Here is a 72,089-nt window from a genome sequence, read left to right as displayed (position 1 = left end):
CAAGACGGGTTTGGGTACACAAATCCGGTCTGCACTGTTTCAGCAGTGTATCTGTACTGTTTAGCAGTATATCTAGTATGTCTTGCATATAATTCAGTATTATCTAGTGTTAGTATTATGTCAGTAACTAGTTTCCTATTAGTTATCATCGTTCCTTAAACTGTTAAATGTTAAATGTTTTAATGCGTTCTACATATTGTGGTGTGAATGATTGTTCATTATTGTGTTTATTGTATTAAGTGTGTTCAAGTAATAAGGTCTAAAAATGCCGCTCTTTTCAAAATTAAGACAGATCAAAACCAGAAAAGGGGCACTCGAAGAAGCTGTTCCCATTCCACCTAGGGACACTCCAGGGTAATTTATGTATCATAAGCATGGCCTAGATGCCGTATTATTTCTTGATTTATGGGTGGACTACACCAAAGATTTACCAGAAAGTCAGAGGTGGCCCGCAGCTGGGACCTGGGATGCAGATTGCATCATGAGAGTAGAAGAAGAATTATGGAAAAATAAAGCCAGACAGTCACAGAAAGATGCCATTGAATTATGGCGTAAAGAATCATATAGACGTACAGAAAAAGCGCTCAGACAGGAAGAGAAAGGTAGGGAGAATTCGAATAAAACCCGAGAAAATTTATTAATTGAGGAAGGTACCCGAGTAAAAGCAGAACAAGTAGACAGACAACGAAACACTCTTATGAATGGTATGTATCCTCTTTTGGCCGAAGGGTTACCCCAGGCCACCCCGGAAATACCGAAAAACTTGACACCTCCATTACTCCCGATAAAAGCACATCCCAAAACAGCAAAAGATATTTTCCTTTCTTCCTATTTAGATGATGTAGCTCCTGAATATGCTAATGCTCCGCCACACACACCGCCCACCGATGGTGCTCAACGCCAAGATCATCCGTCTGTATCCCCGCAACAACAAACTCCTATGCACATTCCCACAGGTCCATCTGTTTCTACCGCTTTTCCTACATCTACAGTTCCTATCTTACATCCAACAAATCCTTTCGTGCCTAGCACCTCAGACGGTGCGACAGGAGGTACGACAGACATTTTTGCCACGCCACCTCGAGGAAATAAATTATCCCTTAGAGATTTAGCATACGAACGTACACCCCAACTAGCAACTTCCGACATGTTTAAAGAGCATCTAGTGGATTGTAGATATGATCCTGTGCCGGGTAGACGGGACGGTATGCTGCTGTCCTCACTACGTATACGACGAGCTTCAAGGTATTTAGCAACGCTACCAGGAATGGTGGCACATTTAGACAATATATATCACTTTGTCCAATCAGGGCGAGGCCCTGAAAGTATTGACGAAGCCATGGAATACCAGAAAGTGGATGTACAGAGACAACTGTTACGCTTCTTCATAAACTGTGTGATCAGAAATAGAGATAGGCCTGGGGTAGATCAGGAGGAAATGCAAGTACTTACCAGATGGGGCCAGAATATATCAGAAGGGAAACATGATAAACAGACATGTATAGTAGTTATGTGCCGTAAGATTCGCAAAGAAGTAGAACGAATACATACAGAAAGATTAGAGTCAGATCAACATGAATCAGAGGGAGAGGAGGACGAAATGCCTACAGGACACTTAGAAACGATGGCTTATGTAGGTAAAGGAAGATCTTTTAATAATACCAGATGCTTTAATGATCCGATACGTCCGATACGTCCAGAATGTAATAGACATTTTCAAGCCCCTATGTTAAATGCAAGGTCTCCTGAACACCTATTCCAAACTGCTGATAAATTACTCCGAGACCGAAGGGGGTACCATATGCTCGATTCCATGGACGAACAAGAATTAGCCAGGTCAGCAGTACAATGGGCTGACAGTCCCAGCAAATACAGTGATGATGCACTAGCACACACGTTTCTGAACCTTGCCCCAGACGAACAACGTTTAGCTGGTATATACATGATTCAACACCTCCTTATATTATATAAAAGCCAACACTCCGATCCTGGACCCCTACCTGACATATTGACAGAATTACTCACGAATAAATGGAGAGGGTCAGGTACTGATTTAATTAAAGAAATTCTAGAATTTCGAAACCAGTATATAGTTTTCGTATGCCCAGAACATGTTCCAGTTCCCACTATGGGAAGAAAGATGTATCACATAGATAGACAGAATCCCTTACGCGAAGTACACCCAATCAGAGGTGAAGACAATAATTTTAAACGCGTGTTTGTGTACACGCCTATAACTAAAATTGAATTATTAGAAATGAAGAAAGTAGTACCCAGCCATGACAAGGATCCAGCAGGCTTCCACCATGAGATAAAAGACATGTTACTCATGGGAGAGTATACCTACCCCGACATTATGAAAATATTAAAAGTATTAATGCCTGCCGGTGTTTACGAGAAACTCAAAGAAAAGGAATGGGAGGTGGGAGACCAAAAGATAGATTGGACAGCATTAGAAAACGAAGAAAAGGCCCGAGCTGCAGGATCAGGGCTTGGGGAAAAGACTACAGCACTACCAGGATTACTAGTGCAGGTACTGCCACGTTTATTAACTACGAAAAAGGAGGACTGGGGTGCAATCTCAGCCTGTAAACAAAAGCAAGATGAAGACACTAGTGATTTCTATTCCCGATTTGAAAAATGTTTTGGTATAAATAGTGGCATAAAAGCAAGTAGCGAGTCATATCCACATCTGTTTGTGACAAAATTAGTTGAAAATTCCCTACCGCAAGTTAAGAATAGAGTATTGAAATTTGAGAGTACCTGGCAAGGTAACACCCCGTCACAGATGTTACAGATGTTACAATATCACCACAATAGAATTAGAGAAGAACAAGAACATGAACAAAGACGTATGGAAGACACGAAAATGAAAATGCTTGTGGCTCAGTCAGTTCCAGCTGATGGTCATAAAAAGGGTGATTCCGCAGGTCCGACGAAAGGGACATGCAACTACTGTAAACAACAAGGTCATTATATACACGATTGTCCAGTTCTGAAACATAATATCGCCACGGGTAGAACCCAGGAAAGACCACGTCCACCTAGACAGGATCAGAACCAATCACAAATCCCTCAGCACGCACAATCTAGGCCAGCTCCGCAACAGACAGCTCCACAACAGACCGTAGCAACACCACAAGCGCAGCCTATTGCTGCAACACAAGCAACGACACAACAAATGTACCAGTATGCACAAAATGACTATCCAGATTATCAGCGATACACATGAAATAGCCTAGAGAGGGAAGTTGGCTTACCCCTTATCGAGGTTCCTGTAGATCAAGAGGGACCTTATGTACATAGTGAACTATTAGGGGAAGACAGAAAGTTTTTACTTGATACAGGGGCAAGCAGAACAACAATACGACGCAGTGAAGTTCCAGGGGCACCCCTCTCAGGCTCACAGAATATTTCCCTTGGATTCTCAGGAAAGCCTATCATTAATGAAGTATCGCAACCCCTACCACTTACGGTTGGTCCATTGACACGAACTACAGATTTATTGCTTACTAAATCATGTCCAGAAAACTTGTTAGGTATAAAAACATTGAAAGCTCTAGGAGCTATAATATGTTGTTCTCCGGAAGGAGTACGATTATTTTTACGTGACTTCAAAGGTCACTACGTGTCCAGAGACATGGATCACCAGCTGCAGAATTTACCTACACATTTATGGGCACAAGGTCCCACTGATGTTGGTTGCATGAACATTACACCATATCAAGTCACACTAAAAACAGGAGTAGTACTACCACGAATGCGACAATACAAGTTACCACCAGATGCTGTTGTGGCTTTGCTGCAAATCATTGACGAGCTCATTGCACAAGGAGTGGTTGTAGAAACCGACTCCAATGTATGTAATTCCCCGATAATTCCGATTCTTAAAAGAACGGATCCAAAAGCACCACCAGTATATCGATTAGTTATTGATCTGCGCGAATTAAATAAATGTATTGTACCACAATACCCTGTGGTCCCAGATATCTCTTCATTGTTAACAGCTATTGATTCAGAAGCAACGTTCTTCACTGTAATTGATCTCAAGAATGCTTTCTTTAGCGTCCCAATAGATCCGGAAAGTCAATATTTGTTCGGATTCAGTTTAAATGGACGAAGTTTTAAATTCACACGCGCTCCTCAAGGATTTACAGAAAGCCCCAGCATCTATAGCCAAGCACTGAAACGAGAACTTGACAGTATCCACATGCCAGTTAACACTGCCTTGCTTCAATATGTCGATGATCTGCTGATCACCGCCCGAAGCGAACCTGAATGTGAAAAGGCGTCACTGACGGTTTTACAATTTCTGGCCGACAAGGGGCACAAGGTGTCCCCTTCTAAGCTGCAATTCTGTGTCCAGCAAGTTGTTTACCTTGGGCACTTGCTGTCCAAGGAGGGGAGACAGCTTACACCCGCCCGCATCCAGTTAATTGCTAACATGCCACCACCCAAGACACAAAAGGAGGTACGGGCTTTTATAGGCCTCACTTCATACTGTAGGCAGTGGATCCCTCAATATGCATTTCTAGCAAAACCACTCATTCAGTTGACAACACAGGAGGCAGCCACATCGACTGTCCTCCCTTGGACTCAAGAACATACACATGCCTTTGAAAGCTTAAAGAAAGCTTTATGCCAAGCACCTGTTTTAGCAACACCATGTTACAGTAAGCCTTTTACACTCTTTGTTACAGAACGCGAAGGTACTGCCTTGTCAGTACTCACTCAGGAACAAGCAGGATCACATAAACCATGTGCTTATTTTTCTAGTACATTAGATCCAGTAGCTCAGGCTCTTCCTGCGTGCCTGAAATCAGTGGCAGCAACAGCTTTAGCAATCAGACAAAGCGATGCCATAGTGTTAGGACATCAATTGACAGTACAAGTACCACACGCAGTAGAGGTTCTCTTGAACCGCACACAAACAGAACACTTGACTATAGCAAGACTCACAGGTTATGAATTAACATTGTTTCAGCCACACATAGAAATCAGACGTTGTAATACATTAAATCCTGCCACACTTTTGCCAGTAAACGGAACAGATCCATTAGCACATGATTGTATTGAAGTCATTACTATCACGACGAAACCCAGACAAGACTTGACAGACATCCCTTTATCAGACCCGGACCTAACATTGTATGTAGATGGTTCATGTATGAGAACAAGTACAGGAGAGTTAGTGGCCGCTTACGCAGTCACAACAGACACTGAAGTCATTGAAACAAATTGTATTAACACTTTGTCAGCTCAAGCAGCAGAGCTCATCGCTCTGACACAAGCCTGTATTCAAGCCAAAAATAAGAAAGTCAACATATACACAGATTCACGTTATGCATTCGGAGTCGTCCATGACTTCGGCGTACTGTGGCGAGAGAGAGGTTATTTAACTTCTCACGGTGCCCACATCCAACACGGACCCCTCATTCAAGCTCTATTAGACTCGATTCATCTACCTACTGCAATATCGATTATGAAATGCAAAGCCCATACAAAAGTTACCGACATCATTTCTCAGGGTAACGACCTAGCTGACAGAACAGCTAAACAGACTGCTCAGAACCAGACTCATACAACTGACACGACAAAGACAATAGTTCCGACACCAACACATTGCATGACAGTTAAGGATCCCGCCCTTGATGTAATTGACATACAGACACATGCTACACCAGAAGAAATAAAGAAATGGACTGAATTAGGAGGGATCCAAACGGATCAAGGATGGATGACGAAGGGAAAATCTATATGGTTTCTTCCCGACTCCATGGTCCAAATCATCATTAACACAATACATAGTCCAGCGCACCTAGGAGAAAAAGCTATGCTAGACAGCATTCAACACATTTGGTTCAACAAACACTTGCGAGCAGCAGCCAAACAGAAAGTACGTACCTGTATGATATGTTGTCAGTTCAACCCAGGTAAAAGCATTCCCGTAGAACAGGGTGGATTTCAACCTCCCGATCACCCTTTTGAAGTCCTCCAGATGGATTATATCCAGATGGAACGATGTCGAGGATTCAAATATGTTCTCGTAGTTGTCTGTGCTCTTTCCCGTTGGACAGAAGCCTACCCGGTTTCAGATTACACTGCCCCGACTACTGCCAAACAGTTAGTTCGAGAATTCTTCCCACGATACGGTTTGCCACGTGTTGTATACTCAGATAACGGCCAGCCATTCTCATCCGAACTAATGAAACACGTTTCACTTCTGTTAGGTTACCAATGGAAATTCCACTGTGTCCGACATCCCGAGGCAGCAGGTCTCGTGGAACGCCATAATCAAACTCTGAAAATTAGATTGTCCAAAATATGTAGAGAAAAAGGTGTCGATTGGATAGTAGCCTTACCAGTTGCGCTCTTTTACATGAGAATGGTAGCACATTCTCGAACAGGGCTATCCCCGTATGAGGTGATCTTCGGTAGACCACCAAATATGTGGGGGGACGCCTATACCTCGTAAAATCATTGATGTTGACTGTAATATGCTGACAGATTACCTGGCTTCCTTGATGTCTGCACTACAATCTTGTCGTTCACAGGTAGCTGCAGCTTTTCCCGATAACACTGAGGTGAAGCCCCATGACGTGGTTCCAGGTGATCTGGTTCTTGTGGGGAATTTCGACCGGAAGACCCAGCTGGAGCCCAGGTGGAAGTCGCCCAAACTCGTCTTGCTGACAACAAGGACAGCCGTGAAGGTTGAGGGACGTAAAGGGTGGTTGCACTCGAGTCATATCAAGAAATTTTATGGACTACCGTCCGATGTGAACACTCAGCCCTGCATTCCCTCACAGACAGACTCAAAGCTCCCCTTGGTTGAACAAACGAAGAACGAACTCTATAAACTAAAACTAAGGTCTAGCAAGTCAGACAATTTGATTGTTTAAGTCCTCTCCAAGGTGAATCGGTTGAATTTGTCTCTGACATGTATCCTCTAGACCGAAATAGAGAGAGAAATAGACAGATACAGTTTAAAAAACATGCGTACTATAAATCGCTTCGTAGTCATTGCATAGTGACATTATTAATTTTGTTTTTTCTAAGTCTTCTGATCATCATTTCTAGTGTATTGCTACATATGTATTACCCTATTTCTAAGCATGCTTACAATACTACTGCTGAACATTCTTTTAGCGAACTACCTCCGCATGAGTTGTCTTATAGATTTGCGCTGCGCAACAACACTTTTATTAGTATGTTACATCATTCCCATCAGACCAGCAATGCTACTAATTGTTGGATATGTGGCCGACTCCCTCCCTATCAGAATTATAAGGGAGTTTTGCCCCTCTTTCCGTATCCGTTCACACACAATGGCTCCTGTGGAGCATGGTTTAGTTTAATTAATTCCCTAGATTCAAATTCCGCAGTTTATCAAGACAACTGGGTATGGGGAAACCTGAACCTAGTTTTGCTTAAAGTCTGCTACCCTAACAAGGAGGGACTTCCCAAAAGAACAGGAACTGATCTAGAAAATGAAGTATATGGATTAGGTAATTTTACACTTAACCTCATGATTCTGAATGTTGAATCCGAAGCTACACCAATCTTGCCCGCTATGTCAGTATTTCCAGTTAAAGGAGAATTATGTGTAAGCAAGAATGGTTCCATACACATGGGCCATAGTAAATGCACCACTGTAGTAAAATTCAGTGATCAAGGCAAGTCTACATTTAGAGCTTCCCGTCATTCCTACTTCATATGTGGCCAGACTGCATATATACGTTTACCTCTAGATTGGGATGGTACCTGTTACATAGCATTCCTTCTGCCACCTGTTTTCCTAGCCCCTCCTGACTATCACAGAAATACCCATTTAGTACACAATAGACAGCAGAGAGATCTCCCGATTGTCGATTATACTGAAACGGCATGGGAGCAATACACAGATTTCAATAAAGGTTTCTTTCCCTATATTGGTACGGTCACTAATAGTAAGCTGATACGTAGATTAACTAGAACCCTTGAAGCAGTAGTGAATGAGACTACTTCCGCCCTAGGCAACTTAACAGAGGAGCAGTCTGCGATGCGGATTGTTGTGCTTCAAAATCGTCTTGTCCTTGACGTCATCCTGGCCGATAGGGGCGGAGCTTGTAGGGTCATCGGATCAAGTTGCTGTGTTTTCATACCAGAAAACTCGCCGTCAGTATATAAGGCCATAACTCGCCTTCATAAGATTATAAGCCAGATACACCAGAGTCCAGGCACCTGGACTTGGTCCGGTTGGTTCTGGAGCGTGTTGTCAGCCTGGGGATGGAGGATCCTATCCGTCCTAGGTATTGGCTTTCTCATACTATTCAGTTGCTGCTTATGTCTACAATGTGGGCCAGCGATTTGTGGTCTGTGTGCCACATCGTGTATCCCGCCTTCAAGTTTTCGTTCAAGATCCCGGAAGAAGAAAGAAGAACAAATGATGCTATATGAACAGATTGATGGATTGATGAAGATCGATATCTCCTGAGGGTCCGTAGGGGACAAGGAGGGAATGAGGAAATATGAATTTTATGATCTGTTATGTCCCCTATCGTAGACCCCAACGGCTCCATGTGCATGCTACAAGTACATGTATGTTCCCTCCAGTTCCAGTTATGAAGACGCAAATGCATGTGCGTCCACCGTCAACATGTCCTCTTTCAGATCCGCCATGAATGGGTCAGATATTCCATTCCTAAGTATGAAAGGCCACCGACTTTATGTGGTTCACTTTCCACATTTTACAGATTCAGGCGAGTAGGCCCTGAATTCTGTCATCAAGCCTTTTTCTGCCTTCTGCCTCTGAAAGCTCAAGTCCGAGCCCGCATCTGTATCCATGAACTTTGTCCTACTCCCAGCGCGGCTAACGGTGCCTGATCCGGCCTATTGCCTGCCAAAAACTGTATTTCACCTTCAAGATTATCTGCTCCGCTCCTCATCCGATGCATTCCTGTCTAGTAGTTTAGGTAAACATTCTTCCAGCTACCGAGCAAAGGGCCAGGCCTCACTGTCCTCATGCAAGTAATTCATAGCCCTGTTACCATGGAAGATTCCTGCCCCCTCGCATCTCATGTAGACACTTAGACGCTTGTACACGCACTAACAGTCAGTATAGAATAGATTCCGTCCTAGAGACCTTTCCTTTTGGATAATACAGTTCTTTAAACATAAGATATTAGATATGATTTGGGATTAGGTTGACATGACCCCCCAGACTTCTGTCTCCACATGTAGAGCTAAATGTCAAGTCCCCTTCACCCTCTAGTTGCACGTCAATCACACGTCATGCGGCTGCGCGCGCATCTCTGCCAAGTATTTTCTGCTGACATTGCAGGATTCGCTTATGGATCCACCCACTTGTGACATCATGTTTAATGACGTTTCTAGTTATGCCTATATGCACGCCTTTTTTCATTACGTATGTGTATTATTATCTGTATTATCAGCTGTTACGCCTCCTGCATCTGTCTTAATGTAATACTTTTCATATAAATATCTTTACTTGTCAATAATGTATTGCCTTCCCTTCCTGAACCCTCGTGGTGATGGAATTTGAAGCCTATGGTTCGAACCATAATTCCTTTGTAGAGGAATAAAGCCTTTCAGAACCTCTAATACCACGGATTCTGCCTCTTATTTTTACTGAGTTATTCTTACTAGACTTTACCGCATAAAAAATAGTACCGGTAATAAAATATTTACCACAGATCTTAAATAATTGAATTTGAAGAGATATATATTTATACTGATGAATAGTAAACGAAAATAAAAATTAAATAAAGAATTTATATATTACTTCAAGTATTAGATCCTCATTCTTTGACTTGATTGTTTAACTAAAATATAGATTATTCCTATGTACACACCTGGAACTCATTGGCACATTTTTATTAGAGTTTGCTATTTATTCTTTCCTCATTATTGTTATAGTCCCTGCGCATAGCAAACCATTTTGTTCTGTAGGGGTCCCCTTCTTTCAAACATGCATACTGTAGGGTGACCATCAGCTTTAATGAGCTCCAACCATTCCCTGTGATCAGAGGATAGAAGCTGATGGAAGTCCTCAAGGGTTCTCTGCTAAATGGTTTTGATCATCAAAAGTAGGGCGCAGTATTCCGGTTATAGGAATAAATCAGTTGACGTACGTTCCTTTAATGTAGTGCAAGCGGAACATCTAAAATCTAAGCAAGTTTACTTATTGTCTGGTATCCTTAGGACCAGTGTAATTCCAGTCGCTGGCTCTCTTCTCATACTTCTGTGTGAGGGACATACAATAAAAATCTGAAAATAATTTGCCAATTTAGAGTCATATTTACTATGAGGTCTTCCGGTTAGCCATTCTGTAGGTGAAAGGCCTAATAATATTACCTACGTGCACATTCATCATGGTGTATAAAGTCGTGTGTCTATTTTTGCCTGAGTTCCCAATGAGAAGACGAATGGCGTAGCACTTCAGGCTGAAATGCCTATTTTGTGGGGGGGGTGATCAAGACCTATTTGCAAATACTCATCCCTTTTTATGATAGCAAAGTGAATTTATATATATATATATAGGGTGACCAAGAGTCCCGGATGAGCTGGACAGTCCCAGTTTTTCACCAGCTGTCCCGGCAGATTCCAGAAAATTAAGCTCATGTCCCGGTTTTTATAGGGTCGGCTGAAAAAGGTAGGAGGTATCTTTTTATGTTTTGCAAAGTATGGATAGTTTGCAGCTGTTATAAGAAACCAATTTAATTAACAAGCATGGTATTGGCTTTAAAAATGGAATTTTATGTATGTGCTTACTGCCTCTTCTGTAATTCTTTGCTAAGGAGCGCTGTCATTCTGTGTGCTGGGTTGAAGTAAAATTGTAGTCCTTCTATTTTAGGGAAATGTCCCGGTTTTTTACTTTAAAATTCTGGTCACCCTATATATACTTGAACTCGCAATTAATGCTAGATATTAGTTTGTAGTGCATTCTGGGCAATCGCGGACCCTGGGACTACGATCAGCGTGAGCCCATGAGCAACAGCTGCAGGGCTTCTATATGATTAAGACTATTTGTCGAAACGCGTCAGAGAATGAACAGATTGTTGCCGCCCTGTGACAAATAAAGCATGTTGAATTTCTAGCTGTGCATCAGCAGCTTACACACACACACACACACACACACACACACACACACACACACACCTTCATCTTCTCTGTACTTGGGGAGGTATTCGTGACAGAAGAGAATGCTGATCCTAAGCAGTGGCTTTTGCCCTGGGTGCATTGTAGATGTACATACCCAGGGCAAAAGCACCGGCTTAGGATCAGCATTCTCTCCTGTCACGAATACCTTCCCAAGTCCAGAGTTAAACAAGATGAATTCCATATGTTTTTTAGAGCATGCTGGTCGTTTCTTGAATGCAGTGACTGTGTGTATGTTAATGCATTTAAAGTCCACTCAATTCATTTGATCCGCTTCAAGGCAGCAGCAGGTCCCTGGGTTGCCTTATATGCTGGAATGTGTTTTAGAAACAGATCAAAACATTGTTAAATGTTGTAAAAATTGTGAAAGCGTCAACTTTGCCTTCGTATCAGAGTTCTGCAAGAAGATGGGAGGGTGAAGGTTTGGGCTACTGAGAAAAGATACATTATTTATCTTAAAGGATAGTGGAATGATATACTGGTAAAAACTGGAAGCAACGATGCTAAAATTTCAGAGCAGCGATTGTAGGTTTACAACATTACTGTTTTTGTCCCCAATTAAGCTCACATTCTTCTATTTCATGGTGTTATTCCTCGATAATGTAGGATTCAATTAGGTTTAGTAACATTGAAACTTTTGCAATAAACTCTCTGTCATAGGATCCTTGGGTTGTATGATGCGTTTGTTTAGCTGTTAAATAATAATTTGGATAAATAGACTGAACAAATGACTTGAAATGGTTGATGTTACTATGCAAGATTTTCAAGGAGGAGGAGGAAGGAGAGGAGGAAGAAGGAGAGGAAGAGAAAAGGAAGAAGGGGAGGAGTAGGAGGAAGAGGCTTTTCCAAATCAAACATTGTTCCACCCCGCCGGACCCTACAGTAAATTGTAAACACGGATGGTACATAATGAATAAGATCTAGCAGCGGTTACAGGTATTGTTACACAACCCAGGGTTACTCATTTTATTAACATAGCTGGATCAGAGGCTGAGTAGACACCCTAAACCTGAGGCATTCATCATACATTTTCAAGAAAATGTAAAATGATTATGCAGTTCATAGATGTGAGCACAAGGAAACTAATCCCATTAGTATACTTGCTAAATGTCTTGAAATACAGTTATAAGAATATAATATTCAAGGAAAAGCGTATGGTGAGGAGGACGAAGATAAATGTTAATTAAAAAACTTATGCTTGCTTTGCCGGATTAACCTTTGCATAATGCATAGAATTGATCTTTATTGCTATGGCAATGGGAAAAATGCAGTTAGTAAAAAAATGGATTGCTGCATAGTACCCTAAATTTCAGCACTTGAGGGTACATTTATGACTGTTCTTTTCCTTTTGAACTTAACAAGTATGTAGTAAATGGGGCTTAAAGGGCATTCTTGATTATCTGGGGCTTCCTTTATAAAAGCACTGATCATGGAGGAAAATATTGATTAATTCTGAACCTCCTGGCTCTGGTTTTATGAATATCCTTTTATTAGGGTTTTATCTTTATGAATATATGGCTTGATTAGGTCAGAAAGAGAAAAGAGACCACAGCATTTCTGGTGTATACCTTTGTGCAAGTTGGAAAAACACCATGAATATGGAATCCACCAACTTCCTGGTATGAAATGAGTTCACACCGTTAATTGTACACAGCAACAACATATGGGAACATTGATCCAAATATCCATTTTGACCTATTGCCAACTGATCCGCTAAGGATATTGAAACTACCATATCAGATTCAAACCGGAGTAGAAGGGTTGGTTTACTCACCCAGAGAAGAGTTGCAGATACATTTTCGCTGCCATTCCAGACCATCTCCCCGAGACTGGAGAGGAGTGAAATCAAGCAGAAGTAGAAAGCCACACTGTCAACAGTCTAATAGCAGTTGAGTTCCGACAACAGTAACTCAGTGTGTGATAGTGCGGAGGGCCAGTTTTCTCTTTTACCCCTTCCATCCCTCTCAGGGGTCTTTAAACTGCAGGCCAATCTGTACCCCCATTAATCAATCAATCAGGTTTTGTAGAGCGTGCTAATCACCTGTGAGGGGATCCAGGCACTGGGTTCAGGCAGCTCGGGGGCTTCAGTGGAGAGCCAGGTCTCGAGTCACCTTCTGAATTCCTGGAGGGATGGAGAGGTCCTCAGGTGGATGGGGAGGCGGTTCCTGGATTTCGCAGCGAGGTAGAAGGAATGACCTCCACTGTTGCTGCAGCGGATACAGAGGGTGTGAGCGAGGGAGAGGGAAGCTGAGTGCAGGACGGGAGGGTCTGTTGAAGCTCAGGTGGAGGTTGAGGTACTCTGGTCCTTGGTTGTGAAGGGCTTCGTAGGCATGCGTTAAAATCTTGACTTGCCATTTCTTATGTACGGGGAGCCACTGAAGTTTAAGGTGTGGAGGTGAAGTGGGTCTGTCTGGGAAGGTCGGGGAGGACTCTGGCCGCTGAGTGCTGGATGGTCTGAAGTGACTTCAGGAGGTGTGATGAGATTCTGGAGTAAAGAGTATTGCCATAGTCCAGGGTGGTGGTGGCGAGGGCTTGCATAATGGTACGTCCGGTGGATTGAAGGGAGCCATTTGGAGCATGGAGCATGCAGAGGGTGTAGAAGCAGGCAGAGTAGACTGTGTTGATCTGGCTCTTCATAGTGAGCTTGATGTCCAAGATGATGCAAAGGTTCCAGGCTTGGTCCGTGGGGGTGGAGTCCCAGGTCAGCGGACCACCAGCAGTTGTCCAATGGAAAGGCAGTGCCCCCCAAAGATCTGAACTTCCGTCTTGTCTGTGTTGAGCCTGAAGCAGTTGTCTTGCATCCAGTTGGTACACTGGTCATGCAGAGGTTGAAGAAGGTCTTCGTGGTGGGGAGGTCTTCAGAAAGCAAGAGGATGAGCTAGGTGTCGTCCACATAGGAGATGATGTTCAGTCTGTGGTTTCCAACAATGCTGGACTGTGGGGGAAGGGGGGTCATGTAGGTGTTGAAAAGGATGGGGCTGAGGGAAGAGATTTGGGGGTCGTCGCAGATTATGTTCTTGGGTTCTGAGGTGAAGGGAGGGAGGTGGACTGAGTTCTTCCGGAGAGGAAGGGTGTGATCCATTTGAGGGCATAGCCTTGAATGGCAATCTGATAAAGCCTTTCGATCAGGGTGTGGTGGGAGATAATGTCAAAAGCTGCCGAGAGATCGAGGAGGATCAGGGCGGCCGAATCTCCTTTCCAGGAGTGTTCTGATGTCGTCTGTGCTAGCGACCAGGGTGGTTTTGGTGCTGTGATTGGAGCGGAATCCAGATGGTGTTACTTCCAGAAGGTGGTTGTTCTCTAGTTGTTCTGTGTGTAGCTGGTTGATGGCCTTTGAGGACTTTGGCAGGAAAGGGAACCAGGGAGATCGGTCGGTGGTTTTTGAGCCTGTTTGGGTCGGCGGAAGGTTTCTTGAGGAGGGGTTTGATCCCTGCACGTTTCCAGTTGTCTGGGAATGATTAACCAAACATGTTGAAGGTTCTATCGCTTGGTTGGCCCAGAGGCTTCCTTTTAGTCTCTGGTCCCTCTAGAGTGGGCATGCAGAAAAGGAAGAACAGTGGTTTTCACTAGCGAGGGTAGCATTGTGTCAGGAAGACTATGAGGGTAACATCTAGTGAGCAGTGTATCTGGTGGATCTACCTTTGGTTTTACAAGGGTTAATTTCTAGTGGTCCTGGATTTTGAAGGCCCCAGAATCATGCTTAGAGTCACTATATTAATAGCCATTTGACAGGCAGAGGAAACAATGCAATGAATGGAGTATGAAAAACTACAGACCTGCTCTCCTTAAACCTTAGAATACAACAACAAGAGCGGAAGCAGAACTCTTAAAAAATGGTATTACATCAGATTAGGGTGAAGATGAAATATTTTATTACTGGTAAAGCTGAGCATAACTGGCAAAGATTGTTTTTTTTACATCTTCTGAGATCAAAAGCCAGTCACGTTACTATTGCAGGAGTGGTACCAAGGCCATTAAGAGTCCAGACGTGAAAGGGAACAGGAAGAAGACAAATGAGCCACTGTGTGGAGGAAGGATGGACAAAATACCAAATATGAATGGTGTCAATAGGTCCGGAAGACTAGACAGAGGAATCGGGCAGCTGGGATTGGAATGAATCTTAAAGACCCAGGCCAAGCCTTATGAAGCCCTTGGCCTGGTTCACAGTGCTGTCTTAAGAAGCTCTCCTGCCTTTCTCAAAAGTCGTCTTAGGTCTTATCCACCTCTTACTCTCTGATCTTCCAGCCCCCATCCTCAAAGGGCCTAACCGTGTGAGGGTCCTAATGTTCATCTTTGCTCCTATATGGCAAATTCTCTTCCACTCCAACCTTGTAATGCAAGAGACCTTTTCGAATTTGGGAACCTTCTGAAAAAATATTTTCTCATTTAGCACTGTCTGAACTGAGGTGAGCATCTGTGCCCTTCCCTTGTTTAGTGCCATGAAACACTTTTGGTGCATAAAAACCAAACAATATAACAGGCTGTCAAAGGGGCGTCTAGTTACGTCCTTTGATGGGATGGTTTGGTACAGAGCTCTTGCCCTAATATTAAAGGCTTTGCACTAAGGAATGACATCTACAAGGCAGAACAACTTACACTTATCCATACAAGGCTATCAAGCTCTTCAGACCACTACCAGCCAGCATTAAAACCACTAAGGAGTATATACATCTCTGAAGACAGTTGAAAACTTGGCTTTTTCCTAGATAACTGCATCAGCCCCATCACAGCAACAGATCCCAAAAAACCGTTGCATCCTCTAGCACATTCCTCAGTTTACAACCCACGAATCTACAACAACTCAACCTGAAACCTGCTTTCGTTATGCAGGTAAGCAAAGAAAAAAAAGGCTCACCTGTGGTTCAACATGGCATTATATATTTATGTACTTTCATATAAAACTGGTATGGCCACAATAATACTAAAACGATAATACGCAACTGTAAGCAACAAGTTGTAACATATACCTCTTAAATTCACATAAGACATATCTGCTATGAGGGTTGCCCATCACCAGCACTGTACAGCTAGAGAAACAAACCTCACCAAATGAACATCCATGGAATAACTGCCAGCGATCTGTCACACATTACTGGACAATTTTGAGGATTTTTATATGATCCATTCATTTATTGCAGGTCCTAATTAACTATACAATCCCACCGCTCTTTTAAATCCCTCAAAGACACTCAGATATGGGATTATAATAAAAATGCCCATCTCTACAGATCTCTCCACTTCTCTTTCCCTCCAACCAAGGCAGTTCAGGACCACAACTATAGACAAAATCTTAGATTGGACAACCCAGGGCAGTAACCACCTAAGCAGACTGCAGTTCACTTCATGGTATTTCATACAATATAGAGATGTACAAAAGCTACCACAAGCTGAAAACCATAAAACTGCGCATCTGTCCCTTACACTTTAACATCCAACACACTGCTGCGCTCTGCGGACCATAACACGATAACCACACCTTGGTGGTCATCATGACTAACATCAAAACACTTGCCACATAGGATCAAAACAAAAGCAACACACATCCAATCACACACCATAGATGTGTAGTGTGCTACTCTTGAAGGCACGGGCTTCAGCAACCCATTTAAAGGTAGTAAGCATTATATAAATGCTGCTATACATTTGAATAATTGTGAATAGATATTTCGCGAGGGGCGGTGTGATATCAGTGGAGCCAGAGAAGGGTGTTTGGGCATTAGATAGGCAGAGGCGAACCTGGCTGTATGAGAAAGAAGACATTTTCACCTAAAAAAAGGGCTTCTATAAACAGACCCTGATTTAATTATGCTATTGTACGACAAATCGTTCTGTGTCACCGAATGAATATTGTACTTATTAATAAAACAAATAAAAATGCATTAACCATTGCACCGCATTTCCCCTAGAGAATTTCTGGGGGGTTTTGGAGGTAAAAGTTTGGTCTCTGCACATAATAACCATGCATGTGCACTGAGGGTTCTCAGCCGAGCTGCGTGGCTAGAGGGGCACATTATGTAATTTCACTGTTCCGGAGTCTGAGGAGGGGCAGTTAGGACTTAGAGAAAACGTTCAGGCAGAAGAAGGTAAAGAGGTAAAAAGACCTGAACAGGACCAGATAGGCATAGAAACGCAGGTTCAGGATACAGAAGAAAAACCAGACATTACTAATCCTGAACAGGGTCAGATTGAGGTAGATGAACCCATCCAGGCAGAACAGGCTGAAATAATAAGCCCTGGACAAGGTCAGATAGTGTGGAAATCTGAAGATGAAGCTGATCAAGTTGTGCCAAAATCTAAAGAAAATAAAAGGAGTCTTGAAGAACCTGGCAGTGCAGTGAAGTTTAAGACAAGTCGAAAAGGTGATAATTGGCCAAGAAATATCAAGAGACTGAGATATCGACTTAAGACAATCAATGAAGAACCTGATCAAGTGAATGAAGTAATCAGTCAGTCTGGACTTTCCAAAGTAATACCAAAGCAAAGGAGTCAAAGATTGAAGACATTGAATAACAAGTTCAAGGGTCCTGAATGGACATATGTTATTCTTGAAGACGTTGAAAATCTCTACTTAAATGAAGAAAGTGATGAAGAACTGAATATTGAACCAATCAAAGAAGAAGTGATACCGACCTGAAAGAGAAAAAACGCCTAAGGTGTTCTCATACAAGGTTCTGAAGTTAAGAAGAGATAATCCTCTTGCCCAAGATGTCTGATAATAATGTTGCTGGAAAACCAAAACAAGGCTGTATAAAGAAGTGTTGTAGGATTTGTATATGTGGTTTAATATCAGTCCTCATAATATGGGTGGTATTAGCAATAGCTATTCCCTATCTGATGGTTACTGACAAACAGAATAGTACTAACACACACACAGAAGTTGCAAACCTTAAAGGAGATAGAGTAGACTTAGAAACACCAGATGAGCTAGATTTTAGGGGTGGGCGACAATTTCCGTTCCACTCCCGGAAATTGCGACAATTCGACATTTCCGCGTTCCGACCGGAACGCGGAAATGCCGAATTGTCGCAATTTCCGGGAGGGAACGGAAATTGTTGCCTGGCCAAGCACTTACAGATATAAATAAAGCAGGTGCCCGAGTTGAAGCTCAAATTCAGTAACGCATTCATCGGCACAATACATTCGGGAGCTAGGTCGAGGCTGGGCAGGTGTGCTGTTCTCCCCATATCTACCGTCAAAAACTAGCTGTGGTCCTTACCTGTCGCGCAATCCCCGTGCAGTTCCTGACACCAGCTGCTCTGATCGGTCTCTGGCCCGCGGCGTCTCTGGCCCACGGCATGTGAACTGCATGGAAGCCCCGCCCCACACACCAGCGGTGGGCAACATCTTCCGCCCTTTCCCCCACTACGATGGACAGCTGACTCGAGGGACCCCAGGGACGTCGGCGCCGTGGCTGGCAACGTACACAACCTGTAGCGGGCGGCAGCGGCAGGCCGGAAGCACCAATTTCCGCGATCACGGAAATATCGCGTGATCGCGGAAATTGCTTGCATTCTCGCGAGAATTGGCGGAAGTGCCTTCCGCCAATTCCGCCCACCCCTACTAGATTTACACCACACTGTAGATAAGAATGAAACTGATTTAAATGTATTTGCAAATCTCTTAGTACATTATGTGGAAACAATGGAAGTTAGTGATTGTTATGTTTGCATCAAATTGCCAAGATCAGTAGCTGAAGGGGTAACTTATCATTTACCATTGACATATGGTATTTCATGTAGTGTACTAGCTAATTTATTCCATAGGACTGGAAAGCTGCAGTATTATTATTCAAATGTAGATCTAATATTTTCAGAAGTTCCCATGCGAAAGAGCATGAACCCTGTCCTTAGTACTAGAGACTCACAATTTATGGGTGAATATTTCCTAACAATGAAGACAATAGATATAGCTGATGCACATAAATGCAACTTAACCTGTAAATTGCACGAAGAAGCAAAAATATTTTTGAATTTAGTAGAAAATAGACAGGATTTCCAAAGAAGAGCCTCTGAACCGAAACCTCAGATACCTAAATGGGCTGAAAGGGAGGACCTTTTAGTAACTGGTAAGACTCATGCTGCTATGTCTCTGGACTTTGAAAAGAAAGGGAAAATCTGTCTCCATAGACTTAAAACAGAATATAACAATGTATTTATTGGTTCCAGTGAATGTGAACATACTTTTTTTTTAGTAATTGGGGGTTGGGACTAAAAGGAGGAACTGATCCAGTATTTCCTGGAATTTATTATATTTGGGAAACCAAGGCTATTTTTGGTTACCTGATCACTGGTATGGGAGTTGCTATTTCGGAATAGTATTCCCTAAAGTCTATCATGTTAAAAGAATCACTGGAAGCAATAACGACAGTAGTGGACTAACTAGATATAAAAGAGCTAGTTTTTCGGAAATAGTATGTGATATATTTGGTGCATTGAAACCTTCAGTGGGGGTTCTGCTAATCAATTGTCAACAGTAGTTGATCGGTTATCTACTGACACTGCTGGAGGATTTCTACTGATCAATACAGAATTGGTTGCGGTCAGATCTATGGTTTTGCAAAGTCGACTTGCCCTTGATATCTTATTGGCAAAAGAGGGTGGAATCTGTAAAATGCTGAAAGCGCAACATTGTTGCATGTATATACCTGACAAAAGTGTACAGATTGGAAGATATATTAAAAATATCACACTTTTGGAAGAAGAACTAAAACCACTGGAGGTTGACAGTGTATGGAAAAAAAATAAGTTTTTCCACCATAAGTAGTTGGTTTTCTAATATAGTTAAAGGTATCTTAGGTCAAATATTAATGCCAATCATGGGCATAACTTTGTTAGTTCTAAAGATAATGTGTTGTCGCAAATGCAGTGGGAAAAGAAAGCAGTACGAAGTGAATGAGAAAGGTAGAAAAAGAAAATTAGAAGAAATACGGCTTGAAGAATTGAAGGGAAATATCTACAAAAGAATGAAAGGATCACAATTTAAGAAAGATAAGGGAAAGAATAAAAGATTTGAAGACATCGAAATGGTAGAAAGCTAAAGTTGGCATCTGGTTTAATAGAATTTAGTGATGGCATAAAATGCCATCAGAGAGGGGATTGATGGACCAAGGTTTCACATAAAAGGAAACCTGCTTGTATGCAATCCTCTCAAATAACCTGTAATACTATAATCAAATTGTCTGAGAGTACTAAAAATGCACCACATTCAACATTATTGTATCTAGGGGACGCTTTTCTATGTGCCATACTAATGAATAACCCAAGTGACCTAAAATGGCCGCTGCAAACGCGGGAACTCTTCTGCGCATGCGTCTACTACATCTACGTAGTATGACGTTTTCTGTCGCTTGGGGGAAAACTTTGCAGCTGCGCAGTAGCTTCTAAAATGGCCGCTATAAAGTAATGCACTAACGCACATGCTGAGCTGAAACTAACCCATGCAAGCTCTACTAAGCTATTAATGTAAAAGATTTTTAAGTAAATGGGGTTAGAGAAGAAGTAAGTGGTATACAGTGAATTCATTTACTTTTGTATTTTAACAGGTTTCTCTCTGAATTTATTAATAGTTCGCATTTGGGCCTTGGAGCGTGACTGATGTCCTTATCCTTTGTGGCAACCACGCATGCGTCTTACCTCTCTAATCTCAAGTCCATGAAGTCATGGGACGACTGCCAAACCCTAAGCCTAGCAAGGACATGGGAAAACAAACTTCTGAACCCTACGAGAGGAAGTCAAAGAAACATTGTACTACAAATTTATCGATCATAATATGAAATGCTTGTGGGTATTAAAATTAAGGGGCGGGGAGTTAGACAATAGACTAAAGAAAAATATTGCACTTGGTATAGTGTGATGTCCTCACCCCACTGCTTGGCCCAATCAAATTGCGGGTGAACACGGAATTGAAACATTTGGGGGTGGATCATACACTTGAATTTGGTATAACAGAGGTAAGTTCTAGATAGTTAGACACACTTGATGCGGAGATGCTGATGCTATGCTGAGATGCTGCCCGATTTTGCTGCAATCTGACTGAAGAATCCAACACTAGGGAAAATTCGCGGAACAACCAAGGAGGCACATCTTGGAAGGGGTCCGGACGTGCCCGAGCCGGAGAGAGTAGCACCAGAGAGGTGTAACGCTGGCGTTGCACTAGAAGAGGTCACCTTTCCCTGTCCCGAACCTGTCCGGAGTCCTTGACTCTTTGATGTCGGGGGTCCTCACACCATTCTAGGTAAATATATCTGTAGGGTGAATGCTCCGTACTTGCTCTCTGTCCGTTCTCTCCTCAGGTGCTGTCATTGCAAGAATTTATTAATGCAAACTGATTATAAGCTAACTGTACTATTTTCCTGATGGAGATTCTGGTATATTCATATGTATGTTGATTTGACTCACAAAATTATTAATTCAGATAAACTTTTAAAACTCCTTCTGAGTCTGTGGTTCTTTAAATTAAAGTTAAATGCATTATTGTCTTTCCTCCCTATTCTAATCTACTACTAGATCTTATCGAACGTCCATTTACTCAGGAGACAGGAATGGTAAGAATAATGGTGTAAAGGTTTCCTAGGGTAAAATAAAATTGATGACCAGTGGATATTTGCCAGCTCATTGTGTGTATGAATGTATATGGGCCCAAATGAGTGTTGTGTCTATGAATGTGTAGAGCTGGTAAACTCCGCTGCATCACCTCTAGCCGGCTTAAAGGTAGCCAAGTTACCAAGCCCCTCTCTCTCGTTTGTTTTGAGTCTCATCTGACACATAGAAACCAGCATCCCCACATCTTCCTGCTGACATGCAAGACTGACTTTACCAGTGTAGAGGAGTACATAAAGTCAGGAACTGTCTGAAACCATTCCCAGAGCTGGACATGTGGAATACACACATTAAATTTGGTATGAGCATTGTATTGTAGCAATCTATATCATTTTCCTACTCCTTGGAGGGAGGATCCGAAAGTGCTTTAGCGCTTACATTATAGTATCTTACTGCTCTATTTATTGTGTTGGGCTGGAAGAAAATGTTGGATGAGGTGATAGTTGTGAGCGAGTGTTTTAATACCATGAGTGAGGTCTGGAGATGTGTTCCAGACTTGGTGCAGCAGCACATGGTAGTGTTTTACAAATGAAGCAGCATGTGACAGATTGTGAGAAACAGGTTCATGCGCTGCATATATAAACTTAATAATGCTTTTGGTTGACGAATTTAGGAACAGACATGTTTTATTGCTTTTTTGGTGCCTTTCAATGATCCATATTCTGTTTTGGGGCTTGTTCCAAAGTTTGCAAGGCTAAACAGGGAAAGAGCCACCTCAGATGCGGGTTTTTTTTAACGAAGGAATGATTAGGAGCGGTGCCATTTTACATCTTGGTGGTACTTTCTCATGGATCTCCACATGAGCAATACAGAGCACTTTGTGTGAGATTTTTCTTGCTATCGATAACTAGTGTAAAGCTTTTAGAGCAGGAGTGATGTGATCCGACATTGTCACGTTTAGGACTCGTGTTGTAATTGTAAAGTCGTTTACATAGTAAAGATGGGACAGCACTAGGGATATTGAACCCTGAATCCTTTGGAATCGTGTTTTTATGCTGCGATGTGGTTCGTGGTTGCTCTAACTCCAAAGGCAGCACAGATAGAAGGTGATCATGTCCCGCCCTTTGAGAATTTGGCTTTTTACGGATTTAAATGTCCTGCGATTACTTAACACCTGTTAGTACACTGCTAGCAGGCCATTGCCTGGCCAGGAGGTGTGAATGTATGAAGGTGTTTCTAGTTTTAATATGATCTGAGTATCATCAGCTTAGTTATAGCAGATAAGCTTGAAGGTCAGAGAGAAGGTGAGTGAACATTAAAAAGAAGAGAGTCCTTTAGGAACACCTGTCTTAGAGGGCAATGGGGCCTAGCCTAGATGTAAAATTGAAGATTTGGGCTCTGTGGGCGGGGCAGGATTTCATCCAGTGGAGCATAGTGCTTTCAATTCCTCCGTCATTTCGCCTTCCAGCTGTGTCAAATGTTGAGGAAGGGTCCAGGAGGAGGAGGGCTATCACTCCCTTTGGAGTTCTTGAGAGCATCCCTTATGGAGATTGGTGCGGATTCCATGCCGCCCTATATCCGGTCTTTCTGTTAAAGAGTAGTTTGTTCTGTTCAGTGAAGGTAGATACCTGAGCTATTGCTGCTCTTTCAGTGAGCTACCCATGAACTGGCCCAATGGATATTGGACTGTAATTTGTCACGTCGATTTGATTACGCTTGTGCTTCTTTAGGATTTGTTTAATGTGGCACCTTTTAGATCATTGTGGAGTTCTCCATTTGTCAGCAACATGATTGCTGTGGCTGCACGCGCTTTTCAAAGAATGCTTTTACTTGCAGGGGTCTGTAGGAGATCCAGCTATATTGACAGCTTTGATCAGATCTTTGGTTTCTTTTATTGCAAGCATTATGAAGGGTATCATTGTAAATTGTAAGAAGGATCATTTGGTTTTACTTGTAGCGCGGCAGGATTTTGCTGTCTGCTTGTAAGAGAAAATAAGTTTCAATGTCCGCTGCCTTCTTGAAGTAGTCTGCCAGAGAGTTGCAGAAGTCCTGAGTGTGTTGCATTCCCTTCAATATATATGCTGGGCTATGGATGACTGAAATGATTGTGAAGAGCTACTTACTAGGGGAGGCACCTCAGAGATGCACTTCATTTGTTTTTCTTAAAAGATATACTCAAAATTCTGAACTGACGTTGCAGTTTTAGGATATCCTCCATTGACTTTCAAATCCGCCAGTTTCCTTTTCTGAATCATCCCACATACTACTGGTGAGCCTTTCGGTGTAAAAGTAAACCACTTGTCTTTGTGCCAGGATCCGCAAACAGTACCAGTGATCCCACAACCATGGAGATAAATAGACCTTGGAGCGCCGTAGTTTGGGATCACTGCTTGCCAGGTTTGGAAACAGGAACTTGGAGACAATTCTGCATCCCACAAGAGCTGTTTTGCAATCACCTTAATGGGATGGACCCACTGACTGTTAGGTAGGGGTACTGGATATATGTCTGCATGTAACCGAGGCTACCCATAAAAGGCGGGATTCACAGATCTACGCAGGACAAGCTGAGCATCAGCCTGCTATAGAGGCCATGAGCCTTGGTCCCCCTGCACTGCGTCTGGAGTAAAGTGTCTTGCTCCTTAAAGAAGCGGAATCATCTGGTTTGCACAAAGAACATTTGCAACTGCATTCATCAGTTTCATCTAGAGAAGCAGAAGTACATGTTCTGGCTTGACACAAAGGAAATTCACAAGCTCATTTGGTGGTTGCGTCCAGAGAAGCAGAAGTGCCTGTGACCGCTTGATGCTAGTCTGTGATGGCTTGGTGCTAAGGAAATTCACAACCACGTTCAGTGGTTTGAGCCAAAGAACCTGAACTGCATGTGACAAATAGCAGACCCTTCGCCATGATCTCTACGGCGATCGGGTGGCGGCTCTTGCCTTGTTTGGGAGGTGGGTTTGACCATGAGCAGATGTTCTGAATCGTTTTGTTGTCGTGCTCTCGTCTTTAACCTAGTGGTAACGTTTATCTTGAACCTATTTGTAAAGTTTTGCTCTTGTCACACCTTGGTACTCTACCTACCTCAACTGTGTTCGCGCTATACAAAACTTTATAAATAAATAAATGGTATTCAATCCCCGTAGATGATTGCAGTACAGACCTAAATACACTGCAAAGTATCATTTCTGATTGATATTCAGCCCGATATTGAAATAATGTAACAAAAGGGGAACTGCGCTTTGTTGTACACTCAGGAACAGATCCTGGCAGACGCAGGTGGAAGAGTGGGGGAGAGATGCAGCTCAAACCCATGTAACTGCCAGGCTTTGCTCTTTGATCAGCCTTAACAAGTCATATCAAACAGGTCACTTATTGTGTGTTTGTCTGTGAAGTGGGCAGAAGCAGGCTTCTCGCTTACAGGGCTCCAGCAGAACAGCACTAGCAGCAAGAGCCAGGCGCGCAGCGTGCATTGGGCTGAGAGGGCTTCAGCCCCACCGCCGTCGCGTGTGGCAGCCCGGGCTGAGACCCACCACGAAATGTGGCTCTAGTTGCGCCTCTGGGAAGAGCATCAATTAAAACGATAAGAGTCAAAAATAAAACAAAACAGGAATGAGACGTTCAGATAAAATAGAACCAGCATACAGGCAAGGGCAGCGGGAGTATGGGATTTATTTATTTTTGAAGTGCTGCGTGCAGCTCTCCAGTCACTCCAGATCACTTTTCAAAGGGGTGTGGGTGCGGTAGACAGGAGTGGCCAGTGAGTGAGTACAAGTCAAAGGGTGTGCACCATTGATCGGCTGGTGAGTTGTGGACCAGAATACAACCATTGAGTGAGAGAGAGGGTCGGACAAGTTAAGCCACAATTTATATAAGAAGCATAGGACTGCACTTTGGCTGCACAATCTGTCTAACGCGGTCTTAGCTTTGAGGAAAAGCTTTCCTTGTTCACAGCGCTCTCCTACTGCCCAGCACAAGCGGTTTAGTGATGAATAGGCATGTTGTAGGCTTAACAAAAACTTAAAAGCCGGCCCATTGCTTACCATTGGTTTCGATGGCTTGCCTTCAACTTATTGGGTATACAACCTTTACAACGCAACTTTTACAATGCACTACACTTACAACACATTTTTTACAACGCAACATCCACTACAACGCATTCCATTACAACGCAGGACACTACAACGCATTTTTAAAAACTACCTTTACAACGCATTCCATTACAACGCATACTACCTTTACAACGCATACCATTACAACGCATAATATTACATTAAAACCCCTACACTATCCAACACTTACCCTACTGTTGCACCCCCTGGAGTTAGAATAGTAATTTTTACCCCTATACTATCCAACACTTGCCCTACTGTTGCACCCCCTGGAGTTAGAATAGTAATTTTTACCCCTATACTATCCAACACTTGCCCTACTGTTGCACCCCCTGGAGTTAGAATAGTAATTTTTACCCCTATACTATCCAACACTTGCCCTACTGTTGCACCCCCTGGAGTTAGAATAGTAATTTTTACCCCTATACTATCCAACACTTGCCCTACTGTTGCACCCCCTGGAGTTAGAATAGTAATTTTTACCCCTATACTATCCAACACTTGCCCTACTGTTGCACCCCCTGGAGTTAGAATAGTAATTTTTACCCCTATACTATCCAACACTTGCCCTACTGTTGCACCCCCTGGAGTTAGAATAGTAATTTTTACCCCTATACTATCCAACACTTACCCTACTGTTGCACCCCCTGGAGTTAGAATAGTAATTTTTACCCCTATACTATCCAATACTTACCTTAAATCCAATGTAATATTATGCGTTGTAATGGTATGCGTTGTAAAGGTAGTATGCGTTGTAATGGAATGCGTTGTAAAGGTAGTTTTTATAAATGCGTTGTAGTGTCCTGCGTTGTAATGGAATGCGTTGTAGTGGATTTTGCATTGTAAGAAATGCGTTGTAAGTGCATGCGTTGTAAAAGTGTGCGTTGTAACGACATACATCCACTTATTGTATTTGTCCCTCCCCTGGAGCATGGCCTGTTTACCATCCTTTTGATTGGCTGCCTTAACCTCTTCAGTGCCCCGCCCTGTGCCGGGAATTTCATTAGCGGGCGGGGCTCATGACGAGATAGTCCCGTCATGGGCACAGCGCAACCGCACTCCATGACGAGACTATCTCGTCATGGGCACTGAAGGGGTTAAGTCTTTCCACAGCGAGCTTTTATGGAACTATTTTTCTTTTTTAAAGCGCTCCATGAATGCATGTGTTTAAGCGCTCTCCCTCATGGGCTTCTACCCCTGCCAGATACCCACCCCTCCACTCTCCAGGTTGCGGTCTCCATCCCACCTGCCAAACTCCCCACCCTGTGTTGCTCTCTACCTTGAGGGCTTCTCCTAACCGATCCCCTCCATATTGCTCTCACCCTCATGTGCGGCACTCCGCCTCATGTCCACACCCCATGCTTTGTGTTGTTCTCTCCATCGTGTGCTTCTCCCCCTGCGTTGCTTTCTCGCTCCTGTGCTGCTTTTCCCTTCCACCCCCATTCACTGCTCCACTGGCCCACGATCGGCACCATCCTTTGTTATTTGGCAATTTGGCGCAAATTATTATTTAAAAAAAAAAAAAATGTATTATTAAATTCAGGGCATAGTATAATCACAAAGCACATAAACGTATCATCAGTCATTGATATGTGTTCCATTGACAGTGTGAACATCAGCATTATCCGCAAGATACCAGATGCATCATCCGGGGATTCACAAATCTCGCTCCCCCCTCCTCCCTCTCAATCAGAGATCTCCTCAGCCTGGTGCCTGGGTGATTCACAGATGTATCCCCTGAACTTGTTCCATGCCCCCCATATTCTCTCCCATTTCCGGGGACATCCTCGACTGACGTACGCCGCTTTTTCTGCCACCATGGCGGCATCCATGTCTCTGCACCATGCTGCGAGTGTCGGCAATTCTTCTGAACCCCATTTTTGGGCAATATTACGCTTCATGATCATTATCCCCAGCGTAGCCCAATCCTGTGCTGGATGAAATTTGGCGGAATTTTAAAAAATATTTTTGTATTTACAACTCCAAGTGGTGTCAGCCATCTTTGATTGGTAAACAAAATAAAGCAAAGCAGATGGCGCCTGAGTCACTCGGAAAACGTATGCGCGTACGTGTGCTATTATGCATGCACACATCAGCAAACATGTGCCCCAGCAGAATGAAGTGACCTTCAGCAGTGGCCACGTCATCGCGCCTTTATTCTTTTCAGCATACACATTTTTGTTTTCCACCCAATGCTGTACAGCATCAAGAACAAGCATCAGCATAGCCAATAGGTCTCGCTTTTGGGACTTTATACGTTTTTAGCTATGAAGCACATTATCCTGGGAGCTGTGCCACCAAGAGCTATACAATACTGTGTCATGCAGTTTGATTCGAGAATAAATGCTTGCCTCAGGAAACATTTATGGACACATTCCAAGGCCGCACAGACAGAAAGACAAGTGCAGTGATGCAGGTCAACCGCTCAAAAAATTCTGTGTGCAACTGAATTACTAGAGTATTGAACAGCCTATGAAAAACATTCCAATGGCGGGGACATCATATCCCTCCTCCCCCAGGCCTCTATTCACCAGGCGCCCTTCTCCAGAGTTTTCCATTTAAAACTATGCATACACCATCCGTTTACCAGCAGGCCACGGTCCCGCATGGGGGCCCAAACCCCTGGGTACAGGAGCACTAAACATGGCAACAACATCCAAATATCTCATTTGTCAGGCACAGGGCAAATAATAAATAAACAGGGGTGGCAATGGCTGGGAGTCCAAATTATCAAAAGGAAAAGTGGAGAATTTGGAGCAAAGACAAAGATGGATTAAAATGCCGGACAATCTACAAACATTGCAAGTACCAAGAATGTAGTGAAGCACTTAATCATATCAGAACACCACATAACTGTAGGGGGGGTCTATGTGATCTGTCCCACAGTGGCAGGACCAGTATCTGCAGTTTTACTGCAGCAGGTACACACCAGACTGTTCCTGGTGAGTGTTGCCTATAAAATCCAGTTTCCTGACCTACTTTTCCCCATTTCATCACAAGCAGCAAAGCCAACTACCTCTTTGGCAGTATCCACATTCCCACCGAGTGCAAGTGATGTGAGATTAAACTAAAAAGTGTGCGAGCCACTGGAGGCTCGAGCCAGATGTCTGGCTCTGGTGCAGCACGAGGTCCCCTTGAGACCAAATAATCCAAGCTTCCGTGTGGGTTCTGGTTGTCGCCCACGCTGTAAACTAAAGCACCACAATTTAAACACATTATTAACATTAACCTTTGATGTAAACTATGAGATGGCACAAGATGCTCCTCCAGTGGCTGAATGAGCAATGTAAAATCAGAAAACCTAGTATATCTTCCTAGTTTCTCCGCTTGACTAATTAGTTAAAAGTGCTTGTGTCTGAAGCATGAAGCTTGAAAACTTAGTTTGGTGTGTGTGCAAATCCTGCATTGCCAATCCCTGGTGAGTTGCCCTGCTACTCAGGAAACAATGCCAATGGCGGTACCAATGGGTGAGGCAAACCGGCCTCATTGGTCCTGTGACTTCAGTGACAGTCACTGTCGCTCTAGGAAGTGCTGCTTCGTGGGATTACCCGGAAGACTGGAGAAGAACTTCAGTATGGATTGTAGTGGACAGGCCTTCAAGGTTAACCCACACTTGCCACTGCTAGGGTACACCTATGTCCAGTGGAGCCGTCTAAATTCTAGCATGGAAATGTGCTCCCTCTGGAAAATGGTCTGGTCATGAAGGCTTAACCATGATTCCTCAGTTCCAAATTCAACAGCTCTGCCCATAGTGCCACATCCCTCTCCTATTGCACACTATACTGCCCCACTGAGAGAAACTTGCAGTGCTTTCAGCTACAACCCTATTGTGCCCCGCTATAAACACCTGGATGCGACTCAATTCAAATTATGCACTAGACAAGAGTAAGTAATATGCTGCCTGGAAAAAAAAAATAAAACAACATCCTCGAAAAAGCAAACACTCGTAGAGAATGCAAGATAAAGTAAAGCGTGTGAAATGTAAGCAGTAACAACATGGTAAACTTAACGCTTTTACATTATTCAGAAATCAATGAGTATTTTTGCCTGCAAAGTTAAGAACATGACAGCAGTATGGTTTATAAAGACCACCTCCCTGAACACAGAGCAGCAGTACACATTTTATAAACTAAAGTAAGCAAAACAGCTGACACAGATGACATTAAAAGTTTACCACTCCACACAACACCAAAGTATTGGGGTGCCTCCAGGAATGGTGCACTTCCCCACCCGGAGAAAACAATACTGTTCAAACAAAAAGACCAGAAAAGAACAGTAGCGCTTAACTTGCAAACTCTGTAAAGTGGCGCGAATGTGATTGGGTGTGAATAAAACCAATCTGGCCACTTTGCGATCAATCTGGCTTGTTTTATTTCATTAATTATTTATATTTTGAACCTTTTTTTTTCCTCTGCATCTCGAGGCTGAACTTCGGAATTCAAAAATGACAGAAAGGGGGGCGTGGCTTGGACGCCGAGAGAAGATGGCGGACCTCCGATAGCTCCGCTTGGACGTGGTGCTATGTAGCTACGTGGAAGGCTTCCCAGCGAGCTGCGGACGCTGTCTTCATAAGAATTCGTCAGCGGAGCATGCCGTGACTCGGAACTGCCCATCAACGGCGATTTGTATCGCTCCTATCACCCGGAGACGTGGCGGTACGATTTCCTGAGGTAATATCGGGCGGCCGCCATTTTGCGACGCGGCGCCCGTATCTCATCCCTGCATTACCGCGCACGCACCTCCAGGGTCCAAACATGCTATAATGCTTCATTATTCCCCGAGAGGGAGTCTGTTTTAAGTCCTGCAGTTGACATTAACCCCTGGCCATGCTTGTTTTGTTCCGTTTTTCTGACAGGGGAAGGTCTCATAATTTTTTTTTCAGAAGCCGTGGTTAACCCCTCTGTCCCTGTACATACAGAGCTGCAGGCTGGATATGGAACGGTTTTATATGTTCTAAGGTGGTGCTGTAAGGCTATATGAGACTCTTTGTCAAAATATACAAGAAAGTGTGAATATAATAGCATTGCCTTTTTCATTGGTCACGCTCGCTCAGAATATGAACTAGTGGCTACATTATCTCCCTGGTAATCAAAGTTATGTGCTACTAGTCTTCTCATATGATGTTAGTATCAATTGAGGGGTGAAGCTAAAACATGAAAGTCCCTTCCCTTGACTGACATTGTAGAAGTGGTTTTTCTTTTTTCGTTTTTCTCTGTTGTTTTATCAGCACACCAGCTTATTGCAAAGTCACTGTTGTTTATCTATTGTCTTTGATGTGTGCATCTTGACAACGTATGAGAGAACTTCGCATACTCTTTCCTGCTAAGAAGGTGTCAAGTCAAAGTGCCAAGATGTCTAGTGACTCCCATCCCCCAAGTAAGCCGTCTTTTTCTGGTGCAAAGCCTAAAAGGCAGAAAAATGACCCGCCTTCACCTATTCTTTCTTCACAAAGCCCAGTACTAGATAATATATTAGAAGAAGTACGTGGTCTTCAACCCTTTATGGTCGCCACAAATGAAAAGTTGCAACAAATAGAGGACCGATGGATTGTCATGGAAGGTAGGGTGACTGAGTTAGAACAACGCGTCAGTGACACTCAAGATGTTGCCACAAAAATACCGTTCTTGGAACAAGAGATTCATAAGCTAAAGCTCCATACTGAGGATTTGGAAAATCGTAATCGAAGGAATAACCTCCGTCTTTTTGGTTTGCCAGAGAATATTGAGGGTCCCGATATTTTGCTTTTCCTCCAAAAATTCCTTCATGATCTCTTGGGCCTTCAGTCATCCTCACCCTTGAATATACAGAGAGCTCACCGCTTAGGTCGTCTTCAACCGAATTCTGCCAAACCACGTGGTATCATCATGCTTTTTCTGGAGTTCACAGAACTTATGACTGTACTCAAAGCGGCTAAACTTAAACGTCACCTTACGTGGTCAGGTCATAATATCTTTATCTCGCAAGATGTCTCAAATGCGACCAACGCCCGACGCAAAGAATTTCTTGCATTACGTCCACAAATGAGACACTTGAACGTCCAATATGGCATACTTCATCCCTCCATCTGCAAGATCACGCACGATGGCCAGACAAGGTCCTTCGATGATCCGGGAAAATTGAAATTGTTCCTTAATAGCATTTCTTCTCGGAATATGGACACAAATCATTGAGTGCTTCTTCTCATTACTGCTTTAATGTGATGTGCTCAAAAAGCTTCTATGTGGTTATAATAGATATTTCTTATATATAGTTCTTCGTACTCTCTCTTGCTCACCGCATGTTTGTTAATCACGTCTCTTCTTCTTCGTTAATGGCTCTTACTTGCTCAGTTCTTTCTACTTTCTTTCATATCGCCCATCCTTTGCTCCTTCCTTAAAATACCAGGTTTATTCCTGCTTTCACTCTTATCCATGTGGTATGTACCGCTGTCTTCTCTCCGGTCTCATCACGCTCCAACCTCACTTTTTTATTGGTGTCTTTCAGGTCTGGATTTTCCTCCTTGACCTGTTTTTCTTCTCTACTTTTCTATACTTTCTACGTTAACTTATCTCCTTTCCCTCCCCTGCTCTCTCGCATTTTCTTAATTCAGTCTCTCTTTGGTTGGTGCATCACTCTTTTCTTCTTTCGAGATTTCCCATGTTTCCTCTTAGTTTTTTCCCCTTCTTTTTTTCTCATTTGTGGCGCTTTTAGACTTCTTTCTACATATTTTAATGCCAAGGGCTTGTTGATTTTTCTTAGAAGTGTGGTTTTGTGTTTTGCTGTTTCTTCTTGTAATTTCCATGTGCATTTTGTTTTCCAGTGTCGTCTTGTCTTTGAAGTATTCCTACACCATGTGTATCTCATACCCCTGACCCTCGCGTATGTGTAATTTTGTTACGTGGAACGTCCGTGGTCTTGGAAATCCCGTTAAAAGACAAAAGGTAATATCTCATTTATCTAAACTCAACTCTCAAATTTCCTTTCTTCAAGAAACCCATTGTAATGATGCGGAGTCGCTGAAATTAAAAAGGCAGTGGGTAGGCCAAGTTGTTTTTTCTCCTGCAGTTAACAAAAAAGGGGGGGTTGCCATACTGTTTCATAAAACTTTGTCTGTGCAAATACTATCTTCTCAAAATGATGATGCAGGTCGATGGGTAATGGCCAAGATTGTTTTACACAACAAAACGTTAGTCTTGTTAAATATTTATGGTCCTGTGAAACCGGATCCAAAATTCTGGAATGATATCAAAATTCTCCTCTCCACTGTTGAGTGTCCTAACATTATTGTTGCAGGAGACTTTAATCAATGGTTAGATCCCTTTTCGGACCGCTTATCCAAGTACAAATTTCAACCGGATAAGACCCATAAATCCTTTCAATCGGCCATTGCCTCTCGCCCAATGTATGATGTCTGGAGAACTTGTAACCCTGATTTATTGGAATATACGTTTTTTTCTAATATGCATCACACCCGATCTAGAATTGATTATATCTTAGTTAGCAAACCCCTACTCCCGTCTATCCAAAAATCTGAGATTGGCTCTATTTTTATTTCGGATTATGCCCCCGTTTATGCTGTTTTTGACCTTTCACTTACCTCCACTAAATTTAATCGCTGGAAATTTAACACTCACCTGTTATCGGATACAGTTTATCTTAAAGAAGTCACCTCCTTTATTAATGAATTTTTTACCTTTAACAACCCATCAGACACTTCCATTCCTAATAACTGGGATACTTTTAAGGCGGCTCTCCGTGCTTTTACTATTTCTTTTGTGTCTCGGAAAAAGAAGGCCAATGTGAAAAAGTATGAGGACCAATTACAACAGCTTAAAAAATTAGAGCATGATTATTTCTCCTCCAAAACTTCAGACGCACTAAAGAATTTAATTGCAGCTAAAACCGACCTTAACAAGATTGCGACAGTCGATGCCTGCAATATTTTACTTAGAATAAAATCTAAATTTCACGGAGGTCAAAATAAAGCAGGCAGAATGCTAGCGAATTACTTAAAAATCCGCTCTGAACGTAAGACCATAGGTCCGATCATGGATGAGTCCATCAATAATCTGGTGTCCTCTGATGAAAAAATTGCAGCAGTCTTTCATGATTACTATCAGTCTCTTTATTCTGATGATACATTCCCCTCTTCTCAAAATCTTGATACTTTCTTTTCTGGGCTCCCTGCACCTCCTTCTCTGAATGCTGAGTTCTCTGCTTTAGAGGCGGATATTACTTTACAAGAGATACTTACTGCCTTACAAGCTTTGAAAAAGTCAAAAGCCCCTGGTCCGGATGGATTACCGGTGGAGTTTTATTGTACTTTCCAATCTTTGTTTGCCCCAAAACTATTGCAGCTTTTTAATTCCTTCATTACTGACGCGAAAGCATCTGGCTCCTTTATGGATGCCTTGATCGTCATTATTCCTAAACCTGATAAGGATCATTCTTTTTGTAAAAATTATCGCCCAATCTCACTAATCAATTATGACTGCAAGATCTTTGCTAAGATTATTGCGTCACGGCTTGACAATATCATACCTCTACTGATCAAGACTGATCAGGTTGGTTTTGTCAAAGGTAGATTGGCCTCCGATAATGCTAGAATGTTCATGAACATCCTTTCCTATGGTAAAAATTATAAAGATCCTCTGGCTGCTTTGTCCCTGGATGCTGAAAAAGCATTCGATCGTATAAATTGGCAATTTATGTTTCACACATTACAATGGTTTGGATTTGGCCCTAACTTTATTTCTTTTATTAAACTTTTATACTCATGTCCGAGGGCTAGTATTTTTGTTAATAACCAATTTTCTCAATTTTTCCCCTTATCTAGAGGTACCAGACAAGGTTGTCCACTTTCCCCGTTACTCTTTATCTTATGCTTGGAACCCTTCCTGGAGCGTATTAGAACCAACCCCAAAATTAAAGGTTTTGCCTCTGCGTCTGTCGAAACTAAAATATCTGCCTATGCGGATGATATATTGGTATACATGTCCAATCCGAGTGAATCCCTTCTCCCTTTTTTAGAGGAAGTCCACCTTTATTCCTCCATTTCTGGGTACAAACTTAACCTATCTAAAACGGAGGTTCTCCCTTTAAATTCAATATGTTATCAATTTATGTTTTCTGATACTGCCTTTGCATGGTGTCCTTCTAAAATTAAATACCTTGGCATTTGGTTTGCCTCCAATATAACGGATACTATTAAATTCACTTTTAACGCACTAATGAATAAATTGAAATCTCTTCTCCTCGTGTGGTCCCCCTTATTTTTATCATGGTGGGGTAGACTGGATACTATTAAAATGATGGTTACTCCTCATATTTTATATACGGTATCTATGCTCCCTATCAAAATCCCTAATACATTTTTTTCCCAATTAAACTCTTTATGTATCAAATGTTTATGGAATAATAAACACTCCCGCATTGCTTTGAATAAACGTATTCGTCCCAAGGAAGAGGGGGGAGTGCGCTTTCCTAATTTTAAATTGTACCACTCTGCTTTCTTGATTAAACAGTCTTTCTCATTGGCCTTCGATTTTGGGGTTACGCCTATACCTTCGATGGATTATTTTTGAGCGTTCGCTTTTAAAAGAGTTTCAGTTTCAACATGTTACATTTATGTCCAATTGCACCTTTTTGTCTAAAAGCCCTGTATTAAAATACTCCCGTGAATTGCTGTGTAATACATTTCTTAAAGACCTATCTCCTATCCAATGTTTTTTATCTTCTACCCTATGGTATAATAGATTTCTTAAATATAAAGGTAGATCATTTTACTACAAATACTGGAAGGAAAAGGAGATTATTTTTGTACATCAGTTTTTGAATGAGTTTTCTATTATCTCCTTTCAAGAACTACAAACACGCTATCAGCTACCTGACTGCTTTTATAAGGAATATATCATCATTACTAATGCTATACAAACCCAGTTAGCTACTTACTCTCTCCCATCAGAACCACCTCCTTTAATACCCTCTTCACCATTATATTCTCTATTCCCGGCTCATAAACTTAAAGCTGCCACTGTTTATAAGTTATTGTTATCTAATGGTAATGTTCGTTCTAAATCCAATATTGAAAATGCATGGGAAATGGACCTATCCATCTCTCTTTCTGTTGATAGTTGGGACACACTATGGTCGAAATTATTTAAAGTTTCGGCTGCAGCCAGGATAACCCAATCTTTGTTTTTTTTGTATCATAGAGCTATTGTTACTCCTGTTGCTATTTGTAAGTTTCCCCTACATCCTCTCCTCTTTGCTGGTCCTGCTCTAGCGAAACTGGTACATTAGTTCATCAACTATATGAATGTGCATCTGTTCTATCTTTTTTGAATTCAATTTGGAATGTATGCATGTTAATTTTCAACTTTAATGCTACCTTAACTTTTGTTAATATCTTTTTAGGTTCTTTAGCTCCTGATATGGAAACTACTTTACCTAGTTCTAGGTTATTTGATCTTTTTATTGCATTAGCATTTAAAGTGATCATGTCTTCCTGGAAAGATAATTCTAAATTGTCGTCAATTACTTGGTGGAATTTTATTTGTGACGAACATAGGATTGCATCCGTTTCCTCCTCTTCTGTTTCCTAAAAAATCAAAGTTGATCTTCTCTGGCTCCCTTTTACTACTTATCTTTCCTCGCACCCTCCCATGTGATAATTCATTTTCTTTTCTCTCTGGTTTTCTCTTTTCTCTTTCTCTCTTTTCTTCTGTCTTCCCTCTTTTCCTCTCCCTTTTCCCTCCTATCCTGTTTACCAGTGCCCTTTCCTTAATTACCTTATTATTGATCTTTCATTGTCTGCCCAGTTATTATAAACCATTTTCGTTTATATATTATTTCTGTATGGCATTATATTGGAATATTCTTTTATAGTATCATATGTTTTTTCTTTCTCTGAAAATTCAATAAAAATTTCTTAAACAAAAAAAAACAAACAAACAAAAAAAAAATGACAGAAAGACATTTCCAGCAAAAAAAATTGTTTTGTTTATCCATTTCACAGGGGGACGAATGTAGGAATGGAGAGAAAATAGAGGGTAAGGTTTTCACTAACTGAGGAGCGGGACAAAGAGAGGGAATAAGGGGGAGAGAGCAGCTGCCAGCGTCAGCGCATAAGTGGAGGCTGTCTGATCTGGGCAAGAAGGAAAAGACAGTGCTTTTCCTTCTCTGCCCACCCTTCCTCGAACAGCCAGGGACGGCTGAGTCTTATCTATGGGCCTTAGCTATTACTGTCTTTCTGGGACGCATTTTTAAAATAAAAAGGAGGGGTTGAAAGAGTGATATGTGCATTTGAATGGGGAGTTTCGGATTAGCCCTGTAGTGTCGAGGGGGGTGGCTCACTGTACTAGAGAGCACTAGGAAATACAGCAGTTTCACCTGTTGGCACGAGGCAGTGTAAGGGCCAGAGCTACATAAGGTTTGTGAATAGAAAGACCCTGCAGCTGAGCGTAGCAGGAATTAAACAGCACACCTAGGGTACTGCGATAATTTGGGTCACCCACATCCTTGCAAACACTAAAATGGCGACATGCAGGGCCCAACGAGCCCCTCTCCTGCGCATTTAGACCTCACCTGCCTTCCCCTCAGCTTACCGCCTCCTGTATCCCCACAGCAGCAACCACGCAGCGCACTGGGGCGGCCACCAAGGCACTAGGAGACTCCTTCCACGAGGTGGCCATGATCTGCCACCGCTCTGGGGTGGCCTCCCGAACATGGTGCGCCCACTCCATCAGCGCACCTGTTAGCTCATGGGGCCGAGGGGAGTGCTATCACACACGCGCTTGCGAGCTACTGGACTCCCTGTCCAGCCCCAGAGGCCTACAGCCACGACAGCCTACTGACAAGCAAGTTAGATGCATTAAGTGACAGCAAAGCGCATTCGATTTAATAAAAATAAAAAAAGTAATGGCACGCCATGTCTAGGGTGACCAACTGGCATGGGTGCAAATTCAGGACAGCGAGTGTAAAAATTCAGGACAAAGGGACAAAATTCCGGACACAAGGTCAAAATTCAGGACAAAACTTCAAGGAATATAATTTACACTTTACATACACAGAGGAAGTTGCGCAGTAACAAATACATAACGGGGCCTTTGGTGAACCAGCATCATTCATTGGCCTGTTAAATTTACACTTTGCTTCAGCCCACCACAGCATACAGCAAGGGGCTATAGGTCAACCCATTTTATCGTTGTGCTCTTCAGTGTGATTGCGCCCTTCAGTGTGAGCGATGGCACAAAGCCACTGACAATATTTACCTAAAAAGTTCATTTCTCTTAAACTACAAAGTGGGTTAAAAGTGTACTTTTTAAATTCTATTTTTTTATTAATTTGAAATACGGGCTAGTTATATTGGATTTACTTATTTTTAAAGTTCATGGGCTGTGTGTCTTCTAAAGCTTAGGCATTCCTGCCTGGTGCACTAGGCCTAGATTGAGCCAGTCTGCCGAAAAGGAGGGTATTGGTGCCACTAACAACAAAGAACAAGCATTGGCATAGCCAATAGGTCTCGCCTTTGGGACCTTACAGTTGCATAACTAAATACTTATAAGGTCCCAAAAGCGAGACCTATTGGCTATGCAAAGCGGCCCTGCGGCCGCGAAAGTGAAAGTGATCACGATCAAACATCAAAGTGGCCGTGCGGCCGCGAAACCGAAAGTAATGGCGGTAAAGGGCGGCGCGCGCGCCCGTGCACATGCACTGTGGCTCTAGGCTGGCCTGGTAGCACTTTTTGGAGCCCTCTCAATAAGTCTCGCCAGACCAGCGCATGCGCTGGGTCAGGCGAGACCTAAAAATACCGACTGGCAAAGCAAGGTCAGCAAGGCTGTACCTATTGGCATTTCCAATACTTTTTGATGTAAGTGTTGCAGATTGTGGGATGTGAAAATAGTTTGAGTAAATGTTGACAGTGATAAATGCGTTTTGCTGCTGCCAACACGTTTCTTTACTGTGTGCTATAGTTTGAACTTGTTTCTTCAAAGATGTCCACTATTGTTAGAAGAAATGTTTCTGGCCGGAGCGTTGCAGTTTCCTGAAATGGGAATGAAATGCTTTGTGATTAGCTAGCCAGACACGTCAGTATGCATGTGACAATGTTGTAGCCTTTGTATTCGCATTCCTCGGGACACCCTAATACCCGAGAGTCCTGAGGATAAGGGGATCTGAGGTGCAGGTGACTCCGTGAGGCAGCTTTCATGTTTAGACCTGTTAAGGGCCAGAATGGGCTGTGGGGCAGAACCCAAGCTCTTGCATCTCAAGAACCAAAACAAGCCACCATCTTGAACACCTACAAGAAACAAACATCCACTCCCCAGAAAGGGTCTTTTAAAGAACAACAACTTTGCCAACAATAGGCCTAACTGTGCCTAATCTGTTTAGAGACCAATACTGTCAATCTTTGGTGGACCCAATGTGCATTTATCTGGCTGCATGGAACCAGAGCACACCATTCGGAGTTTCTCTGTTGCTCCATGGCAAACCTAGTGGACATTTATTTTGTTGTCTGAAATAAATACATGGAGCAGAGGACTTCCCGGTCACTCCTTTATGGACTCTTGCAGGGAAATTCAGAAATCTGTCTGCCACTGTCAGCTCTGTTGACAAACTAGTAGGTCATTTATAAGCTGGCAATGTGTCTCTGTGGCACTTTTGTCTCGAGTCTTTCCTTTTAAGCTCTTTCTCCCTCATCGTCTCTTCACTTAACCTACCACATTCTTTTTGCAGTCGCTACTAGATGCCACCTGAGACGATTACTGCATCTACCCAACAAGTCAATATGTCTCGTGTTAAAGCACAGACCATCTACTATGCTGTCTCCGTCTCACTCCACCAGAACTCAAGGTATCACCTGGAGGCTTAGCACTGCCCTGGGGGCTTAGCACTGCCCTGGGGGCTAGGTTTCTGTCACTTCTGTGTGGGTTCCATATTTTACTTCTGGTGGCATATAACCGCTGCCAGGGCTAGGACTGTAACCCTCCTGAGTTGACTTCATATTGGAAGTGCCTTACCACTACCACCAGGGGCGCGTATCGTATCGCTTCTGGGATAACTGCATATAGCATTTAACGAAAACCACTATTACCAGATGTTGGTATAGGCTTTCATAACTACTTGCATGACATCTTGTATGATCTCTACATGACTGCATGCTCAATCAAAAATACTTACCTCATTCAGCAAGCTCCTAAAATACACAGATCAGAAAACTTGTTACATTTTCTTTCCCTGTACAGATACAATTTCCAATGGTATATTACATATTACATTCGTCCACAAGTTTCATTGCTGTTTGTGTTATACGCAGGACCACTGGAATTATGCAGTTGTGCAGCATAGTTTGAACTACAAAAATTATTTCTCGCTCAAACGGTTTAAAAGTTCCTAAAAACGCATGGACACATGTTGCCACGTAGTGGAAGGCCTGTAAAGGTTGACTGGTTACCTTATTGTGGTTTATTGCTATATGCAGGTGTTAAACGGGTACCAGTAAGGTACCAGATTGTGTTAAGAGATATTAAAAAATACTGAAAAATATTCTCACAAAATGTGCAGCATAATTTGCATTTTTTGTCGTATAATTTAGTCAACTCTGCCGCATAATATAGCCCCTCACTTCCACATAATACCAGTGGCCCTGGTTATACAGTTATATTTTTAAAGGAAGGGATGTGAAAGCAAACAATGTATGGTTTCAGAAATAGTCCAAATCTAGCAATAATGAGTTTACGTAATTCTTATTTTTTTTTAAAGCGCATTAGTGCCCTAGTGACTGACATTTTATTCCCCGATTGCCACCCTAAATCAACCTGAAAAGGGCATTTCATTGAGAGGGATTAGTGAAGAGCCTTACATAGTTTATGATGTCTGATGAGCCCTGATAATCATGAGTCCCATCATCAGTAACATCTCTTTCAAGAAAACACAATCTAGACTCAAACTTTTCATAGTGCACATTTATAAATCGTTGTTTTCCTTACAGTGAGAAGAACTCTGACAGTGTTTAATATGTAAATGAGTGCTGGTGTCAAAACTCTACTCAAAGCCGCCAGCAGTGTGATTAAACATTTGCGTGCCAAATACCAAGGCCGTGTTGTGTTGAATTCACCTCAGGACTCTTTAATCCACTGCCAGAAATGCTGCCCAGTTATCTCACTCTTGCTGGTCCCTGCTTCGCCCTTTGTGCCGCATTTCGGTCTTTCAAATCAAATCAGTAGAGTTTATATCGCGCACAAATCACTCAGCATGAGTCTCATGGCGCTTGCAGACTGCTCAAGTGGACAAAACCAGGCTAATTGACATAGAGCCAGGTTTTCAGCTCTTTACGGAGTTTACCATGTTCTTTAATGCTACGAAGATGGAGAGGCACTTTGTTCCAAAGCGATGGTGCCAGAAAAGAAAACGAACGTCCTCCTTGTTTGACGGTGTTGATTCTTAGCGGAGTTAGCAATGCCGCATCACTAGAACGTAGCATTCTGGACGGGTGATACCACTGCAACTTTTTACGCCAGTATTTTGGACCGATTCCATATATGGATTTATGAGTAAGACATAACACTTTAAAGCGGACTCGTTTTTTGATCGGGAGCCAATGGAGGGTATTCAGACAAGCTGCAGAAGGAGATCTATATGGACGGTCCAGAACCAGTCTTGCAGCTGTGTTCTGTAAAACCTGGAGTTTGTCTATAAGATCTTCATTCATAGACAACAGTAGCGCGTTACCACAATCCATTCTGTTTATTATCAGTCCTTGTGTCAGGGGTTTACGCGCCTCCATAGGGAGCCATCTAAAAACCTTTCTTAGACTACGCATGACACCAAAACAGGTGCCTATAATGTGCTTAACATTACTACGCATAGATAGGCAGTCATCCATATGAAAGCCCAAATTTCGGACTGTGTTCTTCGGAACAGGACAAAGCCCAAGCCCAGAAGGCCACCAGTCCTGTGACCAATGGTTGCTGGCTTTTCCGAAAAGCATAATCTACGATTTGGCCCAGTTTAGCTGGAGATGATTTGATCTCATCCATTCGTCAACACTAATAAGACAGTCTTTGAAACGCTTTTTAGTATCACTTGGGTCGGGACCTAGGGTGATCAGAATCTGCGTGTCATCTGCGTAGGATATGACATCAAAATCGTGCGATCTGATCACCTCAGCCAAAGGGGTCATATAAAGGTTAAAAAGAGTGGGGCTCAAAATAGAGCCTTGTGGAACTCCCATTTTTACTGATCTTGCACAGGAAACAAAGTTTCCCAACTGGACAGTAGTGGTGCGTTCGGATAGGTAGCTAATAAACCATTTCAGAGCGTTTCCCCAGACACCAACCTCCCATAGTCTTTGCTCAAGGATCTTATGGGAGATGGTGTCAAAAGCAGCAGACAGGTCGAGCAGGACAAGAATAGCAGATTGGTGTTTATCCAGGGTTAGTCTGATATTGTCAGTAACCTCAACCAATGCCGTTTCTGTACTGTGTGCTGCTCTAAAGCCGGGATGAGAGGGGTCCAGAAGTTCATACCTTTCCAGATGGCCTATCAGTTGCTGATTTATAATTGATTCCAATATTTTTCTGAAGTAGGGGAGCAGTGAAATTGGGCGATAATTCAGAAGCATCTTAGGGTCAGCTGTTGGTTTCTTTAGAATCGGTCTAACACTAGCTACTTTCCAGACAGAGGGAAAGACCGCATCAGACAGAGATTGAAAAGTGCAGTCAGACTGTCAAGGACAGTGGAGGCCATTATGGAGAAATATTTAGAGGGGAAAGGGTCGGCCGGGGAACCGGATTTTATTTTTTGCATAGCTGAGGTGACGGATTTATGGTCACATTCGATAAATGTATCTAAGAGACCCGACGGGTTTGATAAAAAACAGGGTCGTTCTACTAGAGGACTATAATTGGGTGTAGGGGGAAAAGTCTTATGAATGGTCATAATTTTTTCCTCGAAAAAATTTGACAGCGAGTCAGTCCAGCCTTGGGATATGGGTATAGTAGGTGAATTTGTAGAAGTAGTGAAATCTTTTGAAATATGAAAGTTCTCTTGAAGAGTTCTCTGCCATAGTTATCCGGTTAAGCAGATAGGATTTTTTTGCCCGTTTTATTTTATTCATATAGGAATGATGCTGTTTTTTATAGCCCTCATCATTGGCAGGGCTTCTGTTTTTCCGCCATAATCTTTCGGCCCTTCTGCACAAACATTTGGCAGTTTTTAATTGATCGGTAAACCAGGGGGCGGTTCTGGTCTTAGGGTTAACCTTCTTCAGGGGGGCAATTTTATCAAGAGTAGTCAGAATATCTTTACTAAGTTGTAACGCCCTTTGGTTAATGCTAGTTTCTAAGACTTTTTGATCAGAACAAAAGAGTTCTTGAAAAAGATGGGGGGTGACCTTACGCCAGGATCTGCGGAGAACAGTTTCATTTTCAGGATTATTTTTCCCAAATAGGGCCGTGGAGATAACAAATTTCAGTAAATAATGATCAGTCCATATCAATGCTTCTGGGGGTTCCATGACAATTTCAGAAATATTCGTAAACAGGAGGTCTAGTGTATGCCCGGCCTGATGAGTGGGGCCATCGATCGGTCTTTCTCTTTCCCCTTCTTTCCTATTTGGGTATTTTTCCCTTTTTCCTCGCAGTTAATACTTAATACGGAAAAAATAAGTGCCAGTCCCAAAAAAACAAGCATTGGCAAAGCCAATAGGACTCGCTTATGCAAGAGTTATTGACCGGACCAATATGTTTTAGCCATGTTGAACACCAGTGTGGATACTGTTCAGCATGGCAAAGTTAGAGGGGTAAAGGAGAGTGGAGTGTAGTAAAGTGGAGTCGAGTGAAGTGTTACAGAGTGGCGTAGAGTTGTATAGAGTATAGTTGAGTGTTGAAGAATGTCAAGGAGAGAGTGAGTATCAGAGTGGAAGGGAGTGGAGTGGCATAGAGTCTTGTGGAGTGGAGAAGAGTGTGTTGCATAGAGTGGAGTAGAGTGTTGTAAAGTGGACAGGAGAGGCATAGAGTGGTGTAGATTGAAGTAGTGTTGTAGGATAGAGTGGAGTAAAGTGGCATGGAGGGGCATAGAGGGAGATGCATAGAGCGTTGTAGTGTTGAGTGGAGTAGTGTTGTTGAGTGGAGTACAGTGTTGAGTGGGGTGGCATACATTGGAGTAGAATGGCGTAGAGTAGACTTTAATGGTGTAGATCATCATAAAGTGGAGTATCGTAGGGTATAGTGTCGTAGAGTGGCTTAGAGGTTAGTGTCATAAAGCACAGTGGTGCAGAGTAGACTGGCGTAGAGTGCCTTGGTTTGGGGTAGATTGCAGTGTCAGAGTGGAGTGGTTCAGGGTAGAGTGGAGTGGTTCAGTGCGTAATGTGCAGAGGCTTAGAGTAGATTGGTGTAGAGTGCAGTGGCGAAAAATAGATTAGAGTAATGTGATGCAGTGTGTAGTGGGGTAGAGTGCATAAGTGTAGAGTGCAGTAGTGTGGTGCAGAGTAGAGTGCAACTGCGTAGAGTAGAGTGGTTCAGAGTAGAGTGGTACAGAGCAGTGGAGTAAAGTATGATGGTGTAGAGTGCAATGGTGTAGAAAGTCATAGCATGTAGTGGTACAGAGTAGAGTGGCGTTGAGTTCAGTGACAGATTGCAGCCTTGCAGAATAGAGGGGTGTAGTGTGCAGTGGCACAGAGTACAGGGGTGTAGAGTGCAGTAACAGAGCACAATAGTGTAGAGTGGCAGTGTGCAGTGGCTTAGAATGCAGTGGTGCAGAGTAGAGTGGCTTTAAGTTGAGAGGCAGCGAGTCGGGTCTTGCAGAATAGAGTGGCCCAGAGTAGAGTGGAGCATAGAGCAGTAGTATAGAGTGCAGTGGTGCAGAGTAGAATAGTGGCGTAGCATGCATTAGTGTTGCGTGCAGTGACAGAGTGTTGCAGAGTAGATTATAGTGGCATAAAGTGCAGTGGTACAGAGTACTTACACAGAGTACTTGCATAGAGTGCAGTTACATAGATTGTATTGGTTTTGAGTAAAGTGGCGTTTAGTGCATTACTATACTTTATATAGCACGTAGCTACCCACAAAGGGTTTCCCGGCGCTTTGGAAACAGGTAGGGCAACGAAGATGAGGACAGATTAATATACCCAGGTTTTCAGGTTCTTACATAAAGTGGTTTAAGATGTGCAGCTTCTCAGGGGCTCAGGAGAGTATTCCATAACTTTGGGCCAAGATAAGCGAAAGAGTGCATTGGCACAGATAGAAGAAAAAGAACATTGGCATCGAGTGCAGTGGTTTAGAGTACAGTGGTGTAAAGTAGAAGAGAGTAGTGTAGAGTGCAGTGCCAGAGTGCATAGGTGAAAAGTGTTGCAGAGTATAGTGGTGCAGCGAAGATTGGTATAGAATATAGTGGCGTAGAGTGTTGATTGCAATAATGCAGACTAGCGTGCAGCGGTGTGGAGCGGTGCAGAATGTAATGTGTAGTGGCACAGAGTGGGACTGAGTGCAATGGCATCGAGTGCAGTGGCGTAGAGTGCAGTAGTGTTGTGTAGAGTTGAATGGTGCACAGTAGAGTGCAGTAGCATAGAGTGGTGTAGAGTGCAGAGTAGATTAGAGTGGCAGAGAGTGAATTGGCATAGAGTTCACTGGCGTAGAGTGGAGTGGTACAGAGTAGAGTGTTATTAGTAGTAGAGTAGAGCTGAGTGCCGCTGTTCTGGTCCACTCACCTTGCTGATTCCTATCACTGCTTTGTTTCCTTGTAGGCGGGGTCATTCTGCAGTTTTGGGAGTAGCCTGGCTCCCGGTCTCACTGTGTGGGGGCCATCTTGAATTGAGTACAAGCCCATTTTTACGTTGTCTATGTTTTTTCAATTTCTCACTTTTGATGTAGTTTGGTTTTATTTTGCCAGTAGGATCCAGTTTCCAGGGTAGCCTGGGACCGGATCCCAGGGTTGCTGGAGCCTAGTTTGACTATTTTAAGTCTCCCCGCGTTTTTTAATCCAGTGCAGAAGCGCAAGCAAGCCACACCTCTGGCCCTATTTACATTCCTCCACAAGTTTCATTGCGGTTTGTGTTATATGCATGGCCACTGGAATTATGCAGTTGTGCAGCATAGTTGTAGATTTGCAGCATTCGCCACATAATCCATCATCTATTGCCTAATCTGCAGATTTTAACTATACAAATTGTTTCTAGCTCAAACGTTACTAAAAATGCATAGGTTGACTGTTCCCCTTTCTGTTTATTGTAGACCCCATAAAATGTTTCCCACTGTATCGGATACCTGTCCTATGTGTAGAGTAGAGTAGGCTGACCTACCGCAGGTTTTGGGACTTCACGGTGTTGCTTCCCTACTGTTTTTGGGATTTATGACTGCATGGAATAAATTGCAGACCAGCGACTGGAGCTGGGCCCATGCGGAACACCCTACTGGGCTGTCTACCGAGGTCATGCCCCAGGCCATTTAGAGGATCTTTCTTTGTGGTCCGCTAACTGACAAATAGCAGGGTGTTGGAAAAGTGGGGGAGCCCAACGCTGAAATAATTGGAAAACAATCCAGCGCAATGGTGCAGAGATTGCAGCACGGACGTGCTCGGCGCAGGAACCAGTGCACAGCAGGATATGAGAGTGGGATGGTGTCATGGCCCAATTGTCCAATAGGATTGACGGTAGAGCACTGTGAAAGCTAGTGACTCGTCTCCGGAAGGGTACTGATGGCTGATGTATCACTGAGCTTGGTAAACTGGAGAAATGGTTTGTGTAGGTTGAGATATCAAGGATACTCTGGTTTGAGTTGCAGGTTTCGGATGTGAGGCGCTTCTGGGGTGGCATCATGTGTCCCACCTGGAACAGGTGCAGACTGGTCCAGGTGGATACGGAAAGGCTCCAGACAGGGAGGCCATTTCGCAAGTGGACGACTCTCGCGAAAGAGAAAAGGTAGGGTTCACTCTGGCTGGGGAGCATCAGCATGCATGCCAACAGACCCGATTTAGGGTGGGAGAGTCCTCATTTTTGAAGCACACAATGGCTTTATTTGAGCTGTATCCCACCTAAACTCGCCTCAGGGTAAGCCAATAGGGAACTTGCATTCCTCTGGTTGTTTTTAACATCTTTTCCGTTTTACAATGCTGGCATGTACGGCAGCAGCAACATCCTAGTCATCTGACTGACTCCTTCCCCTTACCCAGGCGCGAGGACAGGTTCGGGGAGCAAAGAGATGTGCACGTGCAGTTTCCAGCGTTCGAGGCGGACTCTGGAAACCCCGTCCCAGCACTAAGACGACACACACGTGAAGGCTCCTGGCACACATGCGAAATCACACACACACACACGTGCAGAGGCCTCCAAAGCATGACCGCAGTCATACTGAAAGCAAATGACCGCGGGTTACACAGGACACAATGAATTGAATGAATGCGGGGGCAGGACAAACTGGTAGTGACAGAAGTAAGGAGCACTTTACACCTGCACCTCTCGTTGCCACCACAGTCAGTCTGTAGACAGTCTGCGTAGAAGGGACAATAGTCACTCTTAAAGAGGGGAGCACAGTGGTGACCCCTCGACTTTGGGTCCCAACTAGGATGTCTCAGGTGGGAAAAATGGGAGTACCCCAGAGGGCTCTTGATTGTCGAGTCCACTGGGAATGGGGTGCTTATGACTGACCGAAGAGTGTACCGGGCAGGCCAGCTAGCTGTACAAATACATGGACAGGACTTTCACCCCAAACACCACACGTGCTAGTGGTATTTTCTTTTATTTATTTCAAAATACTTTATTTAAAATTTTAAACGGAAACACATACAAAATAACACTGTAGCAGGGTTAGCATACGATATAAGATAAGTGTAAGGCAAGGTTATCACATGTACATTCACAGAGTGGTGTTAATACGCCTATATGAATAACAAGAATCTAACCCAATTGATCACTAATCAAAAAAGAAAAGAAAGGTAAAGGCAGGCAAAAACGAAGAAAAAGGAGAGAGAGAAAGAGAAAGAAAAGGGGGCGACGGCTTATCAAGCGATACCATATATTTCCACAATTTGAATGAGACTGGTGTATTGCTACATTATTAAGAGAACTGTAATATGAAAAATAAATATGTAATGTTGTTACGGTCTCTTTGCGAAAAGAAGGCAGGTACTGGCTCAGAGTGGGTGTTGCTGCCTTTAGTGCCCTATATTGTATATATGTTTGTATAATAGGCACATCTTAATGGCCTCCTTTAACAGGCTAAGTCAGGGTATCATTGTAAATGTTTTAGAAGCTGGGTAAATTCTCCCTTTGAAAGAAGCTTCTACAATTTTTATTAAAAATGTAAGGTGGAGAGGTGACCTGACTTTTACGGGTTGGGTGGTTGAGCAATATATATGGAATTCAACATACGGCTAAGGTGCATTCCCAACTTGCTTGGAGCTGGCCAGTCAGAGGTCACTCCAGAGTGCATTATACAGGAATCCTGTAGTGGAGGAGGCATTGGTCCTGCAAGTGTGAGGTGCAGCAGTTGTGCATCAGGTTTGGAGGGCAGCATCCGTGCAGGTAGGCAGGGCTGGACTGAGAACCAAAATCAGCCCAGGCAAACTGCTCAGCCGCCTCTCCTGGGGCGATAGGGGGTGCGGCCGAGCGGTTTGCTAGGTCCAGTTTTGGCGGATTTTTGTTACAGGGAGCCGATATTGCCGATGCCGAGTAACAAAACCGCCCCCCAGGGGCCCAAAACCGCCCACCACCCTGGCGGCCCACCGGGGAAATGTCTTGTGTCCGCTACGGCCAGTCTGACCCTGCAGGTAGGCTCAGGACCAGTGTAGTTGAGGATGGCAGAAGTTCTGCAGATTGAGGGGTAGCAGCCATGCAGGTGAGGGGGCAGCAGCTACGCAGGGGAATAGGCAATGGATCCCGGCACGTGGAAAGTGATGAAGGCCTGTAGATGAATGGTGCAACCATAGGAGACCTGCAAGCAAAGAGCCCTGGAGCTGCTCTGCAGGTGAATAAGACATGCGTTCGTTCGGTGCAGGGGCACGGCTGGTGTAAAGGGCAGGCGCCCCTCTACGTAAGATAAGTGCGACAGGAGCCTTGTGGGTGAAGTAATGTAACCGTAGGGAGAAGACCCAATATACCCTTGAGGGCTTGGGCAGATTAAATGAGAAAGTAATGTGCCAACAAGGGATTTCGTTTGAAAAAGTTTTTTCGTTATTGATTTTTAGAAATTAATTAAGTGGGTAAGTTCTTGACAAATACTAACCCATATGTCAATTGACTGAACCAATCCTCAAAAATATGAAATACACACACGGGAAATCTTTTCGTGAAAAAATCACAAATCTTTTTATATATCAATTCAATTTAACCCCTTCAGTGCCCGCCCCTTTCCCCGCCCAGTGCCGGCCGTTGCATTAGCGGGCGGGGTCTATGACGAGCTGGACTCGTCATGGGCACAGCGCCACCGCGGCCCATGACGAGTCCAGCTCGTCATGGGCACTGAAGGGGTTAAAAGGAGTACAAATAAACAATTGAATGCGCAATGAATCATGAAAAAGGAGAAAATGAATATTATCCACATTTCATGACTAAACATCTATTCCAAAAAGGGAAAACAGAGATCTATCTCACTTTCAGAGAATAGTAATCAACTGTACAAAATTAATAATATGGAAATAGATGATGGAGTCGACGTTTCGGTCTTTGATGGCATCAATCCGTCAGACCATCTTCAGGACAGTAGGCATTGCATTAAAAAGGAAGACCCCTATACAAACATAATATAAATTAGTTACATCAATGTAGACATAATTGTTACCTTATTTTTTAAGTGCAACAAGAGAAAAGGAGATAGCCCGTGTGTGAAAGGCATTCATTTTTACTTTTGTCGTGAGTAGCTGCCCCGAAGCACCAACAATTTATACAATATTCCATTATCTGCATATTTGAGGTGAAAGAATGAAGGCATGCTAAAGTGTAAATAAACGAATAAAGTTGTGTTACTTCGCTTACTTGGATGATTATATTTAATGCGAAAGAAATGATTTTTTCGTAACCTGATGGTTTACGCTGGTTCTGTAAATTTCATGAAAAATGGTAGTTTGAAATTAACTGGATAGTGACAGTGTCAAATTTCATTGTGACTTGTATATGGATACGTTATCAAGACATACCAGGTCCTAATCCAGTTGCTGACTACAAATTAATGTAGAAGAATACAGATGAATGTAGAGGAGAAGATCCTTCCTTTTATTTTTGGAAGGACATGACAACACCTTGGGGCAACACCATGAATGTGGCACTCTTTGTGTGTCAAGAAGGAGAAGACTATCCTTTTTGGTTTGTTCTTCTTTTCTTTTTTTCGTAACTCTGCAGAAACACTGAAAGGCAACATCATAGATGTATCACTGGTGTACGTTTTTAAGGACAAAAATGTCAGAGTTATTCTTAAGATATTAGAGTGTGACTAGTATTACATAATCTATCTCTATGACAAAGGTTATGTTCAAAACGATATTGCACTCTTTAGAAGTTATCTCAACTTTTATAATCAACAAGGAGCAAAACATTGTTCGACTTCATTGGTGATTGCAAAACCTTGTTGTTTTATAGGTCGCGAGTTCTGAAGTATTCCACAGATCGTCAATGTGGTTTCAACGCACAATTTTACTTGAAACAAAGTTTTATGTTAACGAGACACTACGTTACCCCATGGTGATTTAGAATTGCCAGTTCCTAGAGACAACGTTATGCTAATCATTCAAAAAACGCACCCAGGCGTAAACTCGAGGTAAGCAAAGTCTGTGACAATAACGAGTGGACGAAAAGTTCATCAATTAGACGTCAAGCTGAGCATGTAGCTTGATGTCAAGGGGTTTTACTTTGCCAAGAGTCTAGTGTATCAGCAACTCTATTTCTATCAGACATGTTGGAGCATAACAACGATTAAAAGGTTCAAAGTCTACTTACATTTCTGGCCGAGAGTAAGGAGAGCTCACACCACTCCACACGAAAGACCACGAACGTGAGTTCAGCGTTTTCGGTGTTTTTTAAAGGCAGGCAGAGGGCCAGGTGTTTGCAATCGGGGAGTGTAATTGATACAAGGTTTTACTCAAACGTGGCGGCCATCTTAGACTGCCTAGTTCACTAGGTAAAACTTATGTTAATGATCGAAATCGCGGCATCCTCCGCAACTTAGAGTGCAAATTAAATCTTGTAACTAAGGAGTATTCGTAATACTGTGTAACTACAATGCAACTTTATTTTTCGTAGTCTATTTACGATCTTACTAAAAAGTAGCGGCCATATTAGGCTGATTCACCATAAATGTTTGTTGTTACATGTGTTAAACGAATAAAGGACAAATATAATTTTTTGACCCAGTGAGTGTTGAATAGTTTGACAACAGCTTCATTCTTTCACCACAGGTCTATTTGCAACCTAATTGTGTCAGCATACATTGTGTGTCTAACAAGCAAATTAATGATGACAATAGTTGACGCTGTCAGAGAATACATCAAAATAATCTTGCCATACAGAACAAAGTTAACATTTATATAGTCTCGCTGAAACATAGTAGCCATATTGGGTTCATTCCCTGCAGATGTTTGTTGTTGCATGATATTACACGAATGAAGGGCAAATTTGGTTTTATGACCCAATGGGTAGTAAATGGTTTGACAACAGCTCCATTTTTGTGCCACAGGTCTGTTTGCAACCTAACTATGTCAACATACATTGTATATCTGGTCAACAAATTAATGATAACAGTAGTTGATACCGTCAGAGCATATAACAAAATAATTTTGTAACTCAATTACATAATTTAAAAAGCATATAAACGATCAGCACAGACTTATCGTTTACAGTATAATTGAAAGGCAACAGACCTTAAATATTTTGTAATATCAAAACAGATGACTAATTAGAGTCTCACAGTATAAATAGATGACACAAGGTTCAGCTAAAAAACAGATCTCGTTAAGCTGTTACAAAAAATCATACTTCTGTTCAGCAATAGGAGGACATAGTGTTATCGGATAAGGTCAAATGGCTCAAGTCTCTTTTTAGATGGACCTGTTGTGTTCAATCTCAGGCTAGGCATGCCAAAGTGTGCCATTCAGTAGCTGAATTCAAGCCCTGTTTTATATTATCAGCCCGACAAATCCATTGATTCTCTTTTATCGTAAGTGTTCGATCAACATTGGACTGTCTGATTGTAGGTCTCACCACTTCTATTACCCACCAAAGCATCTCTTTTTCGGTGTGTTCCAATCGGATGTAGTGGTCAACCAGTGGGGCATTTTCAACCCTGCACCTGATTCTTGACTGATGCTGTAAAATACGTTTCTTTACCATTTGTGTTGTTTTGCCTATGTATTTCAAACCACAAGGGCATTGGATACAATAGACGACATTATGGGTGTTGCAGTTCGAGAAATATCAAATGTAAGTAGACTTTGAACCTTTTAATCGTTGTCATGCTCCAACATGTCTGATAGAAATAGAGTTGCTGATACACTAGACTCTTGGCAAAGTAAAACCCCTTGACATCAAGCTACATGCTCAGCTTGACGTCTAATTGATGAACTTTTCGTCCACTCGTTATTGTCACAGACTTTGCTTACCTCGAGTTTACGCCTGGGTGCGTTTTTTGAATGATTAGCATAACGTTGTCTCTAGGAACTGGCAATTCTAAATCACCATGGGGTAACGTAGTGTCTCGTTAACATAAAACTTTGTTTCAAGTAAAATTGTGCGTTGAAACCACATTGACGATCTGTGGAATACTTCAGAACTCGCGACCTATAAAACAACAAGGTTTTGCAATCACCAATGAAGTCGAACAATGTTTTGCTCCTTGTTGATTATAAAAGTTGAGATAACTTCTAAAGAGTGCAATATCGTTTTGAACATAACCTTGGTCATAGAGATAGATTATGTAATACTAGTCACACTCTAATATCTTAAGAATAACTGACATTTTTGTCCTTAAAAACGTACACTAGTGATACATCTATGATGTTGCCTTTCAGTGTTTCTGCAGAGTTACGAAAAAAAGAAAAGAAGAACAACAAACCAAAAAGGATAGTCTTCTCCTTCTTGACACACAAAGAGTGCCACATTCATGGTGTTGCCCCAAGGTGTTGTCATGTCCTTCCAAAAATAAAAGGAAGGATCTTCTCCTCTACATTCATCTGTATTCTTCTACATTTATTTGTAGTCAGCAACTGGATTAGGACCTGGTATGTCTTGATAACGTATCCATATACAAGTCACAATGAAATTTGACACTGTCACTATCCAGTTCATTTCAAACTACCATTTTTCATTAAATTTACAGAACCAGCGTAAACCATCAGGTTACGAAAAAATCATTTCTTTCGCATTAAATATAATCATCCAAGTAAGCGAAGTAACACAACTTTATTCGTTTATTTACACTTTAGCATGCCTTCATTCTTTCACCTCAAATATGCAGATAATGGAATATTGTATAAATTGTTGGTGCTTCGGGGCAGCTACTCACGACAAAAGTAAAAATGAATGCCTTTCACACACGGGCTATCTCCTTTTCTCTTGTTGCACTTAAAAAATAAGGTAACAATTATGTCTACATTGATGTAACTAATTTATATTATGTTTGTATAGGGGTCTTCCTTTTTAATGCAATGCCTACTGTCCTGAAGATGGTCTGACGGATTGATGCCATCAAAGACCGAAACGTCGACTATATCATCTATTTCCATATTATTAATTTTGTACAGTTGATTACTATTCTCTGAAAGTGAGATAGATCTCTGTTTTCCCTTTTTGGAATAGATGTTTTGTCATGAAATGTGGATAATATTCATTTTCTCCTTTTTCATGATTCATTGCGCATTCAATTGTTTATTTGTACTCCTTTTAAATTGAATTGATATATAAAAAGATTTGTGATTTTTTCACGAAAAGATTTCCCGTGTGTGTATTTCATATTTTTGAGGATTGGTTCAGTCAATTGACATATGGGTTAGTATTTGTCAAGAACTTACCCACTTAATTAATTTCTAAAAATCAATAACGAAAAAACATTTTCAAACGAAATCCCTTGTTGGCACATTACTTTCTCATTTAATCTGCCCAAGCCCTCAAGGGTATATTGGGTCTTCTCCCTACGGTTACATTGTTTCATGCGCAGACAATTGTCTGTTGTGGGTCACTTTCAGAAGTGGTTATTGAAAAGGATTTAGGTTCCATCATTCCTAAATAAGATCCTGTTTCGGCCTCATCCGTGTCTGAAGCCGAGACACTGTCTTATACAGACGAATATGTGTTGAAGATAGCTGCAGGTCCCTCGTTGCTTGGCACTCGAGGACCCATCATACACTCACCCTTTGAATCTGACTTAAACCATCTAGAAAGATTAAAAAAGAAATTGGTTCGGACTGAACTCCATGCGAAATTCCTAACCGATTGTCTGAATGCGAATATCATACCAACTGGCCTCCAAATCAAAAACATACCCATCATCTTTATAGAAGACGAAGACTTCAAAATAGGTTTCAGTTTTGCATCTAATAAATGTTCACACACATGGATGGTGCTCAGTATAGAGACAGCAATCAAACATATCAAGACGCTTTCTAAAGAAATTGAAAGCTTAGAGAACAAGATTAATACAGACTCCAATATTGCAAATGCAAAAACTCTGTTGGACAAGATTGCTTTAACTATCAAAGATTTTGAGGAATTTAATTCCCACAAAAAAACAGACAAATTACAGAAAGATATTAGGAAATACAGTAAGGAAAGAACTTACCCCTATCTTAACAAAGATTTCTATCAACCACAAGGCCCCAATCAAGGCCCCAAACAAGCAGAACGCAAAAAAGTGACTTTTTCAGACACCAATTCTGATACCGACAGTGATCAGGCATCAGATAATACCTATAGACACATTTACGATCAACAACCCTCAACATCCAGACAATCTTTTTTAGGGCAGGATCGGAGAGGCTCAGGTCATCCACGGAGACAACGAGCAACCAAGAGAGGATGGTTTCGGAACCAATATACACCAGGCTTTCGTCAAACCAGGAATCAATATTACGAATGGTAAATCCCATCCAAACCGTTCCAATCTTTAATCTGTCTAAACATCAACTCTCTGAAGCAGAAATATCAGTCCTTTCAGCCGGACTCTCATTTGTACCTACCAATAGAAACGATCATTTTCAAACCAAATTGGAGCTTTTCAAATTCTTTCGCTCCGTAAGACTCAAAAAGTTTTTTGCAAATAAAAATACACCACGTAACATCGACACCACTGGTCTGCATAATCGCTCGAGCTTTTTTCCCACAAACACAATGATAGCATTTTCGAAAGTGATGATTTCTTTATAGCTATCATAACAGAAATTGATAATCTCTTCAATACCCCAGCTAATGTTAAATATAACCTTACCAAAGATGAACATGCGGCATTAAAGAATCTTCAGGCTTTACCAGATACCATCATAAAGCCTGCTGATAAGGGTGGCGGTGTTGTCCTGTGGGACACTGAGGCTTACAACACCGAAATGGCCAAACAACTGTCAGTAGAGTCACATTATAAAAAATTATCCATTAATCCAACTCCCCGGTTAGAGAAGTCCATTGCGGAACTTAGCAGAATTGGACGCGAGGGTGGATGGTTAAGTGACAAGGAGGCAGCATTTTTGATTAACAAATCACCTACGGTTCCGGTAATTTACATCTTACCGAAGATCCACAAGAATGCCAAAGTACCACCAGGCAGACCCATTGTGTCGGGCTGTAACTCAATTCTGAAGCCGTTAGCCCAATATGCCGATTTCTTTATTCGTCCTTTTGCAACTGAGACTTCTACTTACATCAGGGACACCACAGCAGTCATCAATGTGGTTGAAAACCATTGTTTTGATCCTTCATGCGAGCTCTTGGTGTCTATGGATATAGAGAGTTTGTATACAAACATTCCTCAGCAAGAAGTACTAGGGATCATTGAAGATCTACTTAACAACAGACCCAGGCCACATGCGGTACCAACTGAATTTATTGTTGAATGTATCAAAATCTCACTTTGTGAAAACTTTTTCCTCTGTAAGAAAACGTTCTACCAACAACTTAAAGGCGTCGCAATGGGGGCGGTTTATGCTCCCGACATAGCAAATATCTATGTCTCTGATTTCGAACAGAAATACATCTATAATCTGCTAAATCCATTTACAGCCAACATTACATGTTGGCTAAGATATATAGACGACGTGTTTCTAATTTGGAAGGGAAACAAACGACTTCTAACTGAATTTCATAGCTGGATTAATTCAAGAAATCCGAATCTAAAATTTACACTAGATTCTGATAATCAAACTATGAATTTTCTAGACATCTCAATCAAAGTAGGCACAGACAATACACTCTATACCACTCTGTTTACCAAACCAACGGCGCGAAACACTCTCTTGAAATACGACAGCTATCACCCACAGTCCCTAAAAGATGGGCTTCCCTTTGGACAGTTCCTCCGTCTCCGTAGGAATTGTTCCAAAAGGGAAGACTATTTCTTTGAAGCAAAAAAACTAAAAGAAAAATTACATTCACGTGGTTACCCGAATAAGCTACTCAAAAAATCATTAAAGAGAGCATGGTATAATGATCGAAATGCCTTACTTTAAGACATAAGACGACAGAACCTGTTTTGGCTTGTGTCACCACCTTCGGGACCGCTACCAACAGGATTAAAAAAATCCTAAAAAAACATTGGACCCTACTGGCCTCGCTCCCTGAATTGGCAGAAGAACCATTGTTCTCATTTAAGAGGGGGCCAAATTTGAAAGATCGATTAGTCCATGCATACAAAATGCCAGAACATAATGTGGTTGACAACATGAGACAAATCGTACCTTTGGTTGGTCACTACAAGTGCAGTAACTGTGCAGCATGCTCAAGTACCATTAACCTCAAATCATTTGATCTAAACGGAGAAAAAGTTTGGATCAAATCTTTCTCGAACTGCAACACCCATAATGTCGTCTATTGTATCCAATGCCCTTGTGGTTTGAAATACATAGGCAAAACAACACAAATGGTAAAGAAACGTATTTTACAGCATCAGTCAAGAATCAGGTGCAGGGTTGAAAATGCCCCACTGGTTGACCACTACATCCGATTGGAACACACCGAAAAAGAGATGCTTTGGTGGGTAATAGAAGTGGTGAGACCTACAATCAGACAGTCCAATGTTGATCGAACACTTACGATAAAAGAGAATCAATGGATTTGTCGGGCTGATAATATAAAACAGGGCTTGAATTCAGATACTGAATGGCACACTTTGGCATGCCTAGCCTGAGATTGAACACAACAGGTCCATCTAAAAAGAGACTTGAGCCATTTGACCTTATCCATTAACACTATGTCCTCCTATTGCTGAACAGAAGTATGATTTTTTGTAACCGCTTAACGAGATCTGTTTTTTAGCTGAACCTTGTGTCATCTATTTATACTGTGAGACTCTAATTAGTCATCTGTTTTGATATTACAAAATATTTGAGGTCTGTTGCCTTACAATTATACTGTAAACGTTAAGTCTGTGCTGATCGTTTATATGCTTTTTAAATTATGTAATTGAGTTACAAAATTATTTTGTTATATGCTCTGACGGTATCACCTACTGTTATCATTAATTTGTTGACCAGATATACAATGTATGTCGACATAGTTAGGTTGCAAACAGACCTGTGGCACAAAAATGGAGCTGTTGTCAAACCATTTACTACCCATTGGGTCATAAAACCAAATTTGCCCTTCATTCGTGTAATATCATGCAACAACAAACATCTGCAGGGAATGAACCCAATATGGCTACTATGTTTCAGCGAGACTATATAAATGTTAACTTTGTTCTGTATGGCAAGATTATTTTGATGTATTCTCTGACAGCGTCAACTATTGTCATCATTAATTTGCTTGTTAGACACACAATGTATGCTGACACAATTAGGTTGCAAATAGACCTGTGGTGAAAGAATGAAGCTGTTGTCAAACTATTCAACACTCACTGGGTCAAAAAATTATATTTGTCCTTTATTCGTTTAACACACGTAACAACAAACATTTATGGTGAATCAGCCTAATATGGCCGCTACTTTTTAGTAAGATCGTAAATAGACTACGAAAAATAAAGTTGCATTGTAGTTACACAGTATTACGAATACTCCTTAGTTACAAGATTTAATTTGCACTCTAAGTTGCGGAGGATGCCGTGATTTCGATCATTAACATAAGTTTTACCTAGTGAACTAGGCAGTCTAAGATGGCCGCCACGTTTGAGTAAAACCTTGTATCAATTACACTCCCCGATTGCAAACACCTGGCCCACTGCCTGCCTTTAAAAAACACCGAAAACGCTGAACTCACGTTCGTGGTCTTTCGTGTGGAGTGGTGTGAGCTCTCCTTACTCTCGGCCAGAAATGTAAGTAGACTTTGAACCTTTTAATCGTTGTTATGCTCCAACATGTCTGATAGAAATAGAGTTGCTGATACACTAGACTCTTGGCAAAGTAAAACCCCTTGACATCAAGCTACATGCTCAGCTTGACGTCTAATTGATGAACTTTTCGTCCACTCGTTATTGTCACAGACTTTGCTTACCTCGAGTTTACGCCTGGGTGCGTTTTTTGAATGATTAGCATAACGTTGTCTCTAGGAACTGGCAATTCTAAATCACCATGGGGTAACGTAGTGTCTCGTTAACATAAAACTTTGTTTCAAGTAAAATTGTGCGTTGAAACCACATTGACGATCTGTGGAATACTTCAGAACTCGCGACCTATAAAACAACAAGGTTTTGCAATCACCAATGAAGTCGAACAATGTTTTGCTCCTTGTTGATTATAAAAGTTGAGATAACTTCTAAACAGTGCAATATCGTTTTGAACATAACCTTTGTCATAGAGATAGATTATGTAATACTAGTCACACTCTAATATCTTAAGAATAACTGACATTTTTTTCCTTAAAAACGTACACTAGTGATACATCTATGATGTTGCCTTTCAGTGTTTCTGCAGAGTTACGAAAAAAAGAAAAGAAGAACAACAAACCAAAAAGGATAGTCTTCTCCTTCTTGACACACAAAGAGTGCCACATTCATGGTGTTGCCCCAAGGTGTTGTCATGTCCTTCCAAAAATAAAAGGAAGGATCTTCTCCTCTACATTCATCTGTATTCTTCTACATTAATTTGTAGTCAGCAACTGGATTAGGACCTGGTATGTCTTGATAACGTATCCATATACAAGTCACAATGAAATTTGACACTGTCACTATCCAGTTCATTTCAAACTACCATTTTTCATTAAATTTACAGAACCAGCGTAAACCATCAGGTTACGAAAAAATCATTTCTTTCGCATTAAATATAATCATCCAAGTAAGCGAAGTAACACAACTTTATTCGTTTATTTACACTTTAGCATGCCTTCATTCTTTCACCTCAAATATGCAGATAATGGAATATTGTATAAATTGTTGGTGCTTCGGGGCAGCTACTCACGACAAAAGTAAAAATGAATGCCTTTCACACACGGGCTATCTCCTTTTCTCTTGTTGCACTTAAAAAATAAGGTAACAATTATGTCTACATTGATGTAACTAATTTATATTAGGTTTGTATAGGGGTCTTCCTTTTTAATGCAATGCCTACTGTCCTGAAGATGGTCTGACGGATTGATGCCATCAAAGACCGAAACGTCGACTATATCATCTATTTCCATATTATTAATTTTGTACAGTTGATTACTATTCTCTGAAAGTGAGATAGATCTCTGTTTTCCCTTTTTGGAATAGATGTTTTGTCATGAAATGTCATAAAATGTGGATAATATTCATTTTCTCCTTTTTCATGATTCATTGCGCATTCAATTGTTTATTTGTACTCCTTTTAAATTGAATTGATATATAAAAAGATTTGTGATTTTTTCACGAAAAGATTTCCCGTGTGTGTATTTCATATTTTTGAGGATTGGTTCAGTCAATTGACATATGGGTTAGTATTTGTCAAGAACTTACCCACTTAATTAATTTCTAAAAATCAATAACGAAAAAACTTTTTCAAACGAAATCCCTTGTTGGCACATTACTTTCTCATCTCATTGTGGGTGAAGTGGCATCAGTTGTATTCCCAGATTACTCTGCATCCTTCAGCTGTATAGACTAAAACACAATCCCTGCCTCTACAAGGCTGGTTGGACTGGGAAAACGCAATCAGTAGCCAAGTTCATGCCAAGAATGGAAGGACAAGACAGGAAAGGGAAATTAGAAGATATAATAACAAACACGCATTGACAATGCCAAGAGGTCTGACCTATTAACACAAGTGCTTTTTGTGTCATTGATGAATGTAGGCATTTAGCAATTCATAATACCTGCAATCTGCCATTAATCTTTGCACACATGCATCCAGCCATGTGCTAGCTCATTCTTGTATTCATCCTTTGACACAACCGGAATAAAATTCAAACAAATTCAACAACATACACACAATAAATTGAAAGAATACTAGTAGAAAAAAAGCATGCTCCTGTCTAAACACGGCAGGCATATGCTTGCAGTAGCGATGCTAAACATATCTGCGGCTGTACATCTTGCAGAGATTTTGTGGATAGTCTTCTGGTTTAGGGGAAGTGGTCACATGAGAGCGGTGCACGGAGGATGAAATGAGCAGCAAGCAAACGACTTGTTAGCACTGCCTGGAAAGTTGTAGTATCTTCTTAAACAATAAAATAAAAAAGGAGAAGCAAAGAAATTAACATGAAACTATAAAAGGAGAAAACTGAAAACTAAAAGACTGGCCAGCCATCCCTGACATTCAAGCGCACTCATTTTCAGGTGGATGTACACATGTGATCAGAACATGCTGTCATTCGAAGGCACCAAAGCAAACCACAGAGGTTGACTGACCCATTGCCCCATGTGGTAGGTCCTCATGGTATTAAGTAGAGCGGAAGTGACACTCAAACAGGCCAATGGCAGAACAGGTCTCACTCAAAGACCATGTAAGTATCTATTGAATATTTTTTATATAAATGGATGCATGTATTATTCAAGGATATGTTTTTGATTACAAAAGCCTGGCAGGCAGGCAAGAAGAGATTCCAGCAAGAATTATTAAAATGCAAATCTTCTGCTCCTAGGGAGGTTTGTCACAGGTGGTAACTAACACCAAAAGCCTTCGCTACAAAGAATCTGTGAGATTCCATGTAACAAAATACCCATCTGTAGCCTTTAATATAGAGAACCAACAATGCACCCTTAAAGGCCTATTGACTTCAAAACAAGCTTTTCACAATCAATGTCAAGCCTACTGTTTATCATAACTTTTCATAATAAGCAGATCACATTTATGGCATCAGAATTTTTTGTTGCTAGTGAACCAATCGGGCCTCGAGCTGTTATCATTGGCTTGTCACCAACTGATGCCTCTTGTACAGGACTTAAAATTTCCCACAAGGCAAGCATCAGGCACAGAGTCATAAAATACATAGTGTACAGAATTACACTTGGCAAAACAAATTACTGTATCTCCAAAGAGGGACTAACAAAGATTCTGACAGTGCAAATCTTCTATACCCATGGTTAGTCAGAAGAGGTAACCTGCACCAAAACCCTTGCCTACTAGGGTAATTTGAGATTCTCTGAAAGTAAATACCTATCCATAGGCTTTAATGAAGAGTAATACCAACCCACCCTTCAATGGCAATGCCTAAGATATGCTTTTCACAATCAATAGGCCAGGCCTACTGCCTTTTTTGTAACTTTTCATAATAAACCTACTACCTTTACCACTGGCTTGTTACCATAACCAACTATGACCTACTGTGTTGGTCATAGGCCTACCCACAAGGTAAATATCAGGTATAATGCAATAAAATCACAAATATGTACAAAATGCAATTGTCAATACACTAGAAAATCATTACCAAAAGAACCTAATAAGAATTACCATAGTGGAAATGGTCTGTCTCCATGGTTTGTGTGGCTGGGTCACCAATACCAAAACCCTTGCTTAAAACGGTAATCTCCAAAATTCCATATAACTTAATACCTACCTACAGGCTTTAGCACAGTGGAATAACAATCCACCCATAAAAGCCTATTGCCTTTAACACATGCTTTTTACAATACGTAAGGCCTACTTGCTTTGTCATAACTTGCCATTACAAACATTTACCTAAAGAATCCGAACAACTGTCCCCAGTGAACTAATATAGCCTCTGGCCTTACCAATAGCTTGACACTATATAAAACACAGGCCTATTGAAGTGTACATAAGCTGGCAACCATTAAACATACCTTTATAAAATGTCAAATATGTAGAAAATTACAGCTAGCAAAACAATAAACAACCCCTCCCAACAGGGCCTAACAAGAATCACCATAGTAAAATCTACTGCCAGGGTTTGTCAGACTGTCACCAACATCAAAACCATTGCCTACTATGCCATTGTATGAGATGACATGCATCCAAATACTTTTCTATGGCCTATAACAATGTGGTAACAGTCCACTGTTTCCGGCCTCTTTTCTTTACCACATGCATTGCAAAATAATAAGCCAGGCCCACATCGTTTGTAAGAACTTTTCATAAGGAACAGGTAGACCTATTGCCAGGGCCGGCTTTAGAGCTGGTGGCGCCCGGTGCGACAATGTTTGTTAGCGCCCCCCAATGACCACCTCACACACTGATTCGCTCACCACCACCCTTAAACAGTGCCCAAGTCTCCATAACCACTCTCTCTCAGATGCATATATAGCGCCACTCATACCAGTGTCGGGCATCCGAGCACTTTGCATCACACACACATTACAGAGTGACAATCAATCATAAGTTTGTAAATCAGTATATAGGAAATGTTACATAAGACAGAGGACTGCAAGGTAAGAACTTGTATTCTATTTGCGACAACGGCGGACCTCTCTTGCCGCACCTCACACCAGTTCCAATAACAGTAATAGTTGTGCAATTGACCCCAAACACCAGCCGTTGAGTAGCGTCACTGCGTTCCAGATCAACAAAGATGAAGCATAAGTGGGGGTGCACAGTTCAGAAAGTCCAAGAGGCAGATGGTAATAAATAAATAACTTCTTTTATTTCAACTTGTTTAAGAATTCATCTGTTATAAAAGGTCCAGCCAACGCGTTTCATTCCCGCTAGGGGAACTTCATCAGGGCTTAGGTTTCTAAATTTCCTGTCTCCATATAGTTTCAAGTCATTCATAGAATGCAGCCTAAGTCCCTCTCTCAGTAGCACTCTGAAAGCTAGTTTTTATTAATCACATAAGGTAAGCGGCAGTTGCACTGTCAAGCCAGACCTAAAAATCCATGTAGATTAATGAAGCCTTGGACATACTATATTGCTCCCAAACACAAAACTGCACTCTGAAGTTAATGATGGAAGAGGAGGAACCTGGGCCTGTAGTACATCCCTCATGACTGCACCCCTCCCATCTGTGCTACTGCCAGAGAAAACCGAACACAGAATATAAACAGCATTAGAATGTCATGTGTGCACCCCGGAAAGTTAAAGGCCAGACAGCCCTACAGTTGCTGGCTCAGGGAGCTGGATAATCACAGCTGCAAGGACGAGGAGTATTTTGTTGTTGTTGAGAAAGCAAACAACTTCTGCCACCCAAAACATGTCCTCCTGGCTATTAACATGTGGGCGGAGCCAAAGCTGCTCTCTTTAGTACTTCTGAAAGCTCTGTTTTTTTAGGTTAATCACATTATGTCGGGCGATGGATGCACTGTCAAGCCAGACCTAAAAAGTAAGCCGAGTACTCCGCTCCGCTGGGAACGCAAAGTTGCGGCGAAACTCCGACTCCGTGGTGCAGCGGAGTATGCCCCTCAGCTCGAGTCAGCCCCCTTCTAAACAAAAAAAACAAAAATACAAATCCGCTCGGGGAGGGGGGGCTCCTCCTTGCCGTCGTCGTCCTCCTCGCGTTCCCGTACTTATTACGTCTTGTGTGAACTACATGGAACACCACTACGCATACTCTGCCCAGGGTTACTAAAAAGAGGGAGGGAAGGTGGCGGGAAACATGCAGAAGAGAGGGAGGAACAGAGTAGCTGCCCCTAGTTAGATGTTTGCATGGCTCGAATTTGCTGGATCTCTTTTTAGGTCTGGTAGTTGTGTTGCCATACTATAGTTTTCTGAAAACAATTGTACACAATATATATACACATAGAAAGGATTTTTGTCATCGAACTTCATCCATTGGTCTATTAAATTGTCATTACCTCAACAACAGACCCGTTTCATCTTATTGCGTGAACGAAAAACAACGTTCACCATATACTTTTAAAGGAAACACATAACTTTGCGTGTCCAAGCAGAGAATCCAAGTCTTACTTCTGCCATACAGTGACCTAAGTCACTACTTGTAGTCGTGGTGTATACTGTCTATTTGTGCATGGTCTCCCACCAACGTGCGGGTGAATGAGAGGGAGAAACAAGCTAAGGAGAGAACTTGAAGAAAAAGGTGAGGAAAAGTTGGCAGCGCCTCACGGGAGTAACACCAAGGGAGGTTACAGGCTGGCACTCGCCTGCGTCCTCAGGTTCTCATCATTAGCATCTGCCAACTTAAAAAAATAATGAGATAGCGAGGAAAAATAAACCAAAAAACGTGAAATAAATTTTACAAGTGACCCTTAAAGGAAGGCCGGGGTCTCACATAGAAACCCGGTGCGCCTTAATTTTAAAACGAGCTCAACACGCTAGCTATATTAATTTATTCCTCGCTGTGTGTCTGCTCTATTAAATTGTCAATCAGATTTTGCTTCCATACTCCATAGCATACACCAACGGTCAACGGGTCAGCCCACTTTACCTACGAGGCTCCTTTCACTTTTAGTGGCTTCCAAAAGCACGAGCACATTGTTCACATATGCATAAACAGTTCCTTTCCCTTGAGTTGCAAAGCTAGATCAAAGGGTTTTTAATTTTATTTATTTTTATATCAACTTTAAATACCAGCTATTTGTTTTCTTCACTCCTTTTTAAAGTTGGTTATAAAGTGGTTAAGTCCCCTTGTCACATTTTAGCGGTCTATGATTTCAGTGCTTGCTTAGGTGGTTAATTATATCTTCTTCATAAATAAGAAAACACATGCATGGCGTGACTGAAATGCTTCTTTTTAAAAAAAACACTAGTGAAACAGCTCAGCAGTAAATGTTTTTACATTTGTGTGCAAGCAGAAGGCAGCCACGTTTGGGTGACTGCATGTATTATTTTTTCGTCATGTGCATGCAATACAAAACAAATGCATCACCTTGCTAAGGCCAGAACTATTTGCTATATCAGTACTTAGTTACATTCTTTTTTTTATATTTTAAGACCAGCATTGCTCCTTTTTAAGCTAAACGCATTAAAACAATATGCTCGAAAATAACAAAAATGCATGTGACGTGCTGTCACTAACAGGACCATATGTACTGCTCTCTAATGGGGAAGCACTGTGCGAAGGGTTTTGAAAGAGACCAGGGATGAAAGGTCCGGAGGTCAGTCGGAGTGAATATCTGCCAGCTTGAGCTGGTGGGAAACGATCCGAGTGAAAGGATTGTCACTGACCCCACCGACCGCACAGCTGACCCCTGTGCAGGGTCAGGCCTTGGCATGGTCGCCCTTTGCAGGGCCTTCGGTAATCCGGGTCACGTGTCTTAGGCCCAGTCCAGTGTGAGCCCTGAACGCCGCTACTGGTGATCGGGAGTTTTGCCTGTGGGTACGTGGGAGCGTTGCACTTTACCCACGCCGCTCCAGATGGAAGTGGTATGTGTCACGCTGGAACCAGGGCTTAACTTGTAAATAATTAAGTGCCAGGGCTCGGACCAGGAGGGCACTGCAGCTTTCACCACCCATCGCCCTGGTCTTCGCTGCCAAAACAACTAGCCGCTTAACCGGGGCGCGAATTCCGCCGCGGTGTGGCGGTTTGAAAAAGTGGGCAGGGCGCGTCGGTCAACGGACGTGCGCAGCACTAGCCAGGTAGTGCTCGCGACGGCCGTTGGGAGCACGGAAGGGGTTACTAACCATCTCTCTTGCATGAAAATGAGACAGTTCAGATTATTCCAGGTCCACAAAGCTAAAGGAATGGCTGGGGAGGCTGGTATTAGCAATTTTAATGTATATTGTATTCCTAAACTACCGTTGTTCTGCTCATCTCTAAATTAGATGAGCAGTGCCACCATATGGTGGACTGTTCCAAGTATGGTGTTGACAATTAGGTGCCGAGCACTGGAAACCAATTAAGTGCTGGTCACCAGAAAGCACCGGCTCAAATTAAGCACTGGATGGAACGTCGATTCTCCCTAGGACATCTATGGTAAAATTCTTGAATCCTTCCACCCTCCGCCTGCTTTGCTTTCTGTGGCAACAGGTAACCTTGTATTCCGCCCCACTTTTACCTCCGTGGACCCGTCCAGTGAGAGCCTTGAACTACACCTGCATTTAGATTTTAAAGGCTTGTGGAGATTCAGTATGAGCCCTGAACTCTCTCTGACTTTAGATTATATGGTTTACGAAGGTTAATTGGGAGCCTAGAACATCTGTCTCTAGAGCTCATGGACTATGGTGGGCCAATATGAGCCCTGAGCCCCCCCCACAGATTCTATGGCTTACGGAAGCCATGTGGGACCCTTAAACATCAGTCTCCAGATCCTATGGCTTACACAGGTTCTGCAGGAGCCCTAAACTCAGGCACGACCTGCACAGGTATGAGCAGTGGGGAGGTAGGGCGGACGATGGGATAGGTAAAATGAAATAATAAATCAATAAAACCACCTACCTTACGAGTCGGCGATGCAGTGAGCGCAAGGTAAATGGTTTCATTTATTTATTTAATTTTACCTTTCCCGCCGTCTGTCAACTCCCGCCCCACCGCTCTTACCTGTGCCGGCCACGCCTGCCTATACTTCACTCACTGTACAAGATACGGACAGGTTCAGTGGAGTTGTGGCATTCAACTACTTCCAAGCTCTACCCCACCCTGTTTCTGTGCTCCTAGGGCAGGCCCAAGTGGTGGCACTCTGCCATTTCTTCCACATGTATCAAAAAGTCCTCAGGAACTTCACTGACTGACGTGCACTCCTTTGTGGTGCGAAGTTGCGCTTGCATTTAAGTCAGTGGCTAATGTGAAATGATGGACCCCCGGTACAATGAAGAGCGGCCCCTCAGTCTCCCATATCTCTCAATAATGCATTGGCTTTGGGCGGAATGGGTCCCCTCGGACGGGCTTGGGGCACTTGAATAGGTTGGCCCCCCCGGCGCTGTGCACTTAAGTAGAAGCAGCGCGCGGGGGGATTGGACGGCGGGCATGGTAATAACAATACACTTTTTTAAACTTACCTGACGCCGCCTCCTGCGTCGCCCCTGCTGGCCTCTTCCTTGGTCCCAGCAGCTCCTGGGACAGACTCCTAGCCAATCCCTGTGCTGCAGAGCTGCATGGAGATTGGCCTGAGTGGGAAGGAAAGACGCCCTGCTCGGGCCATGTAGTCTGTGGGGTTTCTCTAGTCCGGCTGCTGAATGCAGCCTGGCTGGGGAAACCTAGGTGCGCATGTGTGTTTTGGTCAGCCTGAGACAGCCGGCCATACACACATAAGCACTTAAAGATTGCACAAGTACTCCTCCTCCACTCTCCTTCATGGCAGGGGGGTGGGAGTTGGTTCATATGCGGAAGCACGCATCGCGATGAGCACCATCACTCTGGACTGCAAAAAATACTGCATCATGGGAGGTGATTACATGGTGCAGTTATCTGTACACTGAGCACTGTGATGGCAGTAATTGAACCATCACGAGGGATCATTTGTTGTTTTGGTGTTGATCGGAGAATGAACAGGACCCAATGACAAATTCAGATATACCCTTTCATATACCTATACTTGTTCACTAAACACCTCTCAGTCTGCTTTTCTCGAAGGCAAACCACTCGCACGGAAGAGCTTAAACCACAACAAATATTGAACGACTTCTCAATTTCATACAAATTGCAAAATTCTTATGTTAGCCAAATTACTCAGGTGGAACAAATAAATATTCACACCACACTTATGAAATGTAAAACAGATCGCAAATCTGTTCTTCAAGCCAAGCAAAAGACCTAGGGCTCGCTCACTCCTCCTGTGATAACCCATAGAAATTTGGAATTAAAGTATTTCAGTGACTAAGACTCGCGGGGACATTTGATTTTTTTTTTATCCATATGCTTCGGGCTCACTACCGTATAAAACCAATCTATTTCCGTCACATGACGGATTGTAAGTCAAAATTATTGAGGCCTAAATATCGAGAACACAAATTTCTGGAAGCCAAGTGCCTATAGGCACGTATAGATTTACTATTTCTAACTCCACATCTATCTCTATCTATCTCTATATATCTTTTTAGGTCCATAGCTCTATAGTGACACAAACACACTGAGTCAAAGTACATATATAGTAAGCAAAATAAATCAATAGAGGGGGGGGGAATGGAACACTTGTCCTGTGTAACCAGGGTCTATTTCGTTGTGGATCCTTCTAGAAAAACCCTCATACACAAACGTCGGGCGGTATATTTTGATTCTCCGCCTTTCTGTAACGTGACAGCATCATCATAGGGTTTAGTTTGTAAATATGCTGACCACCACCAGGAGGAAGACCAACTGGTATTGCAGTAGGGTCTAGAGACGAAAAAGTGAGTACTGGTGCTCTTGTGAAGTGAGTTAAAATTCCCTACACCACCATGTAGGAAAACATATGTTAATGGATGTGGTGGTGTGGAAAATTAAAAACAAAGTTATGCGTGCGTAGATCCAGTTACTAATCTACCGCACTGTTGGTGGTCGACATGTTTCAGCCTCGTTGTCGGATCTGGAGGCTTTCTTCAGGACCAATTAGTCCTCTATTTATTTTTTGCATTTACGATTGGAAGCTGAATGGACCATAGCTTCTCCTTCCCTCCACCCGGATTGAAATATATAGTAGGCATCATAAACCTATACTCAAGGTATACTTACCGTCACAATATTTTTGCTCTCGATATTTTGGCCGCACAACCTTTTTTTGTCAATACTTTTATGGAAAACCACATGACCACCAGTAGCACGCTGCGGTCAGACTGGGGAACCAAAAGCAGCAATGGTAAAAATGGTCAAACCCAGATGCCCTGTTAGTTTTAACGCTCACCCCATCCATCCACCCACCCATCCATCCATCCAATCCACCCACCCACCCACCCACCCTCTTCTTCCCCCTAGCTGGTCACTTTTTCGCACCTACGCCTTCCCAATCTCTCCTTCTCTCGAAGCCTCCCCATGCCTGCTGCAATTAAACTTATGTAGCTAGAGAAAGTGACAGAGGCACCAGGAGTGGCCATGGCATTTTGAAATCGGCCTCATATGGCTTTAATCTGCTGCAGAAATGCCCAATGGAATAAAAGGCCCGTTTGGCCCGGACACGAAGAGGTGAAAGAGTCTTTGAAGCCATTTGAGACGGAGTATTTCAATGGGCAGGACCCAATCCAGACCCACCAGCACTGGAGGATAAATGGCAAGCAGCCCAGGACCAAGTAAACTTAAGGTTGCTGAGATTGTGAAGTCTGTGTTTTATTTGATTTTTTTAGTTATATATAGCACAAACTTGACTCAGAGGTATCAGAGCACTTTACATGAGCACTAGTTGCGTTACAGATGGAAACATTCATTTTGTTAGACACAGGAAGAGGACGTGATTTGCCTAGAATCACAGGATATTGAGCATCCCTGCCGGGACTCGAACCCAGTTCCCCAGGTTCGAGGTCGACTGTTCAAGCAGATCTCTTGACTAGACAGGAAACTGCACTGGAGAGACAAGAAGAATATACTTTAAACCAGTGGGCAAACATATTAAATTTCTTGTCACCTTCCAATGGTTGACTTTTTCAAGCTGTTAAATTTTGTGTTGCCAGGGAGTGTGTCCACAAAAAGCAACATATTGCTTCATCTGGACTTCTGTGGAGAACTCTGGACCCCAGGCACTAGTGGACTTAAGCTGCTAGACTCAGACTGCCAAGGTCAGTACAGACGATGTCTTATGATGCCCTCAGACCATTCTGAACTCGCTCATAGAAAAGCAGCATCTCCTCTGCATGAAGCCATTGTGTAGCTTTCTTACTACTGGGTGGGTAATAAAGAGGAAGGTTGCATATGGTAGATGTGATAATCAGAGACAGGGTGTCTATGGGAAGAGTATGTGTTGGCCTATAAGGCGCATTATAGCCTTTTAGACCACTTACAAGAGCTATACCGATTGTTAAAGACTCTGAAAAAGAGTTATAAGCCCGAGCCGCAGGCATGGCCTATAACAAGGGAGAGGGCCTTAAACAACAAGTATAGCCCGAGGCAGAAGGGCTATAAGGATATACGAACATTCCACCTTCTAAGGGTAGAATGTTCTAAATTAAAGAGGGAAATCCAGAAAGAAAATCTTTGGAATGTTGGAGCAGAAGGCTTATACCACCCATTATAAGCCTTGAGCCACTTCATTGTCTTCAATGGAGCTCTGAACATTTTAATGGTCTAATATAGCCTTAGAGCCCGCCGTAGCAGGCTCCTTCCGTCCATTAAAGGCCAGTCCATTAAAGGCAAGCTCCAGCGTTAAAGGCCCTAGCTTTAATGGCCGGTACAGCCTGCTACAGAGGGCTACAAGGCTATTAGAACATTCCCCCCAGAGGGCAAACTGTTCTAATTAGTAAAAACAAACGCCTCTCGGAGCCCGAGGGAGTACACCTGCCCTCGGGCTCTGAGAGGCCTTTGTTCACAGCAGTAGCTGTGAATAAAGTCAGATATTGGAATGTTGGCGCTCCTGGCTTCCACCAGCCATTAGAAGCCCGGAGCACTTCCATTGTTTTCAATGGCGCTCCCAACATTCCAATGTTCTAATAAAGAGTTGAACCTTAGTAGAAGCGCTTAGAGTGCTGCAACATCAAATTTAAATGCACAAACGACACCTTAGGTACGCTGCGATACATCTTGAATACCACCTTCTAATAGTTCGAGGGTGCTTTTGATTGATGAAAAATCAACATATAAACAAGAAAGTATAAGCACAAAATAAATGCATAGAGATTTCCTACTAGTCGTATTCCTTTAATTTCTATTCAAACAGTTTTAAGAATCTGATGTTTCGTGCTGATCTACAAAATCTATGCCTAATCCACACATTCATCTCCCAGCTATCCACCCACCCAATTTGCAACCCGTATTCTTATACATACAGACTTCAAGGGGACGGCCAGCTTAAGAATGTACTTTCCTGCTTCCTGAAAGGCAGATATGGTTTTATCAACTTAGTCCAGTATCTCAGTCCAATCACATTTGTGGTTTCAAATCAAACAAAGGACTCTAATCTAATCTTCTCCTGTTCCTGAATAGTTAGCCAAACTAGATAACTTTATGCATTCATGAAGCAGCTGGAGCGCTCGGAGTTAAGTATTACTCTTATTTCTCCACCTTAGTTTAGGATTGTCCCAATCTTTCCCCTAGGCAGGCAGACTGTTTGCTCTGTGCTGCATTCAGGCCAGTAAGCAATTCCACAATACTTTTAAAGATTTTATTTTCCAAAATACTTTAAGATTTTATTGTTGCTACATATTAATTTGCCTCATTTGCACAAACTCTTGCACTTTCCTGTACTTTCACCTCCCGCTTCCCGGTCCACCGGAGTTGACGTTTGTGTGGAGGAAGCGGGAGGAGGCGAAGTTTGATGGGGGGGGGGGGGGGGGGGGAGGACTTCCACAGGAAGCCTCATCTGCCACTGGCGCACCAAAGGCACACCTAAGGCAAGCCAGTCTGCGCCCAACCGGGACCAGGGGCCAGAACCCCTGCCCCGCAACACTCAGGCAAAATAACTTACTTTAATAGCTTATTATTTAAGCTGAGGAATCCCTGTCCCAGCATATGCGGCTACTCGATGGCTCCCATCATTGAGGATCCTCAATGCCCCAACTGCACCTTTAGGCTACGTCCTTCAACAGCCCGGCCCTCTAAAAATGTTCCTTTTAAACTGTCGGTCCCCATCTAAACACTCCATTGAGTTGAAATCTCTCCTTGAAGATGAAAACCCAGACTTCTTGTTTTTAACGGAATCCTAGCTCCACAAGGAGTCTGAGCCTGATTTGGTGCAGACTCTCACGGCTGGCTACAACATCCAACAGAAAGACCGTGAGGGAAAGAAAGGGGGAGGCTTGGCAATAATATATAAAAACTCCTTTAGATGCCGGGTGGAACCTAACATTGTTGCGGACTGTGAAAGTCTCTTTTTCAGCATCACATTATCCG

Source organism: Triturus cristatus, chromosome 11 (genome assembly GCF_964204655.1).
Source record: "Triturus cristatus chromosome 11, aTriCri1.1, whole genome shotgun sequence".
Taxonomy (NCBI): domain Eukaryota; kingdom Metazoa; phylum Chordata; class Amphibia; order Caudata; family Salamandridae; genus Triturus; species Triturus cristatus.
This window is presented reverse-complemented; position numbering follows the sequence as displayed.